The 72,089-nt window shown below is 38.7% G+C and overlaps 1 protein-coding gene across 3 annotated transcripts; it reads left to right on the top strand.

Annotated features, from left to right (window-relative positions):
- Nucleotides 1-32,206: 32,206 nt before the first annotated feature.
- LOC134539519 (beta-1,4-glucuronyltransferase 1-like) lies at nucleotides 32,207-63,762 on the top strand. Of its 3 annotated transcripts, XM_063381608.1 has the most exons (7): nucleotides 32,216-32,441; nucleotides 32,670-32,910; nucleotides 33,524-33,736; nucleotides 35,421-35,762; nucleotides 37,291-37,482; nucleotides 41,521-41,688; nucleotides 59,941-63,761. In XM_063381608.1, exons 2-7 carry the CDS (start codon nucleotides 32,749-32,751, stop codon nucleotides 60,133-60,135), a joined length of 1,272 nt encoding a protein of 423 aa, XP_063237678.1. In that variant the 5' UTR covers nucleotides 32,216-32,441; nucleotides 32,670-32,748; the 3' UTR covers nucleotides 60,136-63,761. The 3 variants fall into 3 exon arrangements, with proteins under 3 accessions (XP_063237677.1, XP_063237678.1, XP_063237679.1); XM_063381607.1 differs by having other exon boundaries at nucleotides 32,207-32,910; XM_063381609.1 differs by lacking the exon at nucleotides 37,291-37,482 and having other exon boundaries at nucleotides 32,216-32,910; nucleotides 59,941-63,762.
- The last annotated feature ends 8,327 nt before the right edge of the window (nucleotides 63,763-72,089 follow it).

Below are 72,089 nucleotides of genomic sequence, written 5' to 3'. Positions count from 1 at the left end.
TAAAAAATGTTTTGCTAAAATTTAATTTATGTTACGCAACTAACCAGAAACACCAAAGAAGAAATAAATACGTAAACTCGGATTATTCAAAGTCTGACTCGGGGAAAATGAATAGTTTTTCTTTTGTATGTGAGTTAAATTACCAACTTGTGGGTGTGTAGGGAAGGCCGCTACAAAATCTCTGAAAGCTTGGGAGCCAGTCACAAGATCTAGAAGGCAGCTATAAAAAGAATATGCTTATTTTTGAGCAGTGAACTTAGTACTAAACGGTGCCTATATAGAAATTTGGTGTAGTATTAGTCATTATAATTTACTTACTACGCTTTAAATACTGTTCCGGTTTCTTGGAAAAAGTCATTTCTATACAACAAAATGAGCTGATGTTTTCGAAACGACTGTAAAGTAACATCTTGGCAGAAGTCAGTCGTCAGCAAGAAAAAGTTAGGCGTCATGTCTACCTGGCAACCGAAAAAATGTAGAGCCCTGGTCCAGGGGCTCTTTTTGATGTGTAACAAATTAGCTCTCGTATGCGGCATTTGGCATAAGCAATTTATTGAATGTAACAGAAGTCGCATGGAACGGAAATGTGTGGCGAATGGCGCGGATTGAAATTCACAAAGATAAACGGAAACTTTGTTGTATTCACTGTTTAGTAGAATTCATTTTCGAAAGTCTGGTCCAAAACCGGGGTTTATAATTATTTAAATGTTTTTGCTTTTATCGGAGCCGTTTCATTGTATAGTTTAATCATTCGCTCAGCAAATCGGATGGTTCGATACTCGACATTGCTGTCTCCAGAATCGAATTCCAGTGTCGGGTGTGGACACTAACTACCCTTGATTCGCGTCCAGAAATGGAGTTTGAAAACGAACTCCCCCGATTATTTTAAAGAATTCTACGGTTAAATTTGGTGCCCGGGTTTCATATCATCAGTGTTTTTGGGACTTGAGACCACGTGTATTTGTTCGTTACTTAGGTCAGATGTTACTCTCCGGCGAGTTCTGAAACACTGGCTCGCTTCCCCCCCACCACCCATCACCATCAGGACACGGGCCGTTAGCGAAACCGCGCCGCCACGTAATCTCCCCGGTGAATCGGCGACCCTCGTGACATGGAGACGGGGAGACACGCTGTCACGGAGTGATTTATGTTGCGTCCGAGAGACAATGCGCGCTGCGGCGGTGTCCGTCCGCGCAGACACGCTTTGTCTGTCCTCTTCTGTCCGCGGCCCTCCTCTTGCGATGTCCTTTGAAAGGAGGCCGTCTGGGCGGGACGATAAGTGCGACGCTCGCATGTGTTTCTAGCGCGGTATAGCCTCTGAGCGCAAGGCTTTGGACTGGCACGCGGTGACCGTAACAATATATGGCGGAGAAATGAAGGTACAAATGAAAGGAAATTAAAATTCCTTAAGTGCTTTCTGCAATGCCGCTGTTATTGTTACATGCACATTCATTTTCGAAGTAAAATTTTACAAATTCAATAGTTTTTTTTTTTCTTCTGACCACTAATACTTTTACTTGGTTCGCAAAATGCTGAAATTATATACATCATCAAAGAAATATGGACTATATGATGTATACTTTTTAGAGAAAAAATTATAGTATAGTTAAATATGACTTATTGAACAGTTTTTTTGTACATATGCATTTCTTTTCAACATTTTACATATATATGAGTGATTTACAATTTTTACAAAAACTTTTTCCACACTAAATTTACATTTTAATATGTTACCTGTTACTACACTAAGCGAGTTCGACACCTATTCCTACGATAAAAAGTTATAATTCTTTGAAGAAAGAAATCAAACTATTTTATGTTAGTTGTCCGATTTTTAATTACTTATTTCTAAAACCAACTTGTATATGCACCTACTGAACTGATGCGGGAATAGGTGGCGATGTCGCTCGGTGCAGTAAACGGAGGTAACTGAAGGAGTCCCCTGTATTTAGTACATGAAATTAAGGCGAGGGGTGTGGGTTCAGCCAAGAATAATAATAAGTTGGTGGGGAGTTGACTGTGAGAAAAAAAAACAAGTATTGAGGGGTTGTAAGGGGAATTTTAGTTCTTATACGCTTTGGGGGTCAGTCTGCCAGCTGCCATCGTGGAAGAGGGGCCCTTCGCCATTTTTATTTTGCCTTCACTGGGGTTCGAACCGCAGACTCCATGATAGAAGTACGCTTTTATTAATCTTTACTAATTTTCCAGCATTAAAATTATAAATTTTCGAGATGGCGTTCGTAAATAAAGGCAAGGTACAGCGCGAGGACGTCAAATTTTTTTCAAAATGACGGCATCGTTTTTTTATTAAGTTTAACTTTTCTCCTGAGTGTCTAGCATAAAAACTATTATTTCCAAGATGGCGAACGTAACGGAAATTGTGGAATCAAAAATGGCTGCCCTGGCGTTCTGGTGGCCGGACATTGACCCCATCCTCAATCCACACTCCGACTCCAATAGCAGGAGGAACCAATGTAGGTATACTACTTTCTGGTTATGGTTAATTCTACCACAACTGTATGGTGAAATAAAATTGTTGTAAGTTTGGCACTTTATAATGTTCAACAATTCGCATCCACCTACATTTTCTACACAAATGTTAACTTTCCGTGCAGTTTGAGGCCGTGTTAGAAACAATACAAGTTTGATTTTTGAATTAGTGCTCACGTACAAGGCTAAAAGGCACTTCAAAGTAAGCAGGCATATTGGAAATGATTAAATATGAAAATGTGGTCCAATTACATTTTATCGTAGCTCTATATGTTTGAACTTATAAATACTTCGTATGGGAGATATTGGGGATGCAGCTACCAACGAGCGAAAGTGTGTATAGAGTATATGCGTGTGTTGTGTATGTATGTGTGCGTTGTTGTTAACCTTGGGATGGATTCTATGATTTTTTATTTTGTTGCATTTTCGTATATCGGTTTCTTGCATCGTAGCTTAGTGTTGTTATTACATTAAAATTTAATTGCTTATTGAGAATATTATATTATTATTTATTGATACAACATTTTAAAGTGTAATAAGAAATATACATTGTGGAAAATTTGTGAGGGACAGTATTGAAGTTGGTATTTTACTTTTTTTTTTTTTTTTGTGAATTTGGATTATGCAGGTATACACGTGCATTCAATACCAATCAACTTAACCTACAAATTTGAATTGTCAGTTCTCATTTTATTCTACGTTTTAAAGTGTAATAAAAATATACATTGTGCAAAAATATGTAAGTTGCAGTATAGAAATAAGTATTATACACGATTTTTCATTACTTTTAATTAAGTATACGCGTGCATTCAATTGTCAGTTCTCATTTTCTTCTATGCAACTTATTACGTATTGAAAATAAAAATATGGTTGTTAAATATATCATTTATACAATATAAATTATGTAAGTATATATGAAAATTGAAGTTATGTAATTTAAATTTATATAATTTTGAACAGTTCAACGTCTGTCGGGTCCGATGTGCGACTCACTGCCTGACTGAAAGAATCACTCACTCACCTATAAAAATTTTAACCCATTTACAGACTAGCTAGAAACTTGATATTTTTAGGTAGTAGATATTGTCTCTAAACTGACGGGAAAACTCCTAAAAGGTAAAATTTTTAATTTTAAATTCCCCCAAAAAAATTAAACACTATCACAAATCTATCAAGGCAGACCATTGTACAATATTGTTATAAAAAATCGTCATGGCAACACAATTGTTTGAGATGATGGAAAATTGTCTAAACCATGTAGTCGAGAATGTCTTTAATATCTTAGTTGAAGACAAAAACGCTATATTATCACTAACCAGCAAATTTTCACGACACATTTGCGAGAGTTGTACAAAATTACATAATTACTTATAACTAGGATAAATATTATTGTCAAAAGCGTGTTAAGTAATTCTAAAAAAAATAACTTCCTGTAATTTGTATTAAACCAAACTATTCATAACCTCTTTGTTGAATGGAAGAAGTGATAAGTGAAAAATTAACCATTCATCATTTATGTGTTTATGATTAATAGGCGTTTCAAAATATTTGAAACTTTGGAGATAAACTTTTAAAGAGTAAAATAGGTTTAAAATCATAGGTATAATTAGATGTTAATTTTTGGGAATGAATGGAACGATTTTGCATTTTTTTTTAAACTCTGTGAGTAACATAGCCGTCAATAGTAAATATTGTGCCAGTTTCACCGTGCATCTAAGATCCATTTCAGTATCCGAAGTTATATATGCTGATTTAAATATCTCATGAAACACTACGAGAGCATACAATTTCGAAAACCAGCCAAACTGTCTGACAATAATATTCATTTTGCAATGATAAATATACCTACAAACTAGACACATAGTTTAGTTAAAAACATTTTATTTAAAATATACTGAAAAAACTCTGTAATTGGTTCACCAGGTATCTTTATTTAGACATGGATGATTTAAAATTCATTTATTTAAATGTTGACATTCTGCATTGAACAAACCCTTTATTAATTAGAAGAAACTTCCAATTTCAATTTGAAATAATTAAGGATTGGAGTTACATATTTTCTTAAATTTGACACACCTTATAATACGAAACCTGTATTTAACGTAGAATTATTTGAAATAATTCCGATCGTATATATACGTAATATACGTAAATTGTGTTTTCAACTACATCTCTGGATGCGAATCACATGTAGTTTCAGCGTCCGTCGAATATTGAATTCAAAACCATATAGTGGAACGGCGAAAAGGAATTGTAAAAGTACCTGATCTTCGACAAGTAATGTTATTGAACCACTTGCCCAGTGGGACGGTGCTGGCTGTCGCTCTGCCCTGGTGGCTCCGGGGCAGAGTGTCCGGCTCGCGGCCGGCAGGTCCGGGGTTCGCGCCCCGCCTGCTGCACTGCGGGGTTTTTCCCTGACGAACGTTGCGCAGCGTTTCGTTGGGGAAATCCCGCATGTCGCCGAGTCGGACCGGGTAGGAGCCGGAAAGGGTGGAATTAAAAAATCCACTGAAGGTGACTTCCGCATGGGGTCACTTTCTTCGTGTTCCCTTGCGGAAGCCACTGGCAAGTGGGTTTCTCCCCGGGGTGGACGGAGTTTTGCAAAAAATTAGCTTTATTTCTTACACTTGATGTAATATAACTTAAAGATAAATAAAACCAGATATGGCTCAATATTTCTTAACTGTTTTTTTTTCTTCTTATTTTTGTCGTGAGCAATATTTCATTAAGAAAAATTATCAATTGGGGGGTGATAAATGTGTGCCAAAATTCATCATTTATAAAAGTGCAATATTGCAATTTTTTTCTCGTTTGTCTTTAGAAGATTTTTGTTTTATAATTCAAACGGAAACTAATTTGATATCTTCAACTCCCTTGGTATAATGTAAACCTTTTATTCAAAACATCAGTAGTTAAATATGTAAGTTCAATTGTTTTTTTAAGTCAGTTTTTAACATTTAAAGAGCATGTATGCACTAAAGTAGTGTTATATAAAATAAAACATCTCTTTCCGTAATTATAACAGAACACAGATATATATAATTTTTATAAATTTGTATTATGTAATAATATGTATAAAGAAGTAAAAAACATTTTCGCTAATGATGTCATTCGAACTGGGAGACATGTTTATCAGTCACGCATATTTTTTACGTATTATTTACAAATACATTAGGACACTTATGGCCAAAGACTCAATTGTACGCATATGCATCTGCGTGACTCGGACTCTTTAAGTTACACCCTTATTTTAACGAATGAATCGATTTGGTCAAATAAAATGTACTGTCTATTATAAGTAAACACAGTTTAACTTACACTCCTCATATATACTGCAGCAAAATAACACCAGATTGACTTTAAAAGAACTTATGCGCAGAAGCACGTATTTATTTTTCCAAAAACTTTCATATTTCTCATTCGTCTCGTTTGGCTGTCTGAAGTCAAATCATTAAGACCTTGGAATTTACACCTCTGAAAGTTTTGTAAATAGCTAATAACCCAAGAATTATCTGTTAGAGTATTTTACCTATGCAAGAAATGTATGTGTGTGATTCCAAACATTTGCATTTGTATAAAATGTTTGATTCACAAAAAAATATTTTAAAATGATATTTATACGTAAGCCTACTTAATTTTAACCTTGAAAAAAAACCACGTTTTTATTTTTTGAAAGAGTGATATAAATGAATAATTCTTTTTCTACACGCACATACTTCATGTTAACATCTTGGAATTTTGACACCTGCTTGTCGACTATTTTAGGAAATTTTCTCCAAATAAAAAACCGTTTTCCAAAATCCTGTTCGAACTGCCTATTATATACCGAATAAAATATTCGATTTTCCAGTAGTCTATTCGGTTGGGATTTTTAATTTAAATTAAAAAATATAGATTAGGCCTTCGGGTAGTCATTTAGTACTATTTATTTATACTGGACCTTTTTATGGAATTTTCTTCAAATGAAAATATGTTTTCTTGGATGTATATTGCATTTACTAATCCCAACAAACTAATTATGGGATTTTCCCAAATAAAAAAAAATATGTTTTCCAGAATGGCAAGTCGTTCGTTAATCAGTTTATCATGTTTAAAATGATAAATTAAATTTTATTCTTTGATAGTTTTATAATATGAATAGAAAGATAAAAAAAATGTTTTACGAACTGTGAGATGGTTTGATTTATTGACATTTAGTTGTTTTTTACAGCTACCAATCGATACACGTACATTAGGACACTAATAGGCAGTGAATCAAGTGCGCATGTACACATTTTAACGATAAATTATAGATGGTGCCATCTTTTACTTTAAAAGTTAATAAAATCAATTAAAGAATGGTCGTGCACTTGATATTTTAATATTCCGTTTGTAGGTAGTCAGAAATAAAAAGAATGGAATGAACTAATCATTACACAGAACTGATTGTAATGAATTGATTCATTCGAGTTGAAACTGTTTACTTTCATTCCCTTGGCATACTGAAACAAACTAACTCCAGAATGACGACTCAAGACTTTGAAAGTTACACTTTCCTAAAAGTTTTTTTTTTTTTTTTTTTTTACATTTTTCACCGGCAGTGTGTCACGTTTCGCTGTCTGAAGTCAAATAATTTCCACATCTAAAATTTGGGTAAATATATGACAACCCACGGATTCTCAGTGTATTACAGATTAGTTCCAAACATATTTAGGTGTATGAAAGATTTTATTCACAACAAAAAAATTTCTTAATGATATTTTTAAATTGGTTTTACGTAAGCCTACTTTATTTTTAGTACAGATTAAATCTGATTTTATTTCCTGTTCATTATGCTCCAGTATTTATTTTACCAAGAAAACAAAACAACCTTTCATTTTTCGAAAGAGCAAATTTACAAGTATTTTCAATATTAATTAATAAACATGCTATAAATTTCAGAATGCCTAACGTATGTTTTTTTTGGGTATAATTATTAAATAAATATAGTCGGAGGGGTCAGGTCATACTTTAAAACAGATGGAAATTCTGGGATTTTAATTTTTGGATTATGTATATAAAGTAAAAGAAATTTCAAGTTGACGTCGTCAGCTCTCCGACTAATAGGGAAATGACGCGCGCTGTTTGTAGGTCTATGACTTACCTCCTATGATTTTCAATTTTGTAAATCTTAATGTGCCACGTTTTCGCTACCTTAGGTGTGGAATTTCATAATTATATGTAGAGGTTTTGAGCAACACTTTGATGTATTTTTTTTTAAATAATAGTTTCAATAAGTAAATAAGAAGGCGTTATAATTTATAAATTTTAATTTTGGACTTAAAGTATTGATCTCAGCAAGAAAAAAAAAATTTATTCGCATAGTGGCATGGCGCGGATTGGAACCCACGAGTGGTCTATATATTAATTTCTTATATTCGCGCTCTACTCGCTACGCCACCGAAGTTCAATGGTGGAGGAAGAATTATGTAAGTGAATAAATGGTACTCCCCCCTCCCCTTCCGTCATTATTTTTTTAAACCGTATTATATTTCATTTTCACGTCATGTAATATTAATGTGTTCATGCGTTGCTTTAAAAAAAAACTGTGATAAGTGGGGACTCATTATGCCATAGGTTTCAAAGTAAACAAATTCAGTTTTTACAGGATGTTAGTGGAGTATGTTTTAGCTCTAAATAAAATTAAATATTCCAAAATATAATGGATATTATTTTTGTTTTGCGCATGTTTGTAACTGTGTTTTGAGTATTGTTTTATTTTTAACTAGTTCAGTATTTGTTTTCGGCATGACGTTTAGAGTCTAATATGTACGTACCTAATCGATGAATGTTTGTCATGGACAAAGAATCCATGTCTTTAAATTGTTTTACGTGTGCAATAAATTTAGTTTACAGTAGTAGAGTGACCTAAATTATCGTCGTGGTACAATAATAATTGGCATGAGAATGGATAAATTACATACTGTTAATTGTCATGTCGCTTAGACATCAAGTCTATTCAGAGAGTAAATGCAAATCATATTTCACAAGTAGAATTACTTATACTAAAGCAAAAAATTAGTAATAATTTCTCATTGTTTGATCACAACCAAGAAACTTTACGTTCTGCTATCCTGCAATGGATGTACCGAAAGTAGATTCATAAATCATAACCAACGAACAAAAATACCGCAAAATATAAACTAAAAGTTACTTCCACCTTGTGTATATTTATATTATTTTCTTCCAAGCCTGTAACAAAACTTGTTTCAATTAATTTATATACGTCTTTAAACATCAAACCTTAAATTTTAATCATAATATAAGTATTAGTACGTTTTTAGGATTAAACTTCGTAATTTTACTTCCGGTTTTATACAACTTCTTGCTAATTGTTCCTTATATTTTATATTATAAAAAACAAATACACTTTAGTTAAAGTACAATTTCTTTACATATTTAAACATTTTATGTTAAAATAATACAACTGGATACGGATTGAGTAACAAATGCCACAGTTAAAAAAAGAAGTGAATACATTAAGTTGCCCGCAAGCGAGATTGCTAAGTAAGGGTGGCGACTGGGAAAGCCTTTGGCGGAGAGAGAGATGTTTGTTTGTTTCGGGTCTCCCTGACGTGCGGTTCGCACGTGCAGCATCGGAGGAATGTCAGTGCAGGCGAAGCAACGAACGAAGCAAGCCGGGCGTGTCAGCTGGAAGGTAAGCAACGAGCGTGTCTCGACAAGTTCAATTGTGTGCAACACTGCGAGCGTAATGCCGTGTGCTAATTCAAGTACGCAGTTCAGTTGTGCACACGCGACCTTGGCGACTACGGACGGTATCAATGTTTGGCCTCGTCAAACGGTATCAGCCAGCCAAACAGATGGTTTCATTTTTTTTTTTTTTGCAACTAAATTTTCACACAAATTTACTTTATATTTCTGCCTTGGTTTCGTTTTTTTTACGAACGGTATTTATATACATAAAAATGTTGAAACTTGCATATAAACATGTATGAATGATTTTTTATTTAGTTTAATAATATCGGTAGAATACAAAGTGAATATGAATTTACAATTCTTTCAATTACGGAAATGGTTTATCGAATATTACATTTAAAACGATTTTTTTTTATTGGTGACACTAATTCGTTTACTTGCATACTTCACTTCCATTTCGGACAAAATCAGTTTCGTCACTTCCGTGTACATATTCAGGTAAATTTTAACACGACCTACAAGTATAATTTACATCGAATATGCGAAGCATTGCAGTTACAAAAGGCTTAAATACCTCGGGCGACTTCACTGCCTAATCGGATAAAATTTCACTCGTCAGAAATCTAAAGTCGCCGAGAGTAATCACGGTTAAGTGTCAATTACTTTTAGCAATCAATCCACTAATTGCGAGCAATCTCCCTCGATAAATTCAACCTGACATGTTAACTCGTATATAGGTTCGATTTACCTCGTCACCCTGTTGCCAGTACCTACTATTTTTTTTTTATTGCTAGTGAAGTCTCGATAAGCAGTTGTAGTATGAAATAGAAATAAAAAAATATGGGTATTTTTTGTTTAATTTTAAAATGAATTTATAAAAACAAATGAGATCGAAAATTACCCATGACCGATGAAACGAGTTTCTCTCGCTGTGTAAAGCAAACACTCGGTAAGCTAGCTGATCGCCCTCACACGCAAGGTAGTATTTTTCGCGGCAATTAGATAGAGCCATTTAGCCTAAAGAATCATTGGAATCAAAATGCATCTCAAAGACGAGGCCACACTGGAAGCTTCGCTATGTCATGTCGGAGAACCGCGTGCCGTGGTAGTCGAGTGATGATTCCGAAAATGATAATATTCTGCTGGCTCTCGCGGTAATGGAACGTTAAAATATATATAGGTTCATAAATTTAATTTAAAAACAAAGAATTTCATCACTTGATGAAGCAGTTGCTAGTGAGGACAGAACCAAATTTATGGATTATTTCGCTGTGTGTCCTACCTTCTATATTCTTCCATCGATTTATTCCATAAACATGGATATTTTCGTGATCTTTCAATGAAATGTTCCGTCGACTTGGCTATCTAAAGCACTATACTGACAGAAAGTAAACTTCATAAAAATTAAAGGCAGTAAGTAATTCAAAACAATTACGCGCTAAAGAAAAAGTTTTTTTTGTTTATCTGCGCGTGCGCGAAGTCGGTGACGTTTCATAAAAGTAGCCGAACAACAAACACCCGGTGACGTTACCAACAAATCTCGAACACAGCTTTGTGTGGCCAGTGACACCCGAGATGCCGCAGCGAACATAGCGCCCTGTGTGGGCCGTAGCTTAAAGGATGTCAGCCATTTTTTGCCATTTTTTTTCTGAAGTACCGAATAGTTGCGAGCATGGTCGTAAACGCAGGACCTAGCCTTCCTTGTAATTAAAAATCCCTTCATTGAGGGAGCTTGTTTGCGCTAGCGAAATCATAACAGTGAAACCGGAATGATTGACGTAACTGCGCGGGCCTCCTCCCCATGGGAATCCAAAAGATTTTCGCCCCTGGTTGTAAGGATCGTCACAGATTATCCCTGGCAGCTATTCGCGAAAGCACGATTAACTCACTTCCTTACATACATATATATATATATATCGTAAGTACAAATGTGAAGATAGTTGGTAATTGAATCAGCGAACTACTGTGCACTGTTTATATTTTTCTATTTATTAACGGTTGGACCGACCTACTCAGTGGTGTGTGGTAGTTTCAAATTAGAAATATTCGAATTTGGTGCCCGGTCACCATGTTGTATGGGGCTGGAAGTTAGATTAAATATGGCGCTGGTAATTCGCAGAGTGTTTGCCATTTGTGGGAACATTTCTTGGTCCGACGACCCGGATACTTAAGGTTTCACGCATATCCATGCACGGAACGTAACGCCCAAAAGAAGCAGCATTATTAACAAACTGTTATCAGGTCGTTAGTGAAAAGAGGTTATGCTGACGTTTAGTTACATCAACAAAACTTATCAACGTAACCAAAATTCACCGCTCTCTTATGCTGTTTTTCGAAATTTTGTAACCTTTTCAAGAATCCATATAAATTTAAATCTTACTGATCTAATATTATGCAATTTTCAATTTTATTTACGATCACTTAATATGCGAAAACCTATCCCCAATGAAAATATCAATTTAGTACAATTATTTTTTGCTAAAATTTAATTTATGTTACGCATCTAACCAGCAACACCTTAGAATAAGAAAAATTCGTAAACTCGGATTATTCAAACGTCTGACTCGAGGAAAATGAATAGTTTTGTTTTTTGTATGTGAGTTAATTTACCAACTTTGGGTGTGTAGGGAAGGCCGCTATAAAATCTATGAAAGCTTGGGAGCCAGTCACAAGATTTAGAAGGCAGCTATAAAAAAGAATATGCTTATTTTTGAGCAGTGAACTTAGTACTAAACGGTGCCTATATAGAAATTTGGTGTAGTATCAGTCATTAAAATTTACTTATTACGCTTTAAATACTGTTCCGGTTTCTTGGAAAAACTCATTTCTTTACGACAAAATGAACTGATATTTTCGAAACGACTGTAAAGTAACATCTTGGCAGAAGTCAGTCGTCAGCAAGAAAACGTTAGGCGTCATGACTACCTGGCAACCCAAATGTAGAGCCCTGGTGCAGGGACATTTTTTTATGTGTAACATCTTAGCTCTCGTATGCGGCATTTGCCATGAGCAATTTATTTGAATGTAACAGAAGTCGCATGGAACGGAAATGTGTAACCACGGTGCTGCCATCTGTGTCGGATGACGCGTATCGAAGTTCACGAAGACAAACTGAAACTTTGTTGTATTCACTGTTTAGTAGAATTCCTTGTCGAAAGTCTGGTCCAAAACCGGGGTTTAGATTTATTTAAATGTTTTTTCGCTTTTATCGGAGCCGTTTTATTGTATATTTTAACCTTTCGCTCAGAAAATCGAACAGTTCGACATAGCTGTCTCCAGAATCCAATTCCAGTGTCGGGTGTGGACAGTTCCTGTCATTCGCGTCCAGGAATGGAGTTTGAAAACGAACTCCCCGATTATTTTAAAGAATTCTACGGTTAAATTTGGTGTCCGGGTTTCATATCATCAGTGTGTTTGGGACATGAGATCACGTGTATTTGTTCGTTACCGAGGTCGGATGTTATAGCCCAGGAAACAAAGGTTTCAACCTGTGAAAAATTTGTCCAAAGCTGAATTTTTGCACAGCGGTAGAGTCGACTATGCTTAATAACATACCGAAAGTTTGCCGCTGTAGACCTTGTGCGTATCACTGAAAATTTTCAGTTAAATCCTAGATGACAGCGACTTGCAGTAGTTCATTAAAATGTTTCCCATTTTTGCACTTTTTACCGTAGACTCTCAATAGCTATATGAAAATAATATTAAAGCACTACTACTCACATTGATAATGAATAAAGTTCTAAAAGTTAATATTAAAGGTAAGAAAAAAAATGTTAAATTAATGAAATAAGTTTTTTTACATCAGTCAAGGCAATAAAAAGACAATTCACTTACAAATAAAGGGTCTTACACAAATATTTCTTTTACAAAAGTTGTTGTATAGTTCTTAAGATTTACAGGTACATATCTCTCAAAAGTGTAGCTTAATTTATAGGATCACTAGAGACTCCCGAGCTTATCAATGTCGTCTACGCACTGCGACAGAGCCACAGCCGCAAGCGCTGTGGCCACTCTCACTCCCACGAAATCGAAGATTTTTAATCTTTGTAAAATTTTCTCCTAACTGAAATTTAAAACAGTGGTAACATTCAAATTTTTATAGCAACATTTGAAATGTTTACCTCCGCAAACCTTGCGCGGAACACCGAAAACGAGAAGATAAGTCCTAAATAATACTTTATTGACCACTCAACAATATGGCACTATAACGTAATTACTATAGTATACTTTCAGAATAGCAAACCAAAACTTACTCAAAACATTATTATCAATGATTAAATTTAAAAATCTTTCACTACGTTTGACTAAATATGATATTTATTCAATAATATTAGAAGAGAGGTGTTCTGAAAAAAGGGCACAAACGAAAATACGTATTACAAAAACACGTAGAGCCCGATTTGAAAACATTAAATAAAAGTAGTTGCAAAGTTCTTAAACTTTAAATTAGTTTATTTGTTGAGAGCTTGGTACAATGTGTCTGACCGCTAAAGCGATCCGAGCCGCGTAGTGTGTACTACTGCGATGTTGTCGAAGTAGGCTCGGGTCGGGACGAATTTCGCTGTAAAGAAACAAAGGTTTTTAATACATGGAAAATTATCCCAAAGAAGAAACTTTGTACAGTTGTAGAATGAACGTTTCTTGGTAACATATCAAAAGTTTACCGATGTAAACCTTGTGCGTCACGCCAAAAACGAGCAGTTAAGGCAAAATGTCAATTTTTTGCAACGATCCACAATAATGGATATTGCAAATGCAGTTTATGAAGTAGACTGACAGTATGGAACCCAAAATAATCTAAAAACATTGCCCTATCTGAGTATAGTGATAAAAAGTACGAAGTTTAAACATATTTCTATAAAATAGACAATTTAAATCATTAAAGTTAACGAATTCAATTTTTAGGAAATATAAATACATTTTACATAAACTTAAAGAGCCCAACATGGAAATCGCTTACAGTAAAGGTTGTTGCATATTTATTCATCTTTAAATTGGTATATTTTTTAAGGGTCTCATACAATTAGTCTGACCGCTGAAGCGATCCGAGCCGCGTAGTGTATACTACTGCGATGTTGTGGAAGTAGGCTCGGGTCGGGACGAATTTCGCTGTAAAGAAACAAAGGTTTTTAATACATGGAAAATTATCCCAAAGAAGAAACTTTGTACAGTTGTATAATGAACGTTTCTTGGTAACATATGAAAAGTTTACCGATGTAAACCTTGTGCGTCACGCCAAAAACGAGCAGTTAAGCCCAAAATGTCAATTTTTTGCAACGATCCACAATAATGGATATTGCAAATGCAGTTTATGAAGTAGACTGACAGTATGGAACCCAAAATAATCTAGAAACATTGCCCTATCTGAGTATAGTGATAAAAAGTACGAAGTTTAAACATCTTTCTATAAAATAGACAATTTAAATCATTAAAGTTAACGAATTCACTTTCATTCAATTTTTAGGAAATATAAATACATTTTACATGAACTTTAAGAGCCCAACATGGAAATCGCTTAGAGTAAACGTTGTTGCATATTTATTCATCTTTAAATTGGTATATTTTTTAAGGGTCTCATACAATTAGTCTGACCGCTGAAGCGATCCGAGCCGCGTAGTGTATACTACTGCGATGTTGTCGAAGTAGGCTCGGGTCGGGACGAATTTCGCTGTAAAGAAACAAAGGTTTTTAATACATGGAAAATTATCCCAAAGAAGAAACTTTGTACAGTTGTAGAATGAACGTTTCTTGGTAACATATCAAAAGTTTACCGATGCAAACCTTGTGCGTCACGCCAAAAACGAGCAGTTAAGCCCAAAATGTCAATTTTTTGCAACGATCCACAATAATGGATATTGCAAATGCAGTTTATGGAGTAGACTGACAGTATGGAACCCAAAATAATCTAGAAACATTGCCCTATCTGATGATAGTAATAAAAAGTACACAGTTTTAACATCTTTATATAAAATAGACAATTTAAATCATTAAAGTTGAGAAATTCATTTTCATTTAATTTTACGGAAAAGTTAATACATCTTACATAAATATAAAGAGCCCTACGTGAAAATCTCTTTCAATAAACGTTGTTGCATATTTATTCTTCTTTAAATGGGTATATTTGTTAAGGGTCTCATACAATTTGTTTGACCCCTGAAGCTATCCGAGCCGTGTAGTGTGTACTACTGTGAGGTTGCCGAAGTCGGCTTGGGGTCGGGACGAATTTCGTTGTTAAGAAACATGGAAAATTATCCCAAAGCAGAAACTTTGTACAGTTGTAGAATAAACGTTTCTTAGTAACATGGCAAAAGTTTACCGATGTAACCCTTGTGCGTCACACAAATAACGAGCAGTTAAGTCCTAAATGATAATTTCCCAAACGATCCACAAAATTGTGTTTCGTAAATAATTTAATAACTCTATAAATACTTTTTTTTAAGTAGGCTCCCAGTATACAGCAAACTTGGTTTGTTCTCAAACGCCATACTACTACGGTAATAGGAATATGAAATCACTACAGACAAGATTTTGTTCTGGTGAAACCAGAGCTAACCGAGAAATGACCGAACGTCCCGGAAAGTTGTGATATTTGACGATATTCCGCGAGTAGCACACCCGTACGTGACTAAAGAGAATGGATAGTTTCCTTAGCCGTTAGGATTTCTGGTACGAACACCCTCTCACAGGTAGCGTCATAAAATACGGTCAAACTCTTGCAAAACCATCCACCACCGCTCTTTGCCACTAGCAATCCAACGACGTCAGCTAGGCGCTGCACTCAAATACATTAACTTATTTTAAAAAAAACAATATGTAATGCTACCTATACGTTTTACAACACAACTCGTGTTTTATTTATTTTCTGAAAAAAACCCTATTACTATAGGAATTGGTTTTTTATGTGAAAAAAACTCAGAGTACATTTACGATGTATCGTTTTATTCTATTTTTATGTAGTAAACTGATTTTAAAGAAGTAAATATATAATTTTTAATTTTGTCGAATACTGGCTACATTCAAATCTTGCATTGTTCTGATCGAAAATAAAACGATGTATCAGAAATAAAAAAAAAAATTTGTTGCTAAAAAATAAATTTTAATAATAAAATTTTTGAAACAGAATAAATCCATGCAGATATAAAACCAGAGGTCCTCTAGAGTTTTTCATTTACAAGTTCCAAGCAGAAATCGTTTATTGTTAATTTTACTGTATCAAAAAACATTCATATAAGAAAAAAAAATGCATATCTCATTACATGTAACATACACCCTCTCATATGAATTAGCTATGTTTTAAGTGATCCCTAAATAAGACCCAGTTGAATGAGTGTCGCAGTATGCAGTGTGTCGGAATGCCGCGCTGGAACGGCGGTGGCCGTGAGAGATCAGTACGGCCGCAGTACACTGCAACGCTCGGGCCGCTTTAATGAGCCAACTAATTACGTTAGACTCTTTATAAATATACTGTCTTAAAGCTAAAGGTATAACCAAAAACATTTATTTGGACATTTTTCGCATTGGACTCTTCAAATTGGTGTAAATAGTATTTTTATCTGAGTGGCAAAGATAAAAAATAATATGTCATGAATTAATCGCTTAATATCACATCTTTAATATTAACAATTTATGCTTTTTACAACATTAATGGCTGTATTAGAGTCTCAAGATTATTTTGGTAGTTTTATGGACAGTCTAAATGAAAAACTGTACAAATGGGTAGCATTTTAATGGACTGATGTAAGTCGCTGTCATCTAGGACTTAAATGCAAATTTTCGGCGATACGCACAAGGTCTACAGCGGTAAACTTTCGGTATGTTATTAAGCATAGTCAAATCTACAACTGTGCAAAAATTCAGCTTTGGACAAATTTTTCACAGGTTTGTGCCTTTTTAAGTCTTGGTTTCCTGGACTATTACTCCGGCGAGTTCTGAAACACTGGCTGGCTTCCCCCCCACCACCCATCACCATCAGGACACGGGCCGTTAGCGAAACCGCGCCGCCACGTAATCTCCCCGGTGAATCGGCGACCCTCGTGACATGGAGACGGGGAGACACGCTGTCACGGAGTGATTTATGTTGCGTCCGAGAGACAATGCGCGCTGCGGCGGTGTCCGTCCGCGCAGACACGCTTTGTCTGTCCTCTTCTGTCCGCGGCCCTCCTCTTGCGATGTCCTTTGAAAGGGGGCCGTCTGGGCGGGATCAGTGGTGTAGTCAGGATTTGTGTATGGGAGGTGTTAACAAGCTTGCCCCCCCCCCCCCCCCCCCCGTATTAAAGCGGGGTGTCCAGGGGTCCTCCCCCGGGAAAATTTGGATTTTAAGGTGTAAAATAGTGCTGTTTTAGCAGTTTTCGGTACTTGAATTTAAATATTGTAATGGTAAAATTTTTATTAATTTTAATATGATATTTGTTGGAGTGGCGAATAAGAAATTAATTAAATATTTGGTGCTAAGGGGGGGAGGGGGGGTTTGAACTCCAACCCCCCCCCCCCCCCTCCACGGGCTACGGCCCTGGGCGGAATGATAAGCGCGACGCTCGCCGGTGTTTCTAGCGCGGTATAGCCTCTAAGCGCAAGGCTCTGAACTGGCACGCAGTAATCATCTGAGCAGTGACCGTAACAATGTATGGCGGAGGAATGAAGGTGATGAAAGGAAATTAAAATTCCTTAAGTGCTTTCTGTAATGCCCGAAGTTATTGTTACGTGCACATTCATTTTCGAAGTAAAATTCTACAAATTCAATAGTTTCTTTTTTTTTTCTTCTGACCACTAATACTTATACTTGGTTCGCAAAATGCTGAAATTATATTCATCATCAAAGAAACATGGACTATATGATGTATAATTTTTAGAGAAAAATTATAGTTTAGTTAAATATGAAATAAATATGACTTATTAAGCAGTTTTTTTGTACATATACATTTCTTTTCAACATTTTACATATATATCAGTGAGTTACATTTTTTACAAAATTACATTTTAAAATGTTACCTGTTACTAGGTACACTAAGCGAGTTCTTCACCTATTTCTACGATAAAAAATTATCATCCTCATTCTTTGAAGAAAGAAATCAAACAATTTTATGTTAGGTGTCCATTTTTAAATTATTTATTTCTAAAACCAACTTGTTTATGCACCTAATGAACTGATGCGGGAATATGTGGCGATCTCGCTCGGTGCAGTAAACGGAGGTAACTGAAGGAGTCCCGTGTATTTATTACCTACATGAAATTAAGGCGAGGGGTGTGGGTTCAGCCAAGAATAATAATAAGTTGGTGGGGAGTTGACTGCGAGAAAAACAAGTGTTGAGGGGTTGGAGGGGGAATTTTAGTAATACGCTTTGGGGGTCAGTCTGCCAGCTGACATCGTGGAAGAGGGTCCCGTCGCCATTTTTATTTTGCCTTCACTGGGGTTCGAACCGCAGACTCCATTATACAAGTACGCTTTTATTAATCTTTACAAATTTTCGAGATGGCGTTCATAAATAAAGGCAAGGTACAGCGATTTTTCAAAATGACAGCATCGTTTTTTTTGTTAAGATTAAATTTTTTTCCTGAGGGTCTAGCATAAAAACTATTATTTTCAAGATGGCGAACTTAACGGAAATTTCGGAATAAAAAATGGCTGCCCTGACGTTCTGGTGGCCGGTCGTTGACCCCATCCTCAATCCACACTCCGACTCCAATAGCAGGAGGAACCAATGTAGGTATACTAGTTTCTGGTAATGGTTAATTCTACCACAACTGTATGGTGAAATTAATTTTTTGTAAGTCTGACACTTTATAATGCTCAACAATTCGTATCCACCTACATTTTCCACACAAATGTTAACTTTCCGTGAAGTTTGAGGCCGTATTAGAAACAATACAAGTTTGATTTTTGAATTAGTGCTTATTTACTAAGCTAAAAGGCACTTCAAAGTAGGCAGGCCTATTGAAAATTATTTAATATTAAAATGTGGTCCAATTACATTTTATCGTAGCTCTAGATGTTTGAACTTATACATACCACGTATGGGAGATTTTGGTGATGCAGCTACCAACGAGCGAATGTGAGTCTATCCTATATATATAAATGTATATATATGTTGTTAATCTTTGGATGGATTCTATGATTTTTTTATTTGTTGCAATTTCGCATATCGGTTACTTGCGTCGTAGCTTAGTATTGTTATTACATTAAAATTAAAATAGAATTGCTTATTGAGAATAATATATTATTATTTATTGAAACAACATTTTAAAGTATAATTAAAAATATTTATTGTGTAAAAGTGAGTATTTTACATTATTTTTTGTGACTTCTATGCAACTTATGACATACTGAACCTCACCTTGAAAATAAAAATATGGTTGTAAAATATATTATAACATTTATAAAATATAAATTATGTAAGTATTTATAAAAACTGAAGTTATGTAATTTAAATGTATATTAAAAAACAACGTCTGTCGGGTCCCATGTGTGACTCACTGTCTGACTGAAAGAATCACTCACTCACCTATAAAAATTCTAACCCATTTCCAGACTAGCTAGAAACTTGATATTTTGAGGTAGTAGATATCGTCCCTAAACTGACGGGAAAACTTCTAAAAAGTAAAATTTTACCCCCCCCCCCCCCCCCCCCCAAAAAAAAATTAAACACTATCACAAATCATGGAAACACAATTGTTTGAGATGATGGAAAATTGTCTAAACCATGTTGTCGCGACACATTTGCGAGAGTTGTACAAAATTACCTATAACTAGGATAAATATTATTGTCATAAGCGTGTTAAGTAATTCTAACAAAATAACTTCTTGTAATTTGTATTTAACCAAACTATTCATAACCTCTTTGCTGAATGGAAGAAGCGATATGTGAAAAATTAATCATTCATTAATTTATGTGTTTATGATTAATACGCGTTTCAAAATCTTTGAAAATTTGGAGATAAACTTTTAAAGAGTAAAATAGGATTTAAAATCATAGGTATGATTAGATTTTAATTTTTGGGAATGAATGGAACTAAACTCTGTAAGTATCATAGCCTTCAGTAGCAAATATTGTGCCAGTTTCACCGTGCATCTGAGATCCATTTCAGTATCCGAACTTATTTAAATGCTGCTTTAATATCTCATGAAACACTACGAGAGCAGGGGGGGAGGAGGCAAGGATATTTTGCCCCCCCCCCCCCCTCTGGAACCTTGAAATGGGGGCAAACAGGGGCAAAGAAAGTGCTGTGTAATTAATTTTTAGATAATAAAACTGCTTAAATAGCACCATTTTCCCCCTTGAAATACAAATTTTCCCGGGGGAGGACCCCCGGACCCCCCGCTTCAATAGGGGGGATCGATGATTCTTTATAAAAAGGTATATTGCCCCCCCCCCCCTTTTGAAAATTTAGTTGTAGCGCCCCTGTACGAGAGCATGCAATTTCGAAAAACAGCCAAACTGTCTGACAATAATATTCATTATAAATATACAAACTATACACTTTGTTTAGTTAAAAACATTGTATTTAAAATATACTGAAAAGACTCTGTAGATGGTTCACCAGGTATCTTTATTTAGACATAGATGATTTAAAATTTATTTATTTTAATGTTGACGTTCTGCATTCAACGCAACTTTCAATTTCAATTTGAAAAAAAAATTAAGGATTGGAGTTACATGTTTTCTCAAATTTGATACATTTTATAATACGAAGCCCGTATTTACCGTAGAATTATTTTAAATAATGCCGATCGTGATGAATACACGTAAATTGTGTTTTCAACTGAATTTCTGGACGCGAATCACACGTACGTAGTTTCCGCGTCCGTCGAATATTGCATTTAAAGAAATTGTAAAAGTACCTGAATTCAAAAACAAGTAATGTTATTGAAACACTTGCCCAGTGGGACGGTGCTGGCTGTCGCTCTGCCCTGGTGGCTCCGGGGTAGAGTGTTCGGCTCGCGGCCGGCAGGTCCGGGGTTCGCGCCCCGCCTGCTGCACTGCGGGGTTTTTCCCTGACGAACGTTGCGCAGCGTTTCGTTGGGGAAATCCCGCATGTCGCCGAGTCGGACCGGGTAGGAGCCGGAAAGGGTGGAATTAAAAAATCCACTGAAGGTGGCTTCCGCAAGGGGTCACTTTCTTCGTGCTCCCTTGCGGAAGCCACTGGCAAGTGGGTTTCTCCCCGGGGTGGACGGAGTTTTGCAGAAAATTATAACATCTGAATTAATTTTAACTTTGAATTGTGAAATTAATTTTTTATGCACAATATCATTAAATTAAGGTACAAAGAGTACCAAATTATTTTATTTTAACTTAACTTCCAAGTATGCAAAAGGTCAGGGATAATATTTTTTTATCCAGTAATTACTTTTGTTGTTGTTCATCTCAAGTGTTCTACCGACGTTCAAGACCGTAATATTCTCTTTAGATATTACGAAAAATTGTACCAAGACCTTTTAGGGGGTGATAAATGTAATGTGTGCCATAATTCATTAAGCTCGGATTAAAACTAAATATTTGTATTAAATAATTTTTAAAAGTGCAATATTACAAACAAATTATTCAAAAAAATGTTTATATACTTAGTATAAAATACCTTAACTAAATAAATAAACTGCATATTTCAAGTCAATATAACAATTAAATAATGATATAATAATATTAATTATTAAATTTCATTTTTTAATTACATTGGAATAATGTCAACTATTGATACAAAACAAACGTAGTAAAATATGCAAGTTTAATTGTTTTATTTTAACACTTAGTCAAATTGCGTTATTGTAAGATAACATGGAAATATCATTTTATAAATTTTAATTATGTATAGAGAAATAAAAAAATTATTCGCCAATTATGTGATTCGAACTATGAAACATGATGTATCAGTCATACACACGGTGCAGGTACATTAAGACTCAAGTGCCTATGCATATACGTCTGCGTGCCTTCGACTCGGAGTCACGCCCTTATTTTAACAATCATCGAAGAAGTGTATATTACCCATACCGCAATTCCAACATAATAAGGTTTTATGTAGTAGCCTACTAACATTTTAATATTTATGTTCATGTTCTGTATTTGCCAGATTCCATTTTCGGTAGAACGAACTGAAACAATCATTTTAACGAATAAATCGATTTGGTCAATTGAAATGTACTGCCCATTATAAGTAAACACAGTTTTACTTACACTCATCATAGATGCAAAATATCACCAGATTGACGACTCAGGGCTTTAAAAGAACTCATGCGCAGAAGCATGTATTTATTTTCTCAAAAAACTTGCATTTTTCTCTTCCAATATGTCTCGTTTGGCAGCCCGAGGTTAAAATGTTAAGATCTTGGAATTCTGACACCTGAGTGTTTGTATTATTTGTAATTAAATATTTTCTCCAAATTAAAATTCAATTTTCCAGTATCCTGTTCGAACTGCTAATTTAAACACAATTTTTTTTTATGGAATTATACCAAATAAAATGTTCGTTTTTTCAGTAGTCTGTTTGTTGGTATTTCTAATTTAAACTAAAACTTTGTAATACCATTTTCCTCCAAAGAAAATATTTTGATTTCCAGTAGTTTGTTGGAACTGCTAATTAAAACAAACATTTTTATGGGATTTTTCCCCAAATAAAAAAAAATGTTTTCCAGCATGGCAAGGCGATCGTTAATCTGTTTATTATGTTTAAAATGAAAAGTAAAATTTTAGTATCATAATATGAATAGAAATATAAAAAAATTAATCATACCAACTATGAGATTGTTTGATTTATTGACATTTAGTTTTTTTAATAGCTACCAATCGATACATGTACATTAGGAAACTTATAGGCAGTGAATCAAGTGCGCATGTACACATTTTAACGATAAGGAAAGAAGTGTTTATTATAAATGGTGCCATCTTTTACTTTCAAAGTTAATAAAATCAATTCAAGAATGGTCGTGCACTTGATATTTTTAATATTCCGTTTGTAGGCAGTAAGAAATAAAAAGAACGGAATGAACGAATCATTACACAGAACTGATTGTAATGAATCGATTCAGTCTAGTTGAAACAGTTTAACTTTCATTCCCTTTGTATACTGAAACTTATTAACTCCAGAGTAACGTCTCAAGACTTTGACAGTTACTCTTTCCTAAAAACCCTTTTTTTTTTCCTTCAGTGTGTCACGTTTGACTGTTTGAAGTGAAATAATTTCCACATCTAAAAGTTTTGTAAACAGATGATAACCCACGGATTTTCAGTTAGAGTATTGCTGACATTTTACAATTGCAAGAAATATATGTGTACAGTTTCCTACATTTTTTAGGTGTATACAAATTTTATTCACAACAAAAATATTTAAAAGAGATATTTTTTTAAGTGGTTTTACGTAAGCCTGCTGTAATTTTAGTATATATTAAATCTAAAACACAGTTTCATTTTTGAAAGAATTGATTAACAAGTATTTTCAATATTAATTAATAAACATGCTATAAAAATTTTAGAATCCTTAAAGTATGTTTTTTGGGTATATTAATTCAGTATACTTGGAGGGATCAAGTCAAACTTTAAAACGCCCCAAAAAATGCCACTTTTATTTTTAATATATAATATGATATTAAAAAATAAAAATTTCAAGTTGCCTAACATACATTCCCTCAGTCAGTTCTCCGACTAATAGAAAAATAAAACACACACCGTCTGTAGGTCCTTGACTTACCGCTTATGATTTTCAATTTTGTATAACTGAATTTGCCACGTTTCCGTTACCTTAGGTGTGGATTTTCATAATTATATGTAACTATGTGTTAATCCAGGAAATGAGCAACAAAACATCCACATTTGTATATTGTGTAGGATAATAAAATTTTCAATAAGTAAAACTTACAAGAAGGACGATAAAATTTTTCAATTAATTTTGGACTTAGTATATATTCCTCAGGATTCAAAAAAAAATCTATTTTCATAGTGGCATCGCGCGGATTTGAACCCATGAGTTTCCTATACTTTGATTTTGTAACTTGGCGCTCTGCTCGCTACGCCACCGAAGCTCAATGCAGTATGAAGTATTATATGATTTAATAAGCTGGTGTTACACCCCCCCCCCCCCCCAAATTTTTTTTTCAACCTAATGTAGTTCATTTTTACGTTATGTAATGTTAAGTGATAAGTGGGGATTCATTATACCATTCGTTTCAAATGAGACAAATGCAGTTTTCACTGGATGTTGGTGGTGTATGTTTTAGCTCTTAAAAAATCAATGATTCCAAAATATAAAGGATGTTTGTAACTGTGTTTTGAAGATTTTTTTCATTTAGTTTGTTTTTTAACTATTCACCATTTGTTTTCGGTATGATGCCTAATCAATGTGTGTTATATGAAATATGTTTGTCATGGACAAAGAATCCGTGTCTTTAAATTGTTTTATGTTTGGCGTATGGTATGTAGAATGTCAGAGTGACATTTTTCAAACAAGTTCTAACGCTCCCTTTCTCATTTTTGTTTCGTGAGACCGATTTCAAATATGTCTTACTCTGTATCACAGACGCTTTAAACTACATGATTCGTAATTCCGCAACTTTACTTGGTTTTCCCTTGATACGAAATACTCACCGGACTTCTAAGATATATATATATATATATATATATACACACACACACGCCTCTCAATTCCTATTCATTACTCAAATTTTCATAAATTTTATTTATAACCAGACTTCTCATTACATTTTAAGCGACATTTAATAAGTTTCAAATAGGTGTACGTGTAATGCAATTTTATTTATGTTGTGCAATGTTGTTTACCTGGCGTTGAAATATTTTTTTCCGCCCCAACTTGATAAATATGTAGGTACCCATGTGTGCGACGGCAGGTTTTGTAGTCACAGTACGGGCCGTAATCATGGGTTGATAATTGAGTGAATTTGCGGAAGTTTCTTAACTCCCGCTCTAATATATTCGGACATGGGAGTTATCAATCGTTTGGTTCTTTTGGAATGTTAAATTTTGATGTACCGTACCCAACATATTTTCGTATGCTTGATTAACTCCGGTAGTATGAAATTTTTTTTCAACAGTATTTCCCCCCTATACACCATTGAGGGGTTGAATTGTGTGATTATGTTATAGAATCTAGTTTTTATGTTGGTCAGAGGCTCGTCAAGTAGTTTTCTATTGATGCCATAAAACACGTTACTTGCAAATAATTTCCAAAAATATATATATTTTTACTTTCATCTAATGTACATACATAATTTTTACCTCTAACAGGTGGTGTGTATACAACTAATTTTACATTGAGCAAAGACTAATAACTTTAGCTGAAATTAGTAGAATAATAAAACACTGAAGTTTAATCGGTCTAATTCCTTAATAAATAATTTACATACATAAATTAAAATTATAGATAAAGTGTGTTGTTTTTCAATTTGTTTAAGGCCAATTCATGTAAATTAACTCCTGAACTCGACCTCAAAGACGTGTGTTTTAGGCTGTCTACTGAAGAAACCAAGCTGGTAAAAAGTAAGTGAGTTGGTGTGTACAATCTTTGCCGTGTTAATATTTGAAGTCAAACTGAGAACGACCCCTGAACCCCCCCCCCCCCCCCCAACACTTTTTTTTTTTTACCGTTTTCCTATCAGCAGAGCAGGACCATGTTTTGTTATATTAAAGTTTAAAGCTAATAGCTCGCAGATATGTTTGTTTAGCAACATTCACTACATGATGGCATTTTGGGACTCTTCCTAGAAACTTCTTTTCAAGATATTGGACAAATGTACTAGCTAATGCCCGGCGTGCGTTGCAATGACTCCATCGATTTTTTTTATGCAATTCTAATTATGTTTCCCTATCTATATATGTCACTCTATAACAATGAAACTGTTACAAATCTATCTATTTGCCCGTTACGAGTGTGACATGCAACGTTGTGTCAAAATTTTATAGTATTCGGTGAAGAACTTTCGGACATTGAAGATTTGGAACGAACTTGTACATTTCTATTTATACCTATAGATTAGCAATTTTTTTTTACAGCTACGTCTTGTTTTGCTAACCAGTAGACTTCAACTTCAGAACAGACAATCCCCTCTGTGGAACAAACAAGATGTTCCGTCATTTCCGAGGGAAGCCTTTTTTTTTTTACAGCCGAGAGAGACAAAACCCGAAGTTCATGTTTTTTTTTTCCTTCCGTATCTTTAATGTAGCTATCCAATCCAAATCAACAGTCCACAATGTTTTAAAGTATTTATAATGTAGCTAACCTAACCTAATTGACCATTACTATCTTTTTATCAAAACCGCCATATTTACTTACAATGAACAAAAAAAAAAAACCTGAAGATGCACGATCGGGCGTTTGGCTCTCTCGTCTGTGAAAAGAAGGCTTCCGCATTTCCGACCACAAATTCGGTTCCCGCGCAACAAGCTCTGCGCCGTCTACCGTATCGCCCCTGAGAGTAAGGTTCCCGGTCATCGGCCATCTTGCTTCATTACCGGCACAATGCCCGCCGTGCCCGGGGGGGATATTGTTCCTCGCGTTGCGGGCGCCTCTGCGACTAATCAGTAATAATGGCGACGTCCTCTCATCCACCCTCATTACCCTTAAGTGCCCTTTTTTTTTCTTGTTTTAATCTCTCCAGCTCGCGCACCCGAAAATCTTAAATGAGTTTACGCCTCGTGCTAAATTTCCCTCCACGAAGTTAACATTGAAGGTAATTGCCCGGGCTCTCTCGCGGCAATGCCTTGAATAAGGCTGTTTATTAAAAGCACTTAATTGCAGGTCGCCGTGACGTAATTGATTCTAGTGGTCCGGTACATAGGAAAGCGTTCACGGTAATGTTTTTAAACTAATCACCCCTCCCCCTTTTTTTCCCCCTCCACATTATGGGTCATGTGTAACTAAACATGTTGAGCAACATGCTTGAGGCATTTCGGCACAGTAGTCAGGCATATGATTTGTTTCGGATATCCCGATACAGCCCATCGTCAATTTCCCGAACTCACTCCTCGCCCCATGGTCCATAAGAACAAAAAATGGGTTGCTTGTACTTATGTACGCGCGTTAGAAGTTAAACTTACTAGACGTGATTTAAAAAAAAAAATAAAAAATTCATTTTGCAAGGGAATTATTAAAAGAATTAAAATAATAAAAGGACCGGAATGATATTATGAAAAACTTAGTATATTCAATATTAATATAAATGCGTGTATAAAATTAATTATTTAATTTAGTAAAATAATAAAGATTAATTTTAATTCATAATGAATGTCAATAAATAAGCCGAATATTTATTTAATGCTAATATCATAATTAATAATGTGATTAAACTATACGCATGGGAGCATAACCTCACTTTAAATAGTTTATAAACAAGAAGCCTTTCCGTACAATGACTCCACTGACTAGGCTCGTATTCATGCTCCCTTCAGTGTCCGGTTCTATTGGTAGACGTTTGATAAATTTCCAGAGGTCATATCTAAAACATCACTGCGGACTATTTCTAAGCACTTTATAGAATGTTAAAAATCCACTGAAGCATTACTTGATGAAAACAAAGCTTTCCAACACATTTCATTTATATGGTGATAGTAAATATTAACACTTTTATAAATTAAGTACTAAACTACTCAGCTCTGATTACTTTCCACCTAAAACCAAAAAGCACTACTAAACATTTCCCCCCCCCCCCCTGGGTTTTTCAATAATATGATTTTGAAATCTTCAGAATGATTTTTTTTCACCTGTTCCCGCACCATCTTGCCTTGTCATGTGTATTCTAAATCTTAATTTTGCATTTTAATACTGTACAATAAATATGTTTTCGAACAAAATTATACCTCCCGCTGAAAATATGTAATAAGCACATTAACACTATAATAATTTTTAATGGAACAGAAATGTTCCTGTAAAATTTATAGATTTATTTTTTTAATTTTCATGAAAACAACTGTATCACTACATACTAGTGTTCGCAGTATTACCGGGTTCGGATTCTTACCTAGGCTTTGTGTTGTCCATGTACCTCCAGTAGTTAAAGTTATTTGTAAACTATTCTCTGAATAACTTTCCAGTATTAACTGAGTACATTAATAGGCATAATAAAGTTGAATATTAAATTATCTTTACATTGTTTCAAATAATATGTACATGAATTAAAATATAAAATTATGCGCCAATTTTCGTAAGAAGTACTCAGTACCGTAAAACGGGGTGAATAGAAACAGTCTGTTAAGAAGTTATTTATGAATTAAACCATTAATTTTTAATCCTTATATTTTAAAAGTAATTTGCCAACATTGTTAAGAATGATTTCGTTTTTCTGAATCTCTAAATGGACCGTTTCTATTCACCCCGTTTTACGGTATTTTCTCGAAATTTACATTAGCAAAAATAACCATAGCCATGTGTTGTAGAAATTCATAATATATTTCTTGGCAGCTGGTTCCAAAACGAAAGTATAGAAATTGTTATCTACGTGTGCATCGTCAGCCACCTTTTTTGAATGTAGGCCTACTAGCTGGGATTGGAATGCATGTTTCCTTCTCGTACTCAAGAAAGTGGCCCGTGTGTTCCCCTAGTTGCTCAGCCGTTAGTGTTTGGTGGTTTTCATTGCAGGTATAGTCAAACTCATTTGACATGACAAATTAAAACCGTGTCTACCCAAGTAGTTTGGAGCACACCTTAAGCTATGCGATGTATTTATCACCATAGTTTTATATTCCTCCTGCTTCGAGTACCTATTTTATTCATAGTGTGTCTAAATGTATTTTCTGTCCAGTTGAATTATCTCATCCTTGTCACAAAATATTTTAAAAGCTTTTTGTGGTACCTACTTACACTTTATTGCTCTTCTTTCCTTTAGCCACATTATTATTATCGCGATTATTTTTACAAATCAACTTAAGCTTTATCTATCCCTTTACTCGTAAATTACATGCGATCACATGCAGATTCCCAACTACCTTCTACCACATGCATTGATTCACCACCAATAAGAAACTATGGTCATATGTCCCCTTCGTCACTGTGACGACAACCTCGGTGTTCCTCTGGTCTCTCTCAGGTATTTATGCCACGTCATCGCCCACACAATGCTGTGTGTGTATGATGAACACATCCAGTGCAATCCAAGGCAGCCAATGTGTAACACGATCGAAAAGTCGGCTATCGCCCGCTTGATAGTATATTGAGTTTTTTTTTTACAATATAAACTTCTATACACTTGTCATAAAAGTGAACAATAAATTATGTTATATACTTAATGTAAAGGCAATATGTTTTCATTCCCATTAGCATAGCCTGGATTAAACACACATTTTCCCTTAGCGATGTCACTCCTACTATGAGTTTGCCTTAATCTTGCACCATGGCTAGACGCAACCACTTCGGAGCCTCTCCATATTTTTACTGTAATCTATCATCTCTACACTAGTGTATTATAAACTTTCGGCTTTGTGGGTTCATGTACATACCGCTTAAATAATCGTTTTGTGGCCTTATAGCCACTTAATCATTAAACATATAGGAGACATCACCTTAAAATAATTTCAAGACTCACAAAGTTTTATCACGTCACCCTGTGTAGTGTCGCGAATGGCATGCGCATTTGTGCGACGAGTTACTTTGGTAATACCGTTGAATATAAATAAACTAATAGAACTCGCCAAGACTTAACAAAATGTCATTGCACACAAGATGGCAATTTCATTATCTTGGCAAGCTGGTGGTATTATTGTGCAGCGAGCAGGGAAAGTAATCATCTATTCATAATTCCATCATTTTCTTTTTGTTTTATAAATTACTTTTTTGGGTTTCCATGAATGGCCCTGAGGAAAACATACAACCTAACAAGCTACCCACTTCCTTCTTTGGATACCTATCTGAGTCATTAACATCACACCGCAGTAAGAGTCTCATTCACCCATTCATTTTCGTTCCAAGTTACTTGGCACTCTTACAATATATTGGACCCCTAAAACCAGGTTTGAACTGAAGAACCTACAATAAACTTAACTGAGCTCACAAGGACCACATCTTGCCAGTTATGACAAGTTCACTTCTGTTTTTTTTTTCCTACCATCTCTATTCTGTCTTACCTGTCTGCTCATACATGTTCAGATCTGCCAAAAAAATCACACTATGCTCTTCATTCAGCTTATCCAACTCCATACCTCTTCCTGACCTTTCTAATTACTAGATATTTATATCCTCACCCAAAAAAAACTCATTTTTTCTTTTATTGTAACTATATCTGCTGTAAATTTCAAAAATCGCAAAGTAGGTCTATCTTGTAATTATTTGTACTTAATTGTTCTGTAATCCTCATAGTTTATGAGCTCATTTCATAAAGGACTATAATCATGTTTGCTACTTGTATTAGATATTTGTTGATGTACAGTACATAATAATAATAATTGTAAACATTGCAACAATAAGATATTATTTTATCTCTCATATGAATTAAAAACAATGTTTTTCAGAGGCATTATTTTAAGTCTCTTTCGAATCGTGTTAAATAAATATGTCACTGATGCAGTCTGGATCGTTTGAAATGTTGCATAGTACAAGTCACCATCAGACATTATAGTGTTTTGATATACTATTAAAGCCTATGTTTACAACAGTTCCGAACCTTTGTGTGGGCTGTTTCCTTGTCCTAATGTGAATGATGACACATTGTCGCACGGAAAACTGCGCTACATCCGAATCTACTGATTTCTAAAGTAGTCACCACATCATAGTAAATATAGTGTGCCAAAAATAAATATTTTTTGTATATTGTTTTGACGTCGTACCGACTGGAGGCTATTAAGCCCGGCCTCGACCCGCAAGTTTTTGCTCCTGCTGGTGGAACACACCCCTCTCAAACTCAACCCGGGTCAAACGTGGAGTAGATACGCAAGTACTCCCAGTGTATATATATTTTGTCACAGAACTGCACCTGATGCAAACAACCGATAATAATTCACGGAGTAGCTCATCAAGCCATCCCCTTAAATTAACACGTGATAAAAAATGTGCGTTGTAGAGTACGAGTGTTAGCCCCTTCCGGGCACAGTGTTTATATGAACGCCCTTAATTCTCATCGTGGCCTAGAGCCTTAATTTAAGTAAGAAACAAAGTGCTGAAGCAATATCCAGAACAAACCCACAAACATAAACATAACCAGTAGTCTTTAAGTTAACTCATCTTTTTAAATAATATTTTTTCAAATTCTTAAACTAAAGCTTTAATCAATATTTCATAATACATTTAATATCAACATTAATATTCAAACAAGGGTCATGTACAGTTAACAAGTCTCCCCACTCTAATGGATAGACAATCATAATTAATCAAGAGAAGTGTCATGCAATATCGTCTACCCAAATATGTCCGTTAATAAATACATGTACCACACATTTTCAGTTCTAGTGCTTTTATTACATCTGTAGTTAGGCACCAGCCACCTTATGCCGAACAGGGAGTGTCACCATTGTCTACTAGAAGTTAATGCCACCGTGTCTAGGGAAGCACGCTGGGGCCGATCGACTCACCCCATTGGTTAGACATACGAGCTAACCTGGCGCCCTCCCGGAAAAACATACCATAAAACACCACCAGCCGCGGGACTCGAACCTGAGACCCTAGCCGACGGCAGTTTTTATAAATTTTAAGTTATTATTCATATACTTTTTTATATTAATTTAACTTGTGAAAATTGTGGGAGCAAAACATTTTTATTTATTCTGAAAGGTAAAAATAAATTCTAATAAATCTGCGCAAATTAATCCATGTTTAGGTCTTTGAAGAGGACTGATCAAGATATTTTCTAGGTCTTTGCTTCTTACCACCTGAAACAGCAGAATCAGATGTGATTATCTTCTTCTTCTATGTTACCAAAGATTATATAGGAGTTGAAATTTGTCTAATGTCTTGAGACTATCACCCACACGACTTGGCTCGAACTGATTTTACTCTTCACGAACTAACATTCTGCCAATTACATACGCCATCACAATATTTTACAGTTGGTACGTAATTGGGACCACAAATGTATTTCTGCTTTTATAGTGTGCGTTCTCTATCTCAGTATTCGCTCTATGGTTGTTGCTGCTTGTTGTCTGAAAATAATAGTCAAATGACATATGTGTATCAATGTCAGATTAGAAGGATTTGTTTTAATGTTATTGACACATAGAAGATATTTAATGATTGTACACTCCATTAAATAATTTCACAAAGAAGCGTTTGAAGAAAGTTACGGTAAACGGTTTTCTGTGCGAACTCGCAATACTGTTTCTTTTATTTTATAACCGTTATCATTTACTTGAAATGGGGTAAGTGCTAACTTTTGCAAGGAAGTTGAAATTAAATGTAATGGTTTAGTTTTTTTGTTCAGATTGCTTTCCTTCTAATACTGTCATCGAAGTGTTTAGTGGCTCTACTGAAAGTTGATATGGTATGATAGTTTTTATCCTGGAGGGATGCCCACGGCTCAAAGTGGGACTTGATAACCCAATTTAACCTTAGTAAAATGAAGGGTTGTGTTTTTCTCTCTCGAGAAGAAGAAGAAGAAACAATGCGGTAATGAATTTAACTTTGTGCCTGGAGATTGCAGTGACGCTTTGGTGAGATGTGCGAGCCATGCAGAACTTCTTGTGGGGCAAGGTGGTGTTTTTCCTTGTCGCCGTTGTAGCAATACTGCAGGTGGTGCACCTGATCCTGCTGAGCCAGCTTGAAGCAAAACACCGTCTTCGAAGCAAGCATGACCGACAAGAAGACGAGTTTGCGCCGCTCAGAAATGAGGTGAGTTAAACCCAATTGTTTCTCTCTGGTTCTATACGCACGGAGGCTCTTTTTTATTAGAATAATATTAACATTTCTTCAATTCCTAGAGTGGTAGGTTACGATTATATTTATATATTCTAATATTTTGTTGGTTATAAAATTTTCATAATTTGGAATCTTTCTATACCCAAGATAAAATAATTCTCATGAAGTTTTCTTTCATTTACAGATACCTAGAAAAGACAACTAAGTTAAGATTTATTGAAACTTATTAGTAATAATATTTGGTATTAGGGTGGTTAGTCAGTTTTCTGTAAAGTGTGATTTGTTGCTATGCTTAGATTTTCCGTAGGCTAAAGGTAGAATCACAATGCCCCGACGACCCCGACACGACGAAAAATTTTCAACAGCCAATAAGAACCTGTTTCGTCGGGATGAACCAGGTTCTTATTGGCTGTTGAAAATTTTTCGTCGGGTCGGGGTCGTCGGGGCATTGTGATTCCACCTTAACACATACTTTGATGGGGCCAACATGTTGACAGTTCTTGCTTAAATATCTAAAATCACTTTTAAATTCAGTGTGTTTTGTGTGCGACTGAGGGTAGGAGCTTTGCGGCGTCTGTCGTCGCAGGGGGAGACGCTGTTTGCGGTGCTGGTGCGGTCGCTCACGCAGAGCAGCCTGCTGGACGCCAGCGGGGAGTACCAGGTGGTGCCGAACCTCGCCCCGGCCTCACGGCAGCCGCAGAGGTCGCCGGCGGCGGGCGCCGTCGCCGACATCACCTTGGTGACGCAGTGCTCCGTCAACCACCTGCACCACCTGGTGGCCTTGGCTCAGCGCTGGCAGGTGAGGTGCGACCCTGGTGTCTAAAGGCCAGGAAATGTAACAAAATCAATTGACTTATGGTGAATGGAAGTCCACCAGCCTTTTCAATATTGCATTTGGTTTCGGACCCCCTCACTTCAATTTATAGTCTCAAAATAAATATATGGTAATATTCTTACAGAGAGGCTTTTATGTAAAATAAAAATCAGACAATACTTTTTCTAACACTAGAGATGTTCCTATATTAACCCTGAAAACAGCAATTCTATATTCCTACTGGTTTATGAGAAATGACCAGTTATACGTTTCATTTCAATACCTTTGCATTGAAGCTGCTGCCACTTTTTTTTTTTTTCTTGTGTGGGTCGGTGTGTGAATATGGTTTGGAAGAAATTGAGTTAATTTGGGAAAATGGTCAATTACGTTAGGTTGGCTACATAAAAAAAAATCCTTCAAAACAAATTGGATGGTTGGTTAGGTTAGTAAAGGTACATCTTAAATTGGTAATTCCTAACCAACCATTAAAAATGTTTACAGTATTTTTAATTTTCCTATACTAACCAAACCAACTGTCCCCTACATAATTGTTGACTATTCACACAATTTTAAATTTTTTGCTCCCATTTGAATTGTTTGTGACTCAAAATACTACTTTAAATACAAGTGTTAGAAAACAAAGATACCATAATGCAATTTCCCTTCTCTCTCGGAACTCCAGCGGTCGCTACTTAAATACCTATGATGCCCTTCTCGAACCGACAAGAGCGGCTGTGACGTGTCGCGTCATCCCGGGCCGACCCGACACCCGAAACATAGAGAATGGCTAAGCTTATTCATGACACTCCATGCGGGGGCCTCTGTAAGCCCAGGATTCCCAGGCCGCTAAGGTCGAGGTGGGAAGATGCACGGGGAGCAGATGGGAGAGGGGGTTAGCGATGACTTTTGTAATCTGGTCAATCACGCACGGCATGCCTTACGTCAGTGGCCGTGCATGTCTACCAGCCAGAACCTGTCTGGGTTCATAACGGTATAAAGAAAAATTACTATGATATGAACAAACATTGTTTGAAAATTTTAATAAAAGTTCCTGAAATTGGTTTAAGAGGTAATAGTAGTAGACACCTGGAAGTATGCATGTCTGATGTCCAAGCAAACATATGTTTACAGTCGTCATTATAGAGGATACAAACACACAGTTGAAAATTTTTTTAGAGAAAGTATAGTCCTTTTATGAAGCACTACATAGAAAAAATATATAATTGGGTAGATGTGGGGCTTTTCAGGGTTTTGTAGTGATTGTAACCTCTCAGACGTGTTTACTGTAGTGGTGCAAATCTACACCGAGGATAAAATGCTGCAGGCAGGTGGGTGTACTCTCAACTTGTGATCGAGAAGCCAGAATACCACAGATTCCAATAAAGCTAGGTTTGTTTTGCCCCTAATTAATTAATTAATGTTAGTTTGATTAATTGAAACCCATGATAATTTTAATAGCAGAGCTTAATTAATGTTTGCAGCGTTACAATTTCCTGAAATCATTGAGTGAATTTTATAAAATAAGAAAAAAATTCTAAGTGATTAGTTTAAGATATTTAGCGTCTGATGAAATAGGAATGAGTTGATGTTTTTTTTTTATTAAAGTATGTTTGTGGTAGAACCTCGTCGTATCGAGCTGATGATAATCTGTTGGGGTTTTTTGCCGCAGGGCCCAATCTCGGTATCGGTGTTCGTGGACGACCACGAGATGTTCGACGCGCTGCGCGGGGTTGCCACGCTGCGCTACTGCTACTCCGCCGTCCACCACAACGTGTCCTTCCACCTGGTGTCCCCGCTGTCGGCCGGCGGGCGGCCGCTCTTCTCGGTTCCCCCCGACTCGCTGTCCCGCTGCGACCTGTCCGCCCTGGCCTCCGCCCCGGGGCGGCACAACTACGCCGGCCGCCGGCGCTTCCCCGCCAACCTGCTGCGCAACGTGGCGCGCCGCGCCGCCGCCTCGGAGCTGGTGCTCGTCGCCGACGTCGACATGCTGCCCAGCTCCGGCCTGAGACAGGTAATCCCGCGCCCCCGGCCTTCCATCATGCCTTGTTGCAGCCTTCGACGACCGAGGCCTGCGGGTCGGTTACGAACTCACACGCTGTATTCCTCACGCTCCAACCTGAGACAGGTAGTCGCTCCCGTGCCCCCAGCCTTCCATCGTGCCTTGTTGCAGCCGTCGACGACCGAGGCCTGTGGGTCGGTTACGAACTCACACGCTGTATTCCTCACGCTCCAACCTGAGACAGGTAGTCGCTCCCGTGCCCCCAGCCTTCCATCGTGCCTTGTTGCAGCCGTCGACGACCGAGGCCTGTGGGTTGAGTCAATTCCGCAGTATTTTTAATTAATTTATTAATGGAATGCATGGAAGTGAGGTCGCTGAATTTTTTTTAAATCTTCAGCTTTGAAAATGTATAATTTTTATTTTTCCTGTATCATATGGAAAAAAAAAAATTATCTGATGGTTAAGTACTAATCACATATGAAAACTTCCTTATTAATTTATAATTTTGGTTTGAACTCACTCGGAGCATCATCATTGTTGTCATCTCGACTCAGCATGTGTTGGGAATATGAGAAGTTATGTTACTGCTGTATTCTTCAGGCGCTTATGAAGCACTTAACCATGTTTGGTTATCATGAATCAACTTGCAGAGTGTGATTAGTTTTTTGTTTCGTTACAATCCGCGGGACTTGTGGGCCACTGTAAAATTCAGTGACGTCGAAGGCGAGCGACGACTTAGTTTTTAACGTGTGTGTTAAATACTTTGTTTTTTGTTTCAGTGATTTATGAACATTTATTTTTATATTAATTCAATAATTATTGGATTAAAATTTGTGCCATCAGTTTTGAAATACCTGTGTTTTGTTAAAACCATACATATAAGTGCTGCAGTAGCAGTTCCTAACCTCAAGTATTTTTTTTTTTTAATGTTAAACTTCATTGTAAGTAGGTTTGGCTCCCAACACTCCCGGCTATGTTAAAAGAAAATTGTGCCACTAAAATTTCACATCGCTAACCTCTCATTCATTTTACACCACCAACTGATTCATACGTGCTATATAACGTAGCATCGGTGTGATAAATACTGTTCGAAATGTGCGTTCACACCGATCAATTTTATTCAATTGTTGATTAATCACACTTTGTTCCAAAAAACTGTGACGTTCAACATTACATAAAATACTGACAATAATTAAATAACTTACAATTAATTAAAAATTATGACCTGTACAAAAAATCAGTCAAATTTATTGTCTAGTTTTATTTTTTAATTATTATTCCTTCCTAGGAAAGTAGGTGTATTCTGTCAAAATGGATTCTCAGTCATTCTATTCTATTGTAGGTAGTAAAATGTGTTTCCATGATGGCCTTCATTGTACAATTTTAAAAAGTGCATGTCTCAGTACAAGTACATACATGTATTTATTGTAATATAAAAATGATGAAATTATATAGACTCTATTTAACCCTGAAAATATCCCTTACTGCTTGGATCAAAGGAACCGTATGATTGAAACCCTATTATTTGTGATACCAACAGGACTTCTATGATTTTGCGATGCGAAGCCACATCTTTGGGTCGACTCAGAACGAGGACAAGACAGTGTGGGTGGTGCCAGCCTTCGAATCGCAGGAAACGGTGCCAACTCCGCAGACCAAAGCAGAACTGCTGAAGCTTTTGGACCAAGGGGACGTCCGGCCGTTTTACATCGAGCTGTGCTGGAAGTGTCAGGTGAACACTTGTCTAGTGTGTGGCCCAGAACGACTGCCCATTGCGAACTCAACCGAAATACCTGAGCAGTGTGGTTTGCTGTAGATGGAATCAGCTGCTTAAAGAAATTTTAATTTTGTAGGCCTACTGCAAAATAAGATGGCTAGTTTAGCTCTAAGTAATTATTGATTTTAATGTATTTGTTGCTGGTACTACATACCTGTATACATATACATTGACACTCATTAGTAGTGATGTGCGAGTCTCGGCATCATCGAGAACGAGTCGAGACAGAAATTTTCTCGATCTCGTCTCGAGATAATTTTTTTGGCTCGGAATTTTCGAGAATTTTGTAAACAAGAAATAGGTTAGGTAATATAATATATTGAGGCAGCATTTTGTGCTAAAAAAGAATTCAACAAAATAACTGCTGAAGAAAAGAAGACTTCTAGTCGACAACTTTCAATGTTTGAGTGTGTTGCAAGAAAACAGAAGCTTTGTATCAGCGATGTGAGGAAAAATCAAATAGACAAAAAAATTGCTATCATGATGGCTTGTGATTTTCAACCTTACAGCATGGTGGATGACCATGGCTTCAGAGGTCTAATCAACGAATTAGAACCTAGCTACGAGATTCCTTCGCGAACAACATTTTCAAGGACGGTTATACCACAGTTGTATCAAGAGGAAAGAACCAAACTGGCTGATGAAATTAGTACAGATGCCATCAATGGTCTGGAGTCGCTTTCTTTCACTACCGATACATGGTCATCTAGGAGACATGAAAGCTACATTTCGCTTACAGGCCATTACCTAACAGAAGAGTTCAAATTAAAATGCCATATTCTTGGCAATTACCACTTTCCAGGCTCACATACTGCAGATGCAGTACATGCAAAGCTTGTAGGGGCAATGGAAGAATGGAATTTGCCAACTGATCAAGTCCCAGTTTATGTCATAACAGACAATGCAAAAAACCTTAAATGTGCCATAAGGAAAACCTTATTTCATCATGTTCAGTGTTTTGCACATACACTACAGTTGGCACTGCACGATGCAAAAAATGAACATGATATTACAGCACTTTTGGCAAAAGGACGAGCTATTGTTGGCCATTATCGACACAGTAATGTTGCTCGTGAGAGGCTGCATGCACTTCAAGTGAAGCTAAACAAACCTGTTTACGAGCTACTGCCAATGGTGCCAACTAGATGGAATAGTGAATACACCATGCTGTCACGTCTTGTTGAGCAGCAGGTGCCCATTTCTGCTGATTTAGGAGAGAGCATGGCAGTGGAGAACTTCACCTCTAGTGAGTGGAAACTAGCTGCTAGCATTGCACATATTTTGCAACCAATAGATGAGGCCACAACCGAGTTATGTTACTCAAAGTTCCCAACACTGTCATCAAAAATCCCATTGATATATGGAATTGAAACAATGCTTACAAACTATGTCCAAACAGACCAATGCAAATCTGGTACTGCATTTGCTAAATCACTGCAAAGAGGTTTAAAATCAAGATTTCCTTCATATTCTTGTGTGAAAGAAGATCTTCTTTCAATGGCGCTTGACCCTAGATTCAAGACTGTGATATTGCAAGACCATGAAAAGTTGTTGTGCACGAAATACATCACTTCACATCAGCAACCTGAAAATGATTATCATCCTGAACCAGAACTGGAGCAGGTGACTGAAGCTAAAGAGACTTGCTCACTGTGGTCAAGTTTTGAAGTGTTGAAGAAGACATCACAATCATCGGTTAGGACTAAATCATCAAGTCTGGAGGAAGAACTAAAAATATATTTACGTGAAGATGTAATTCCAAGGAACGGTGACCCACTTACCTGGTGGAAAAACAACAAGATACGCTTTCCAGCTCTGGCTAAAGTAGCAAGAAGGTATCTGGCAATACCAGCTACACAAGTTGAAAGCGAACGACTATTTAGTACTGCTGGAAACACTGTGAGCATTAGGCGTGAAAATTTATTGGCTGAAAATGTTGAAAAGCTGGTGTTTTTAAATAGCCGCTTTAGACCTTAAATTAGGCTAGCCACTAGAGTGTTCTTTCTTTGTAAACTAATGTTTCATTCATCGTCTTTTGTGGATACTTGATAAAATTATTGAATAATTATGTATGTTTGTCAGATTATTGAGTTTTACTTTTTTGGATCATATTATCCTGTTAACTAAAGTACAGATTTCTCGATCTCGACTCGATTCTCGAGAATTTTTAAATTGCTTTCTCGATCTCGTCTCGAATTCAAAAAAGTCTTTCTCGCACATGCCTACTCATTAGTAAATTGTAGTTGCAAACTGTCCTAATTCTTTTTTCACTGTTTTTATTTGATTTGGTGAGCTTGATTGTAATGTTAATGCAAAGTAATGGTTGGTAAATGTAACAAAATCAGTCTATATGATCTGTAGGCCGTTTTATACGTCCACTACCCTTTAGTCTTTGGTTTTCAGGCAATTAATTAAAGGGCCCGCCTATTCAGGGGTGAATTTGTGTTAATGAGGTGGGTTAGTAAATGTGACACTCTCTGATGTTCCAAGGATCTGAACTGATGTACAGATTTCAGCAGTAAATTGAATATGGTATACTATAACTATAATGCAAGTCCCTTGAGTGCTGTCCAGAATCTGTACTAGATATTTCATGCCTAAAATTTACTCTGAAAACATTGTGTTTATAGCCATCCTTCTAAAAATACAGTTTAAAAAAAGGTAACACAGAACTACTCATTTACCCTCAGCGTATTCTTAAATGCTTCTCGTAAACTGGTACCACTCATATCTTGAACAATTTTTAACTCACTGGTTTTTTTTTATAATTATTATTATTATTATTTAAAAAAGCTTTGCATACTTTATAAAAAGTTCTTATTCTTGTATAGGTTGTAAAAGTATTGCAATTACTTTACACCTTAGAATGTTAGTGCCCCATGTCTGGGGTCTCACGGTTTTAGTGTCTGATCAATATCATCAGGATTACTTTCTATGACCTATTTTATTGGTGTGATATGCACAAGAGTGTTCTTTTTGAGAGAGAATTCTGGGCAGTGGCGTGCCCAGCCTACAGTTTTAGGAGGGGCGGATGACAAATATTTTCGTGTGGAAAGGAATACCTCCCAGTGAAATGGGGAGTACAAAAATATTAATTTTTTTAAATCTTCCTTAGAGAGCTACTTCAAATTTTCTGACATATTAAAAACTTGTTAGATTAACAAGTATCTCTAAAACAAATGTGGGTATTATGTATTCTTAACTACACGCGTTAGCAGTTATATACTTACTTGGTGTGACAAAAAAAGAACTTTAATTTTGCATGCAAATAATTGATATAAATTTAATAATAGAAGTACTGGAGTGATATTATAAATATGGTTGGTAAAGTATAAATTCAATAAAATTAAAAATTTGTATATAAATACTAAATATTAATATAAACATAATTCTTTAATTTAGTAATATAATCAATATGAGTTTTAATTAATATTTAGTTTTGCTGGATGTTTAAAATTCTAATTTATTAAATACTAATGTACTAATTTATAATGCAAATAAATTAAACATACAGGAATGTAACTCACTTTTGAAAATACACTTGATAAAGTTCATAAACACAATTTCTACCACTAATATTTACAATAAATGTTTTGCAATACATGGACCACTAATCAATATAAATCGCTAAAGTATGTGATTTAAAAGCACATATATAATTTTAATTATTACTATGTAGCATTTTTTTAATCCCGTCAATTTTTTTCATGCTCTGCACACGCATTATAAAAATTCATTCCTATCATTTTTTTTCACTACCTCCCTAAAAAAGTGTTAACTTCGAAAATGTAAAAAAAAAATCACATTTTCAGAAACAAAAAAAAGTTGAACTGAATTCAAAAGTCAGGTGGTGAGGTATGACGTATGACCAGGAGTAGATTAATTTTGATCGCAGTTTACGGGTCCCCATAGACTGCCGCTGTGACAGCTACTTTGTCACATGTTGTACCTACACGTCTTGCAAGTGGTGCAGTGTGTTCCCTCGTCGCGCAGGTGCACACGGACTACGACGCGTGGCAGAGGGAACCCCCGTCGGTGGGCGTCGTCCCTTTGTTCGAAGTGCTGTGGAAGGACCCGTGGGAGCCGTTCTACATCACCAGGAACTCTGCTCCTTTCTACGACGAGCGCTTCAAGCAGTACGGCTTCAACCGCATCAGCCAGGTAACAGCGGGAGTAGGGATGGCGAAGCTTCATTGGCGAACAGGGCATTTTTTATGACTTGCTATCAAAGAATCTTGACTTACTAAGGGTATAAAAAAAAAACTAGATTCTGTTAACATAAAACCTCTATTTGCCAATCACAATTTGTACAGCAATCTAAATGTTTACAATTTTATGTTTATTTACTTAAAAGATAAAGTAAGATGTTAACTGTATAATAATACTTGGTTACTTTTAGTGGTCAAGTACGTAGATTCTTTATTTATTGGTGTCCCCAAATTATTTTGTCGCGTGCCGCTGGTTTGCCATCCATACCCTAAACGGCCTAAACCGAAACTCATTTCGTTACTAGCCCTTAAAAGTGGAAATATTGTGAATAAACAATAGTTTTTTTATTTGTGGTATTAATCGTTGCATTGTGGGTGATCTTACACAAGTGGCATGGAATCGGGAAAGTGAAATAGTAATTGGAGAGAGAACAAACTACTATTTTGATTCTATGACCATACTTGTTACCGTATTTACTCGCGTAAAGGCCCCGCCCGCATATAAGCCCTCCTCCTTGTTTTGTAAACATTTTTGAGAAAAAAATTAAAAACGTGTTTTTCTGGGTTTATCTGAGGGCAAGGCAGCTTGGCATGCATCAAACAACAAGCCATGTATTGTGAGCGGCGGGAGGTGATTTTGTAAGCGGCAGTGATACAGAGACTGGTATTATAGTTTGTCCGTTCTCAGTAGAACCTTTGAATATATATACTGTATAGAAGTTGCCAGCCCAGGTTAAAATTTCTAATACGGTTTTGAGGTAGTTGGTTAATTCACCGCCGCAATCGCCACCTTCTCTAGGGCATCGACTTGTGGTGGCCCCTAGCGGACAAGTGTCGAACTCTTCAAACACCCCTTCCCCCTCCTGTTGAACGACGTTGAGCTGAAGTGAATGATTGATGAGGGGTGCGGGGTATGACAGCAGGCGACAGCGCTGCGCTCTAACGTGTAAATAACAACTAAGACAATACAGGGCGTTATGACAGCCCACTGCAGCGGTGAAGTTCCCAAGATGCTCATCATACGCTCCTGAAAAACGTAGAGTAAATCCTATCCACTCGCGACTTCTATACAGTATATATATTCAAAGGTAGAACCGTCGTGAGGCATGCCAGACGTAAGCAGTTAGTCCTATCTCAAACGACATAAAGATAAAGAAAGCTGGACTCGGCGCTGCCGCTGTGTTGATGTGCAGTGTTGTCAGGAGAAGAAGAGGGGAAGTGAAGGAGGAAGGGAAGTGGGTCAAGGATTCTAACACTCCTTGGTCTGGTTCTCTCCCCTCCTGCTCAGCGCTGCCTCTGCCTCTCTCCCCTCCTGAATCATCGCTGCCTCTGCCTCTCCCCCCCCTCCCCCCGCCATAGCGCTGCCTCACCCCCCTGCGGAGTCGTTGCCTCTCTCTCCCTCCTGCCGCGTCGCTGCCTCCCCCGCCTCCCTCATTCGAACAAAGACGCACAACTTGAAAAGAAAAATCTATTTTTTCCTCCAAATTCGCGTATAGGCCCCCTCCCCTTTTTTGGAGTCAAAATTTGGGAAAAATTTACGCGAGTAAATACGGTACTATGAGAGCCAGGTGTGTTTCAATTGTTATGAATGAGATGCTACTTAAGTAGAAAACTATGGTGATTGTATACTAAATGTACTCAGTTTTGAAGACACTGAAATTAAATTTATGTGATTACAGTAGGTAAATAACTATCATCAATTAATTTTATTGTTAAGAGAAATTATGGACTGGGAAAAGAGTGTTTAAAGAAATTTATTAAAAATGTACTATACAGACTTTCTTTTCTTTAAATTATCAAGAACTCAATTGAGCATTTGAGTAATTTTAAAATAATCCTACTTGAAATATTATGGTGCAATCAGATCTAAATCTCAACATACAAAAAAAAAGTTTCCCTCCAACGCCAAATTGTTCTGTCCACTCCCCGTAGTTTGTAATAAAAAGTTACACTAATTTGAGCGTTGGGTTAGGGAGGGGGGTGGGAAGCGGGTGAAATGGTAGTTTTTCGCAAATATCTCAAATTATTCAGTTTAGCGCAACAAGTATTCTATACAAAAATAATATACAGGATAATTATAAAGTCCGTGAAACATTTCATAAAATCAGTACAGCGAGATGGAAAAGAATAACGTAACAAATTATATACCACGTGAAAGAACAACTCTCAAATTTTTTTTTAATGTAGCACCAAAAAGATATTTTAAAAAACAACCGACAGGGGCGCTAGTGCATGTAGTTGCTGAAAATGGCTGCGAACCAGGCAGAGAAAAGCCTTTTGTGTGCTTGAATACGCCCGTAGTGAATGTCCAAAGAGCTTTCCGTGGCAAGTTTAACAAAACACCACCAGTTTACAATAGCATAATGAAGTGGTACAAGAAATTCGAGAAAGATGGCCGTTTGTGCGACGCAAAACAGTCGGGTCGGCCAGGCGTGTCACAACAGACAGTGGATTGTGTACGGGACGTGATGGTGTGGAGTCCCTCAGCCAACAGTGTGGAAAATTCTTCGTAAGCTATTAAGAGTGAAGCCGTACAAATTGCAGCTTCTGCAAGCCATCAGCCACGATGACAAATTGCTCCGACTGTAGTTCTGCATTGCCATGCAGAACCGTCTTGAAGACGATGACTTTGAAAGCAAATTAATCTTCAGTGACGAAGCCACTTTTAATCTCTCAGGAAGAGTCAACCGACACAACACACGCATATGGGGGACAGATAATCCACATGCAACTCTCGAACACGTCCGAGATTCGCCAAAAGTTAACGTGTTCTGTGCCATGTCAAACAAGACAGTTTATGGCCCCTTCTTCTTTGCTGAGAGAATTGTCACTGGTATCACCTACCTCGACATGCTGCAATTGTGGCTTATGCCACAACTTGAAGCTGATAGCAGGGACTTCATCTTCCAACAAGATGGTGCTCCACCTCATTCATTACCACAATGTGGTACGAGATTATCTGAATGAGACGTTGCCACATCGCTGGATGGGCCGTGGGGCGGCCGCTGACCAAATGCTACTCCCGAGGCCACCACGATCACCGGACTTGACACCTTGCGATTTATTCTTGTGGGGATACATCAAGGATAGTGTTTATGTTCCACCTGTTATCACAGAACCTTGACGAATTGAGACACCGCATCGTAGCAGCTGCTCTTACCATCACTCCTGATATTCTTGGTCAGGTAGGGGCAGATTTGGACTATCGATAAGATGTGTGTCGTGTGACGCAAGGTGGACACACAGAGCATTTATAACTAGTGGGAAAAAAAATTTTGAGAGTTTTTCTTTCACGTGGTATATAATTTGTTACATAATTCTTAGCCATTTCACTGTACCGATTTTTTGAAATGTTGGTAATTACCCTGTACATTAAATTACAAACAAAAATAGTTATAGTGAACGGTTCTGGAGATATGGAGGGGGTAAAAGTGCCTATTTGTTGGAAAAACATGAAATTATCACTGTACTGAAATAAATCAACAATATCAGAATGAATTATATGTATTCAAGTAATGTGGATTTATATTACATCCCTACTTAGCAAAAAAAATCTTATTGGAAAAACAAAGTAGTCATGTTACTGGTAAATGCAATCTTAAATTAATGTAAAACAAGAATCAGGATTCAGTCCCCTCCAAACACTTCACCCTCCTCTTCATCCTCATCAATGATGAGCGTGTCTGTTAGCACATCCCAGGCCTGAGCAGTTGCCGCACATGGTCGAACAATTCAAACCACTCTTCCTGCACTCACAGTTACGCACACGATGAGGGAAAGTAGTTCTTGTGGAGCAGCGGGACTTGTAGTTGCATGAGGTCTCATGTGTTCCCCGATCTTCTTCCACCCCCACTCAAGCGGATTCTTCTCATTGAACCAGTGCTGCACCTGGTGGTAAACTCTGAATGAATGCTGCCTCGAAGCTGCTGAAGTGGGGGGAAGTGCAGCAAACTTGAACAACGAATGTACAGGCTGTTTTGCAATTGCCTGTAAGTAACACTGGTAGCGAAGAGAATCTAGCTCTTGTGTTCTTTGCTCCAAATATGGCAAAAAGAAAATGATTCCCAGCATCAGCCACTACTTTGGGGGTCGCTGAAGACAAGACGCTTCATGCGAAGAGCCTTGTTGGTCTGAACTTACCTAAATGCTGGAATTTTCCCCTTCTTGTAGATGGTTGAGACAGTGTCACATCCTGTGAAAGCATATACTGTACTGCGAAAAGAACATCTTCCATCTCCCCAATGCCTCGCTGTATGTTAGAAATGGAGTACACTTTTTCATGTTGATTGCCTTTCTTCGGTACCACCATTTCCTATTTGTTATCGGGGGTCGCGTGGACAGTCTGCAAGACTAATAAGTCTGCGTCGTCGCCGACTACGGAAGCTCCAAGTCCTTTCTCTGCTTCATCAATCGCTGTCAGCATCACCCGGTGCTTGCTGTACTGTGCAACCAGCTCTTTGCAAGTGCACTGTGAGGAGAGAAAATTAGTCCCATTTTGTTCTCAGCATTAGATAAAAATTCACTTTGACCAAGATTTACGTGAATTGAGTTTTCTACTTTCACTTCAACATGTGTGGTTGTCCTTGATCTGCGCAAGTGTTCTTCATCTTGAGGGCTGCTCGCGCGTTACCGGTGAATTTAAGATGTTAAATATGGGCGCCACCACGTGGAAGGGCACGTGGACCCGGCGGAGTCTCTCTCTCAGGGCGTTACGTAGCCCAAGTGGGGACGAGTTACCAGCCCTTTCTATCCTACCTTTCCAGACCTGGCCCGCTCTAGGCGTCGGGCACGCCACACTCCTAGGCTAAGTCACTCACCACGTGGTTAAATAAAATACTCAGTTTATATTTTATTCCCAGATTTAATTTCACTAACACGTTATCTCCACGTCCGTTACACGTTACACGGTAGAAAAAGCCTGAGGCACGAATCGACTTAGGTGAAGGCATGGTCCACACACGTGGCCATGCTACAAAATTTACTTATTACACGATTGCTGAAAACTCGACTGAGACAATTAATTAATTAAACAGCCCGCTGGCCGAGAGCTGCCCCGAGGATGACGAGCGAAAGAGATTCAGAAATACTTAACGAGACAGAATTACTTGGTCAGTGCAGAACAAAGGTGAAGTCCCCGGGGTGCTGGCGCGTCTGCTCTCGGTCAGTGATGAAGATGGACTGGGGTGAGCTCATCGCTCGCAGGTGGCAACATGGCGCCCTTCGCGCCAACACAATTACCGTTACTGTATTCTACGACTCCGTGCCCCGGCGAAAGTTGAGTAAATTACAGATAAACATTAAAAATATATAAAAATTACTGACAATGGAAAGTTTGTTACTATTTACTTATTTAATGATAATTCATGTAAAAGCATTCCTACCCTCGTCCAAGTCCGTGCCTGTTCGGGTCCGCCCGGGCAACGTCTATAGTTATTTAAGGTAACCTATTTAAATTAAAGAAAACACAAGTAAATTACACAGCATTGGGGCGAAGATGGATGAAAACAACAAAAAGGCTTACAATTAATATTAACATAGCAATTTTAGGGATCGCCGCACTGCTTCTAAGCGCCCTCTTGTGGTAGTTCGTGGCGCGCAATTCAAACACACGACTACGTACATGGCGGTACAAATGCCGGGGAAGGGGAGAGGAATGTTGAGGAAACGGAGACTGACTAGGCTCATGGGGCGTAGCCCCGGCTGACGTCAATTGCCCCCCCCCTCGAATAGCCGGTCATGTCGACGTTTCCGCTGGGTCGCCTGTGGGCGTGGTCGCCCCCTTATCAACAACAGCTGTGCTTCCTCGCGATCCCTCGGGGTCGTAGCGTGTATCGCGGAGCCGGAACTGGGTCTTGTGACGCCCGGTCTCCCCTCTCTTCCCGCGGTGTTTCGTCTTCCTGCGGTTCGGTTACTGTCACCCTGAACGTGGAGTCTGCCAACGAGTAATGCAGCGGCCATAATGGCTCGTCCGGCGAACCCGGCCTACTCTCTACTTCCTCCGGCCACCTTATCAGTGGTTGGGATGTCGACTGGCCCTCCGTCACTCCGGGCATGTCCCTGAGAAATCCCCTGAAAGGCGAGACGTCACTCCCCGAGTCTTCGAACAGCCGCCTCGGCCGGACATCTGTGACTGCGAGGGGCGTCGCCTGTCCCGCCCCCAGGTCCGGGAAGCCTCTGAACCCGTCCCCGTCTGTTGGGGTGGACGTGACCAGCTGTGCGGCCGCCCTCCCGTCTGTCTCGTCCGCCGCCTCCGTCTCTCTCTGCCGCGTCCCTGCTCCGTCACGTCTCGTTCCCGTCTCTTCCGCCCCGCCCGCCGCCTCCGTCTCTTCCTGCCCCGTCTCCGCCTCGTCCGCCGCCTCCGTCTCTTCCTGCCGCGTCCCTGCTCCGTCACGTCTCGTTTCCGTCTCTTCCGCCCCGTCCGCCGCCTCCGTCTCTTCCTGCCCCGTCTCCGCCTCGTCCGCCGCCTCCGTCTCTTCCTGTGCCAAGCGCACATCGTCCCGGTGATATTTCGCGGCCCGGCCTGAGGGTAACTTTATCACGACCGCCGTGGGCCCCGCCTTGACCACCGCCACCGGGCCAAACCACTTTGGCGCCAGGCCGGCGCAGAAGTTGCGTCGGCCGGAGGAGAGGGGGTGGAGCCTCGCGTAAACCAGCTGGCCTGGTTTCAGTTCAGGGGGCGGGCGGGTCGTCTCGGGTGTGCGTTGTGCTTGGTAAGCTGCCTGGTTACGTCGCGCCCTATCGTGCGTCTCGGCCAATCGCCTCAGGCGTCCTTCGGGGCTCTCTACGTCCGGGTCCGTTTGTTGTTGCCGCACGTGATATTCCCCGGGGAGGGTGAGGTTCCGCCCCTGGACCATGGTGGCTGGTGTTTCGCCGGTTGCCGCGTTCACCCGTCGCCGGATGCAGTACAGAACGTCCGGGATGTGCGTGTCCCATTGGGCGTGGTCATCCGCGAGCCTCAACCGCAGTTGAACCTTCACCTCTTGGTTGCGTCGTTCCGTGGGGTTCGCGCGGGGGTGGTACACGGGGGTGGTGTGTAGGATTACCCGCCATTTTCTCCCCAGCTGCGCCCACCGGCGCCCGACAAATTGGGTGGCATTGTCCGACAACAGGACCCGGGGGTACCCCCACCTAGGAAAAAACTCCGTTTCCAGGCTGCGTGCAATGGTGCCGGCGCGGATGTTCGCCAGGGGGTAGGCCTCCACCCAACGCGTGTAGCAGTCTGTCACCACCAACAAAAATCTTTTCCCTCGGGGCGTGCGGGGATATGGTCCCATTAGGTCTATGGCGACTGTATGGAATGGCTCGGTGGGCTGCCTGGGTACCTGCTGGGCTGTCCCGTCGGTGCGGCGCGCCTTGTGCCTCTGGCAATGTTTACATCTCCTCACGCAGTCCCGTACAAACTTGTTTACCCCTGGCCAGTAGAACTGTTCCCGCAGATCGCGTCGCGTCTGGTCTGCGCCGGGGTGTCCGGCTAGCCTGTTCACGTGATACATGTCAAACACCTCCCGGCGGGTGGCGGCTGGCGCGAACGTCCGCCATTGGCCAGCTGTCCCCTTAGGTCGCGCCTGCAGTGTCCCGTCCAATACACGGTAGCCTTCACATTCTCCGCTCCCGCAACGGCGCACGATCTCCTGTGTGTCTGTGTCCGTGAGTTGGGCCGCTCGCACGTAGGCGTCTAAGTCATCAAGCTCCGCGCCTGGCGGTAATGTCGGTGTGACGTTAAGGTTTAGGGCACACAATGCGGCTTGGGTTGTCGGGGTGCGCGGGGTCCTGGGTATGCGCCCGCTGGGTGGTGGCAAAAGCTCCTCCCACTCCGCATCGTCACAGGCTGTGACGGTGACGTCCGGATCTCGCGACAGCTCGTCCGCTAGTTCGTTCTGTTTTCCCGGTACATGCTCGACTTCGAAATCTAAGGCCTGTAGAAGCATGGCCCAACGCGTCAGCTTCGAACGTCGCCCCTGCATCGTGGCCAGCCATTTGAGACATTGGCTGTCAGTTCTCAGTACGAATTTCTGCCCCTCCAGGTGTGGGCGGTAGCGTCTGAGGGCCCAAACTACGCCTAGACACTCACGCTCGTTCACGCTATACCGCTGCTCGACGTCGCCGAACTTGGCGCTTGCATATTCAATCACCCGAGGCTCGCCGTCGTCGCCGAGTTGTAACAGGATGGCCCCGATGCCCTTCTCGCTCGCGTCTGTTTGTACGATCAGGGGTCTGCCTGGGTCCAGCCGCGCGAGTAAGTGGCACTGTTGAAATCTGCGTTTTAGCTCGTCAAAAGCGTTCTGGGCTTCCACGGTCCACCTGAACGGACGTTTGGGTGACAGCTGTTCTGTCATCGGCGCCGCTACTACCGAGAACTCTGGGACGAAGGCTCGCAGCCAGTTAGCTAGCCCCAAGAACTTTTGCAGTTGCTTGCGCGTGCGTGGGGGCTCCTTGTTGATAATTACACTCAGCTGTTTTTCCGTGGGTCGGTTTCCGTCCGCGTTAACCACTAAGCCCAGGAAATCTAGTTCTGTGGTCCCCAGGTGGCATTTTTCGCGATTGCATGTCAGACCATGGCTCGCCAGGCGTTCCAAGACTAATGCTAAATGATGCGCATGTTCTTCCCACGTCTGAGACCAAACAATTATGTCGTCCAGATACGCGGCCGCAAACTTGCCCGAGTAGTTGTCTAAGACCCGTGTCATCATCCCTTGGAAGGTAGCGGGGGCGTCCTGTAGGCCGAATGGCATCGCGCAAAACTGAAATCTCCGCCCGTCTGGGGCTGTGAACGCCGTCTTGGGTCGGTCCGCCGGACGTATCGGCACCTGCCAATACCCAGATTTTAGGTCGAGGGAAGAAAATATCTTGGCGTTACCCAGGCCTGAAAGTGTGTCGGCCATGTTCAGCAGGGGGGGTGGGGCATTAATTGTCACTCTATTGATAGGTTTGAAATTGACACAGAAGCGTAGTTTCCCGTCTTTTTTTTCTGCCAACACGACCTGGAAATTATACGGACTTTCGCTAGGCTCAATTATCCCGTCATGCAACATGTCCTGAACCTGGTCTAGGATGGTCTGTTTACCAACGTGGCCGTAGCTACCGGGTGGGATAAACATTGGCTCGTGAGGATGGGTCGGGATGGCATGCTCAGCTATGGTGGTACGTTTCAGCGGGTCCGCGGACGCAAACACATTACACTGATGATCGAGGACCTGCTGGATGGTAGCACGAAACTCGGGGGGAACTCCGTGCTGGAACTCGTCGAGACTGACCTGGTTTACTGCTGGTGGAGTAGGCTTACCCAGCCCGTGGATGGTCCGCCGCCCCTGGGTGCCGACGTGGACGCAGCCGGCCCGGATGTCGATGGCTGCGTGCTGCTCGTAGAGCCAGGGTAGCCCCAGAATGACGTCATCACGTAACTGCTCCACCACCAGCGCCGTCGTGACGGACCGTTGGTCCCGCACGTCCACCTCCAGCGTCGCGACGCCCTGGGTGTAGCAGGCGTCCCCCGTGGTAGCCAGCTGGAGTTGGCCCGGGTGGTACTCGAAGTTGTCACGGCCAATCACGCGTGCCGCCACACAGTTGTGGCTGGCGGCGGTGTCAACAAGCGCGTGGACTGCGCGCCCGTTGACAACCACCGGAATGCGCAACAGGTCGGCCTCCGCCGCTCCCACGTGACCCAGGAGAGGCCCCGCCGCCGTAGGTCTGTTGTTGTTAGGTGAGGCGGGGGAGGTGGGCTGTCTTAGCGCGCCGCCCCCTTGCCGTCCGTTTCCCGACGGCTGCTGCGCCGCGAAGTCAGGCCGGAACTTGTTCCTCACCGGGCAGTTCTCGTGCCAATGGAACGTGCCTGGTGGACACGTGTGGCACTGAGGTGGTGGGCTGCCGCCGGTAGTCCGTCTCCGCCATGTCAGCTGCGCGTGGCCGCTCGGTCCGGGTTCGTCGCGCCTAGCTTGGTCTCGGGTGGGCGCCGTGTAGGGCACCAGCGCCTTGGTGTCGGCGGGCGTCGTGTCTTCCTGCTTGGTGCTCAGGGTGGCGTGGATCCTGGTCGGTCTGACAGCTCGTAGGTCCTGCTCTAAGACGCGCGCCTGTTGGACGAACTCCTCTGCCGGACGCCGCGTCATCGGGCGTAAATACGGGCGAAATTCCGGGCGCATCAGCTCAACTACCCGCTCCAGCACTCCGGTAGGTTCTTCTCCGGGAAACAGCCGCTTGTACAGACGTATTTTTTTCATGATAAACGCCTCCGCCGCCTCCGTCGCGCCTTGCTCGAGACAATACAGCTCCGTCCGCACTCTCATCTCTGTCTTCACGTCCGCGAATCTGGCCTCGAACAATCTCGCGAACTCGGTCCACGGCATGTCATACTCCTGGACGATCTGCCACCACGTCTTGGCGTCGCCTTTGAGCGCGGTGCTCACCCTGTTCGCCCACTCACACTCCGGCACTCCGTAGCGATTCAGGCGTTCCCGACACGCGTGTACAAATCTCCGCGGATCGTCGCTGGTTCTGCCCGCAAATTCCGGTAGCTCCACGTGTCCTATGAGAGGTACCCTGCTCCGTGGTGTGTCGGCGGCGTCTCTCACCGGGCTGCGGCCTGACGGGCCCGCTATTCTCACGTGGTGGCACCACTGGCACGTGTACCACCCGTCTTGAAAGGAGATTATTTCGGACTTCGCGAGACACGCCGTGTGCTTGAACGCGCGACAGTTCCGGCACCAGCCTCCCTCCCGCGTCTTGCCCTCACACTCCGCATCCGTGCACTTCCCGTGTCCCGCCTCAAACTGATCCGCCCGTTCTGCCTGCTCGTGGTTCGGCTGCGCTTCATACTGTCCTACGCACACGCACGTGTCCGTCCACGAAGAAATCGCCGTCCCGCTCACCTGGCGCGGTCGCGCGCACATAACACAATATAAGCTATTCTTTTGAAACAACTCACTTGCCTTAATCGCGCCCGGATTTTTGTCAAGTCCGTGGTTGTCCGACATGGTCGTGTGGTGGTGAGGCCGGTCGATTGCCCCTCTTCCCTTCGCTACGCGACGCGACGCGGATGGCGGTACACACACACACTGACCTGGCCCGGCTGCTGTTGTCGCGAGGAATGCGGCCACCTGGCTGCTCGCAGCGAATTCCTGGAAGCGCGCGCCCGGCTGGTCACGTGGCCGGCGCGCCAGAGTCCCGCTATACGCTCCGCGCGAACAATAGTTCCAGCGCGAACTTTAGTTCCGCGCGCTCCGCGTAACAACCGCCTATCTCACACGCTCGTACAGGTCTGGTTTTCGCGGAAGATGTAACTCGCCCCACGCTCTTGGGCGCCATTTGAGGGCTGCTCGCGCGTTACCGGTGAATTTAAGATGTTAAATATGGGCGCCACCACGTGGAAGGGCACGTGGACCCGGCGGAGTCTCTCTCTCAGGGCGTTACGTAGCCCAAGTGGGGACGAGTTACCAGCCCTTTCTATCCTACCTTTCCAGACCTGGCCCGCTCTAGGCGTCGGGCACGCCACACTCCTAGGCTAAGTCACTCACCACGTGGTTAAATAAAATACTCAGTTTATATTTTATTCCCAGATTTAATTTCACTAACACGTTATCTCCACGTCCGTTACACGTTACACGGTAGAAAAAGCCTGAGGCACGAATCGACTTAGGTGAAGGCATGGTCCACACACGTGGCCATGCTACAAAATTTACTTATTACACGATTGCTGAAAACTCGACTGAGACAATTAATTAATTAAACAGCCCGCTGGCCGAGAGCTGCCCCGAGGATGACGAGCGAAAGAGATTCAGAAATACTTAACGAGACAGAATTACTTGGTCAGTGCAGAACAAAGGTGAAGTCCCCGGGGTGCTGGCGCGTCTGCTCTCGGTCAGTGATGAAGATGGACTGGGGTGAGCTCATCGCTCGCAGGTGGCAACATGGCGCCCTTCGCGCCAACACAATTACCGTTACTGTATTCTACGACTCCGTGCCCCGGCGAAAGTTGAGTAAATTACAGATAAACATTAAAAATATATAAAAATTACTGACAATGGAAAGTTTGTTACTATTTACTTATTTAATGATAATTCATGTAAAAGCATTCCTACCCTCGTCCAAGTCCGTGCCTGTTCGGGTCCGCCCGGGCAACGTCTATAGTTATTTAAGGTAACCTATTTAAATTAAAGAAAACACAAGTAAATTACACAGCATTGGGGCGAAGATGGATGAAAACAACAAAAAGGCTTACAATTAATATTAACATAGCAATTTTAGGGATCGCCGCACTGCTTCTAAGCGCCCTCTTGTGGTAGTTCGTGGCGCGCAATTCAAACACACGACTACGTACATGGCGGTACAAATGCCGGGGAAGGGGAGAGGAATGTTGAGGAAACGGAGACTGACTAGGCTCATGGGGCGTAGCCCCGGCTGACGTCAATCTGTTGTGTTTCCTTTCACATAGCCATCAAAAACAATAGTACCTTGTCCGTAATGAGTACACCTATCCCTCACTTAGCACAACTAATTTTTTCCTAAAAATGCTTGTGTTATTCGAAATCGCGTATTCTGAAGCATTAGTTTCCATAAATAGCAAGGCTAATTTATTTAATGTGTTCCAAAATTGTGTATGAAAATACACTTTTTGTAATATAAATGCGTTGAATAACCCTCAACTATAAATACGCCACACCATTTATTTTTATATGCCTCCCATCGCACTTTGTATGAAAATACGACACCGCGTAACGGGAGATACGTTGTTCTGTACTGTATTGCCAGTCGGCTGGCTGACTTGCCCGCCTGGGTGCAGGGCCGTGGACTTTAAATAATTACTTAAATCAATATAAACATTCCAAACTGTTACAAAAATCCATTTTCATCTAGTTTCAATAATCGTTAAACATATTATATCAGCTGTTATGTGTCGTGCTGCGCCGCCCCCAGCGGTTGCCTAGTTCGCCTGTATGGACGTGCCGGCCCTGCCTGGGTGTGACCTTCAACTCATGTCGCCTACCTTTCCAAACCATCCTTTACTGATAGTGAAACCAATATTACTGTCCTGATCATTAAATTTTAATTTTTCCGAAATTAAAGTACTTATTTGCGTATCACCACCTGGTTTACACCAATCCTGTCAGGCCAATGATAATTTTTTTCATTGCAACATTCATTTAACAACCTTTTCCATGTGAATCATCTGTTCATTTCTGTTCTGGTATCTAATGCCAGATATAGTCCCGCTAGTACAACCAACAGCATCAGACTTATATAAACTTTTGGTAAGAGTCCTTATTTCGTATGATTGTGCGCACAGTTGACTAAAGTGCGACCAACATAAGCGTGGCCTCATGACAATCTGCGCGCCATAAGTTTTGTCTCAAATACTTGAACACGATGAGTGGTCAAGCACGTACAGTTACCGGCAGCTGAATGCGCACACATTGCTTTTGTTTGAGTGAATTTCCTGCCACTGGCTAGACTGAGTTCACGGCCCGGTTTGTGGCCAGGCGACAACGGTACGGCACGGCGGCATACGTGCGGACGTAAAAACATTTGGTCCTTTACACTCCATAGCTGCAATTTAACTTGCCGTAGCTGATGTTTCTACAACAGCCGATAGCGTAGACAGACCAGCGCGCGCATCTCTTCCCCCCTTGTTTGGCTAACTATCCCATGGCACATCTGTTTACAGAAGTTTAAAGAGACTTCATGGCGTCGTGTACGATTTTTTTTTTGCCTGCCGAGATTTCGTGCTATTCAAGGCTGGGGCAGTAAAATTCACATCGCGCTAAATGAATCCGCACAATCTGAAGACGTGCTAAGTGAGGGATAGGTGTAATAATATAACTGGTGTATTGCTGACAAATCTGCCTGTAGGCAGCTGGGCGTCGCCAGACCACGCGACGAAGGAGGTGGCCTCCGTCAATCTGAGGTTATCGAAGATTCATTTGCTTCTGGCACCAAAACTGACACCATTGAAGATTTTCTTCTTTTCCTCATTAGACCAGATTCGCGAAGAGGGATGGAGGATAAGCATATAATTCAAATTGGAATATTTCTGCCACTCATCACTCGTTACTGTGTACCCCATCCAATGTTAAAAAGTGTTAGGGTTCACACATACAGTGTCGTTAATTGTTACTGACTTAGTGATAGAGGCTAGAGACTTCACAGCTAACTTTCTTTTCAAGTGTATCTCGCTGATTGTTTCTCTTTCAAGGCTAGTACTCCAATTTCAAATGCTTTATCACAGTTCACGTTTTGATGTGCTACAATCCCTGTTGATAAAGTTGTGCATCTCAAGCCTAAAAATAAAGTTAGCTAGTCGTTAGAATTTCTTTTCTGCCTTGCCTCTCGTAGCTCTACGTGCTGCTCTGAAGGAAGACTGCGCACTCCCGCAAATTCTTCCATTGCTTTGATTATCCGATAACAGGTTAGCATGAAGTTAATCCAAGTTGCAATAGTTGTCGCTGTGATTCCTCTGCCTCCAGTCAAGCCACCAATGCTACTCAAGGATCGCATCAAAACTTATTCAATGGTCATGTCACTCCTCACTCCAGACCAAAACTTCTCAGTGTTTCGGTTAACGAACAAATTGTGTTCTCCAGAGATCATTAAGGTGTAAAGTTCCAGTGAGTTCTGTAGGTAACTGTGCCGGGATTTAGCAAAGTTGAGGTGACCAGATGCATGGAAAATAGGGAGCATTTGGTGGACACAGTAAAGGTGGATGAGAAAGTTCCCGCTCCTCTCTGCTCTAATAAACATTCAAACTAGCTCAACCATTTCTATGAACTGAATCCACCATTTTTCGCCCTGATTCTTTCGATTGTTGAAGTTGTTTTTCCAAACTTTGCACAAAGTTCTTCACTGCAGCTGACTGCGTAATATCTTCAGCAGTTGCATTACCACGCTTAAAAGATGAATAGATAATATTCAGCTCGTCTTTACCAAAACTAATGCAAGCTTCATTTGTCTTCATTTTTCTTCGACTAGGAAGAGAGCACGAACGACCCTAGAGTAAGCCTTTCCGTTCATCATTTGTCGAACACGGTTTTTGGCATGGACTGTACTGTACAACTCTTCCAAGCCACTTCCTCCCATGATGAATACAATCGCCGACAAAACGACATTAACAGGTGGAAACCTCCAAGTCGAATGAAGAGTGACTTTAAATGGCTGTCATCAGGTGCTGCAGCTACCATTTCACGAGCTTTAGCATACTAAGGCTGATCGAATGTCACCATCGTAGTGCTTTGTCCATTGCGGGCACCTTTTTCGGCAGCTTGAAGAAGAGCCGTGTATATTGTTGATGGGTTTGACGGAGTCAAATGGGTGAATGGATGGGAGAGGGACCACCGCAGATGTTTGGTACTCTTTCGTTGCATACAGTATTTCCATGCAACCACTCCAACCAGGTTTACATTCTTGTGGGCCTTCCATCCTGTTACCACTCAACCAAAACAAATTCAGTGCTCAGTCATTTCCAGTTGATAGTTGTTTTATATGCAGGGAAGCCATATTTGTAGCAACTATTTTGAAATATCCAGATGTACTTGGGGCGCTGTATGTTTGCATAGCAAAGAGGCCTCGGTTTTCAACAGCATCAGCAATTAAATTAATTCGAGGAAAATTTTCCTTTGATCTGAAGAGCTGATTTAGGGGTCACAGGAGCAATTCCACCCATGACATGAAACCTGTTATAGCCAATCAGAGTGTGCACATTGTAGTCTGCATTATCGAAAACGAATTGCACATATCCTTTCTCAATTCTTGTGCTCCCTAGGGAAGTGACCGATTTTTCAAATTTCAAAATGTCCTTGTAAGGTACACAATAATTTGCTTCATCCTTTTAATTTTCTCAGGTGTTTGTCTTTTAGATGTAGGCTGTATTATTTCAAATATCAGGACCTTGAGCACTTCAGGTACAAGTTCAGCTCCTCCAGTAGCAATTTCACCAATTGTTGGAAATTGCGAACAGTCGTAACTTTTGGACTTTTTCTCACTGCGAATAATAGTAGCCGCAGTTTTGATTACTTTCGGTTCCTCTTGAGCTTCGTTTTCCAAGTTTCGATTTTTATACCAGTTGTCTGAAAAAATATTAGAAGTTGATCAGGAAAAACAAATAACACTTTTTTTTCCTGGTAATACTGCAAAATGCAAACTGTTACCGTAGCGCTGGATCAGTTTTCTTTTCAAATGTATGTCAGTGTATTCAGTTGAAGGAATATAAAATTGCAGTTCTTGAAAAAGCATACTGACATTCATCATTTTCCTCCAAGTAATCACACAAATTGTTGAAAGCATGTTCTCTATTGACCCACCTTTGGTTTTTGCTGTGATGATCCTGATTTCTGGAATCTCTGGTAGCAGTACCAGTGGTATCTCCCACCAGAACTGACGAGGTCTATGGTCTGAGAGAGCCTCACACTTACTTCATCTCCCCACTTGTCGTGTTTTTCTTCTGTTCCAATGCTTTTAATAACTTCTAGTTTCTGTACTAAACTCCACACACTTTCGGTCACAAAGAAGACATAATGTTTTAAAATCAAAGGTGTAGTGGCCTTGTACCGGCAACCGTGCGTGTACTGAACCGATCCGAACTTTTGAGTTACTTCAGTTTATGTAGTGATAATTTCACGTTTTTCCAACAAATCTGAAAAATTTTAAAACACTGGCACTTTTCCCCCCTCCATATCTGTGGAACCATTTGCTTTAACGTGATTATGTACAGAATAATGTTTGTTCGTAATTTAATGTAGATTATTTTTGTATGGAAAAATGTTTGTGCTAAACTGCATAGTTTTCGAGATATTTGCGAAACACTAATATTTCACCTGCTTCCCACTCCCTCCCTCCCTAAACCAGATGTTCAAATTAGTGTAACTTTTTATTACACACTACAGGGATTGGATAGAACAGTTTAGTGTTGGAGAGGGAAACTTTATTTTTTGGATGTTAGGGTTTGCCCATTTTTGGGCTAATTGCACCGTACTAAAAATGAGAGAGTACATAAAATGATGAAGTATGTTAATATTACTTAAATATCAGTAGATGTTTGTGTGTGTAAGTGTATACCAATAAATATTTGTGTGAATGTAGTGCTACAGAGGACTGCCTGTAGAATTATCACAACAGACGACAAAAATTTTCAGGAGGATTTCTACGTACTACAATGGGTATCAATTGTTAATGTTTATTCAGTCTCCCATGCGCTCCTCAATAGCAGTCCTTTATATTTTAATTTTAAGTTGATTTGCTAGTTATGACATCAGCTTCATTCTTATGTGATATTATTAGTCAAATATTTTGGTATCATGGCCTAGGTTATCGCTCTTGTTGGAATAGTGTCATTCTGTTGATGTATTTACCAATCAGTTTCACTTTTGTGTAGTTGGGTGAGTGACTTGTGTCTACTGTTGCTGCACAGTTTACACTAGCAGAATACTAATTATTCTGATACAGTGTTTTGCATTTTACTGTTGTTAAAGTCAGGGTGTCACTAAAGGACAGATAAATTAAAAGAGGCCGTTTCAAATGCAGTAGTTTTTGGACTAACAATTTTTAATCATTAAATATTGAAAGTTTGGCTTTTAAAGTTAGGATAACACGTAGTTTAATTAAACTTCAAAAATTAAAAACTTCAATTATGATATTAACAAATTGATGATTTTTTGTGATTACTATGGAATTAATTTTTCAGAATTCTGTCAAGATGCAATACTTTATAAATTTTGTAAAATCTGTTAACGTGTGCTCTCAGCCTTAACAATAATAACTAATAAGCAATAAAAACATGTTTTGGCCATATATTTTTGAATCTTAACTGGTATTGATATTTTGTTCTTTTTTTTTTTACCACATATTGAAATGTGTTTGGAGTTAGGTTGAGAGTAGGCTTGTGCAATTACGTATTTTAATAAAATTTCAAATCAAATACTAAATTATTTACGAATGTCGTATATTTTACAAAAAAAAAATTGAAACCTTTCTTTCACACTTTACAATAGAGTGGTGTAAAATGCAAGGGGGAAAAAAACCCGGGAATTAATTTTCCTTTGAAGAGGGATACTTTTTTGTCAATCAATTTAATTTATTGTTATGTATATAATGAGTATTTCTGACCTTGATCACAACATTATTTGTTACATTTTAAAAGGATGCATGTGCTGCGTTTAAGAAAACAAATCCAAATTTCTCAAATAAATCATGTTATTTTCGTATGTGTTACACTCTTGCCTGCCAGGTGTGCGAGCTGCACGTGGCCGGCTACAAGTTCTCGGTGCTGAACAACGCCTTCCTGGTGCACCGCGGCCTCAAGACGGCCCGGTCCTTCCACGACGGCAAGGACGCCGACCAGGAGAGGAACCGCGTCCTGTTCCGCCAGTTCAAGGTGGAGCTGCGAGACCGCTACCCCGAGTCTTCCAGGAGGTGCTACTGACACGGCTCTCTGCCCTCGACAGGGCTGTTCCGATTCCCGATGCTGGCCGATAGTCAGGTACCAAGGTATCTGATTTATAGGACAAATAATACTCAGAACTAATTTTAAAAAAAATTCAAATAATTGCTATGGTTATTTTAAGACATTTGCGAATATCAGTTGTTTTTTTTTTTTTAGTTTGAACAGTAGCAGTGACAATTGCAATAAAAGTGTAAAGCCTAGCTAGCTTTGGAGCATTGGGATGGATGGCCAGAACCTGGCAAGGACTGGGGTTTAGGTAAGCATGTGCCAATCCACTAGGGGGGGGGGGGTGAACGAGTAGACATAGAACCACTAGGTGGGGAGGGAGAAGGAGGAGGAGAGCGGAGTGCTGAAGGCCGATGCGGCGCGTACAGTTCAAATCGTTACAAAAGAAAAAAAATATTTAAATCATGTAACGCATACTAAGAGAAAGATAGAGGTAAATATGAAGTGTAGTGTGTGCGTTCTGGAAAATTAAGACAGTTAATACTTACGTGAAAGATGGGTTAAATTAAGCCTGCTACAAAATATAAGTAACAATTTTTGTTAAAATGTTAAACTTTTTGAGAGAGAGAAAAATCTGTTTTTATGCACCTAACCTGACCAACCTTTCAATTCGCCTTATTTCCCACAACTAGCTGATCCCACCGCATAATGCAATCAGTGTGATGAAAACATAATTCTTTTAATTATGTAATATGTTGTGATTAAATTAGCTCGTATTTCAGAGTTTTCGTTGTTAGTGGCAGCCAGGTAAACTGTGTATTAGTTAAGAAATATTACAAACAACATTTTATTTGTAATTCTGAAGCTATTATTTAGTCTGTGAGTTGTGACATCTGTATTTCCACATTGCAAGTACGTATGACCAAACAAATACAAATAATAGTTTGCTTTCAAATTTCAAATACCTCAAATAGTGTTTTGAATTGTCACATAATTTATTGCATTGTTGTTTTATGAGACAGTATGTAAATAACTTTGAATTCTTTTTGCATAAAAAAACAGAAATGACTGAACCTCAATGGAGATCATTAGTAAACGACAAACTTACGAGGAATGCTATGTCTGATATTCATTATTAATCAATTTACTTTGTGTTTGTATTCAAATTGAATGTAAATAATAAGATATTTTTATTCATATTCAAAGTATTGAATGTTCACACAGGCTGAGTTATTTGTAATTGGTAAAGTTAAATTATTTTAACTACTTTTTTTTTTTATAAATGCCATAAAAACTATTTTAGCCACTGGTTAACTATTAGTTAATATAAATGCTGATGTTTTCCATAAACTGCTTTAAATTTATAAATTCTTGGAATATTTGTGTTTCGTTTATTTGAATATTGGTGGTGGTATCGGGAATCAATATCGGAACAGTCCTACAAAAAAAATGTACATAATATCAGTGGAAACTTGTTGATTTGTATGTTGGAACCTACAGACATAGTTTAAAAACAATTTTTTTCGTTTTAAATGGTCAGTCACCAACTTTTTATATTTAATATGCAATTGTAAACTAAAGATACACATCCTCACTGCTGCCTCTTGGGCATCAAGCATATCATATGTTCATAATCAAACCAAATTTGTTAATGTAAATCTTTTTTTAATTGTTTCATGTTAAATTGATGTTGTGGTTGGGTGGGGGGGGGGGGGGGGGGGGCAGTAGTTCTATTAAGTGTAGTAAATTAATTTGAGGCAGAAGTTATGTATATTAATTAGTAGTTTGTTAGAGGTGACTATTGAAACCAATTTGTGATTACTATCTGTCAGTATCACGAGGGACAAGATTATATGGTGAATTGCGATTAAACCGAAATTAATTCCGCAAAGCATGTCAATAAAATACAACACCAGGAAGCAAGTTAACACACCATTTAGGTAGGTAACTGGAAACAATAAGCAGTTAACAAATAAGCAGTATATTTTTGAATAAATGAACTTTATTTTAAAATAGCACCATGTCAGTACAAAAAAAAATTTAAATAACTAGATTCACTAAACTAACCATTCAATCTTGTCCTTAACTATTACTTGTGTACCTCAATGCAAGATGTTCAAGGGACACTTGTAGTAATGGGTATTTAATCTGGCAATCTATGGTCTGTAATACAATGATAATTTTATTTCGTTGTGTGATAGCATTTATTCCTGTTGGTTGTAGTTTCACTGTATCAGAGTGAATGTTTGTATAAATTGGTTACATTAGTTTTTCCACTAATTTTTATATTCATAGTTCTGGATATGAATAATTATCTCACACCTATTGGGAGGTCTGCTTATGGTTTTCTTTTCTTGAGTATTATGATGCAGGAAGTTGTAAGATCATTCCCCTTTCAGTTGTAACTTACCCTGCATTTTTCTAGGAAGGGGAAAGAGGAGTGAAAATAGTTATTGAGTTTTACTCTATACCCTACCAACCTTGGAAAAGTAACCATTAAAATATTACAGTTAATTTATATTATTGGTTTTGATGCCCATTCTGTTACTAATCATCGTAGATTTGTGCCTCTAACCTTACTTATTCATTGCAATTTTTTTTTATGATCAAAGTTTCCCCCAACTAGTTGATAATTTGTCTATCAATTTATAATTTGTAGATTCTTTCTCTGTTGTATACCGACAATCTAAATATTGATAATTTACTATGGTTAACATGTAGTTGCTTTATGTTCCCAATTTTAGCTGTTGATATGTTATGATTGTTTAATATGTATTAGAAAGAAACAGGTTATGTGCTAATACTATTTTGTAAGTGAAAATTCTTACCTTAATCAAATTGATACCAAAGATTGTTTTTTGTACTATTAGTTAGTTAATAGGTGGTATAATAAAATCTTTATTAAATGAATTGTGTTTATTCTTGAAGAATATCCTGTTCCTGGTAACCTATTATGGGTTTAAAGAGAAAATTGCTAGGGACTTATAATAATATGGTAGTATACTGTCCTAAGACTTACATTAATTTTCTACTTAATATATTGTGCTCTATTAACTAGGATGTTTTTTATTCCTCTCCCACCCCATTAGAATAATATTCATGTATTACAATTACCTCATTATTTTCAAGATTATGGTTACTTTCGGATGTAAAATTTATTTTGAACATTACTTCTAATTTCATAGGTATATTCATGATATATATGTATTCCATACAGGTGTGTGTTGTCACTCCATATTTCAAATTATAGGTAATTTTGTTTACATTTTTTGTACTTAAGTTGTTTTTACTAAATTATAGAACTTTTGGGTTTTGTATAATATATCTTCCACTAGTATGTGTTAGTGTTACATATCCATAACACTTTATTGTGGCTCTGTTATATTTTTTTCAATGTATACTAGTGTTATTATTGGTTTGTTTTGGAGGAATGGTTACGCCTATAGGTGTCTTCAGCTATTCCCTTATTTACTGAAGACTGTTGAATGTATTTTGATAGTTTTGCATATTACTTTGAATTGAGGGCAGTTTAATCTATGTTTATTTTCCTTTGTTGAATGGTTTGAAATTTATTAGGTGTGGCTGGTTATTCAATTATTCCCTCATAGTTGTATGAAATCACTTGTTTAAAGAAAATGTTAACTATATAAATACCTTTTTTTTTTTTTTTCAGGTGTTTGCTATATTATTATTGTAGTATGAATACCTGTATAGTTTTATTTGTAGTTTACTATTAGTAATTACATTAAATTGAATTTTCATCTCTTCATAACATTGTTATTTTGTGATTCGTGTGTTTCAATTATAATCTGTATATATTTATTGGATTTTCTTCCCCTTGGTGTTAATAGTTTCCAATTGTTATATATTGTTTAGGTAATTTAATAGTCTATTTCCCTCTGTACAGATTTGAATTCTTGATTAGTTTAACTATTTCCACCTTTATTTTGTACAAGTTCTATTATTTATTGATGTAATATTAACCATTATATATAGTTACTGTTGTTTGGGAAAGTAATTATTGGTGTCTGGTTTCTGTTTTAAAATTTAAGAGATCTGCGGTACCTGCATTTATTGAAAACTTAAAAGTCGTTTCACTTTATTCAAAATACTTCTGCATTACTTCGTTGTGAAAACTGTTGATTTTCTACAATGTTAATAAATATCTAAATAAGTAATTGGTAAATGTTGGGTTACCTGGTTATGACAGATTCTTTGAACACCCTTGTTCAAGATTAGCCTTATTTGTTCCTCTTCTTATAGTACAGGTAGATAAGGTTATGTAGGGCTGTTTATCAATTCACTTGACTTAACTTTACGTTATTTTTATCTGCACCGACCTTAGATTAATTATTATATTGTGGGTAGTGGGAATATCACAAAATGGATTTGTTTACTTTGATAGATAACTTCATTGGTGTTGAAAAGAAATATGGTGTGCCGTATATTAGGGATTTAGGAACTTTTTGGTAATATATTCTTGTTTTAATTTTTTACGTCTATTCTCTCTGCTTTTGATTTTTTGTTGGTTTTCTGGTTAATATTTCTCTTCCCTGTATATATATTGGAGGTCGGTAGATTAATTTCTCCGTGTCACTATTGTCTACATTAGCTTCTTGGTGTGTGTTGAGTCCTGTTAAATCGGTATATGGTTTATTAGCAGAGGAACATACAAAGGGAATTTCGTAGATCATGTGTTTTGTTATTCCTTTTCCCTGAACCTTTCTTCTCCAAAGTGAGGACTGGAGTAATGACCGCTTGTGAATGATGATAAAATTAATAGCCATTTAAGATTTCACAGTTGTAGATATGATTCTGGATTTGAATGGTGTCTATTGTCATTAACACCACTTGTGGGTATTGTAGGTGTTTTCTCATTCTTGTTTCTAGTCTTCGGATGCCTGCATTGGTTACTCCATATATCGCTAAGATTGATAAACTTGTCCACCACAAGTTGATTTATTAGAACTTCTTTTCACTAAGAACATATATCGCCTTAGTCGTAGTCACCCTAGTAATATCTGATATTTTTTATGACAGACATTTTCGGTTTGGAGCTTAATCTCCATTCCATTCTCTAGAGATCACACTTTTATTATTGAAAAGGAGAGGTCAGTCGGTGTTTTCGAGGTACTATTGGTTGCCGCGCTATCCACCGTACACTAAGTCTGCCTGCTGAGAGAAGAAGACCGACAACTGAGTCTGTGAGTTAGTGTGTATCGGGAGGGTGTGCAAGATAAAACTTGTATCGCATATTTCAAAGTTTTATGGGGATTTAATCCTTTGGAGAATTGGTCTGCCCTACGATTGTAGGGAAAGGGAGACCTAAGGGAGTAAGTGGGAATCAGACGAGAGATACTGGGTGAAATTTTCAGGGTATTCCAAGGTGGGGGTGAAACATACCTACCCCTTTTAGGAATCTCCAGTCAGGCCGCTCCTTTCTTATTTAAGAAGTACAGTAAGAATTGGATGAAGAGAGGTGAACCATTTCAGGAAAAAGTAATCCTCACCACGCGATAATTAGTTGTGCCCGAACAGGTAACTCCCTTCTCACTTAGGAAGGTAACTGGGGTTTAACGCTTAAGGCCATTTGAGATGAGCCACGGAACACACACATATTATGTATTGATGAAGTCTCACTCTAAAAGGACTTTCGTGCGTGCCTCTTGACTTACTGGTACTATTTGTATATGGAATTATTGTTATCGAATCTCATAGTATGTAATATTCCCAAGTTAGAGGGATGAAGTGTCTATCTAATATTAAGATTAAACAGTCAGTACTTTAGTTAAAAGTAGAGAGACTTAGTTTTTTTTTTATATTATGAAGATTTCCATGAATCGTGTTTTGGATTTTCCGATATTAGATACCCCCTCCTGGGTGCTACAACCAACAAACTGTTTTGATAGGTCTTTACGTCATTCCCCCCCCCCCCCCTTTAATTTCCCTCTATTAGTCTTTTGTATTATTTAAGTATGATGCTTTTGAATTTGGACTTCTGTTTCAGGTAGTAGGATCAATCATTTTTAGGCTTACTGTTTCGATTAACGTTAACCTACAGCCCCGGGTGATACCCGCTTCATTCTATCATTTTCTTACAAGTTTAAAGTATTGTGTAACCAGGTTAAGATAGTGAGAAGTTCAAGGAGAGGAAATTTATATGTACAACCTGTACGGTTAAAAATGTTAATTTCATTCATGTTTTTAAATATTGTGATTTTTGTTAAGTAAGTTCAATGAGTACAATATAATGAATGTACTTGGGTGGAATTTAAGTAAGATTACTTATCTACGGAGAATAGATGTTATAAATAAAAAATTATGATTAATAAAATAAGGAAGTATATAGACGTAACTGTGGTTTTTATTTGGTTAATCTGTGATTGCAATCTTCTTCCTCCCTGGTGTTCGTAGGGAGTTTCTAAATTTGTAGTTATTGATTGAGGGTCCCAGTATTCTGAGTTTCCAAATTGTTTTACCTTCTTATTTAATTAATGTTTAAGATACTTGGGGTATTACAGAGATATTTGGTGAAATTAGTAGTGTAGGATTCCGAATTTTGAGAGGGTATGGTACTTTTCCCAATATTTTCAAGACAAAATCTTATGTTTGTGAAAACAGTTCGTTGGGTATACAATAAAGAGATTGCTTTACAGTTTATTAAAGTTGTTATTTTTCAATGTTAACCTATATATGGGAGGGGAGGGAAATAATGTATATTATGATCTTCTGAGCTTACATAAATTATTAAGTCAGATAGAGAAAATAACACTGAACGAGACATTAATTTAATAGTTTGCAGTATTATTGGTTAATCCCGCAGATATTACACATTTCGTAATTTTATATTTGTATTAATGTTTCTTTTTACTGGAACTAAATTGTATTAAAACATCTGAAAAATTTTCATGTAATGATTAATATAGAAGTAGTGACATATTTATTGGGGATAATTGTGTTTGGTCAGTGTATCACTTAAATAGTATTGTCCGCAGGATATGGTAGGACCATTAGTTTTTTCCTGCGACATGTAAATGGTGAAAATAAGATTAAATTGAATACTTTACTTTTCTGATGTTTATTTGAGGTTCACAATATTAGGGGAATTTTACATGGCCGCGTACTGATATAAAATTATTGTATTATATATGTGGTCATTTAGTTCACATTATATGTTGGTGTTGTTAGTAACTGTTTCTGAATAAAGGGTGTGGTGTTTGGAAATACTGGTATCAGCGATAAACTTGGTGTTAAATGAAACATGTGTTATGAAGTTTTGCACGGCAGCTTATTGGGTCTCATAATGTACTTGACTCAACTTCCAACTGTAAGGTTGTAATGTGGGACACTGCCGGTTACGGCTAATTCTTCTCAATATGGCTGAGTTTATAAAAGGAAAGTTAGTATATAATGTAACTGTATTTATTTGTACACCACCGTGTTTTTCGTTTGCCGTGTGTCCATAAATGTTATTTTACATAACTAATGGTCAATTAGGTTTGCTTAACTACATTAAATGTATTGTGAGAGAATGTAACCGATTACCTAGTCCAGCGTTGGATAGTAACATATTAAAAAGTTATTTATTAAATAACCATAATTTGGTTTTACGGTACAGTAGGGTTTCTGTTGATTATGAGATAGAATAAATATACAAATTTTGCTAATATATATAAATGTAGGGACAGGAAGGGTAGTCTTGATGAGGAATGCCTGATGGAGTGAGTTGGGTAAGTTACTGTAAGTAACAGGTAGCGGCCCATCCCTGTTAGAGGTTACTAGAACCTATTGTTACGATCGCGCTTGGTTGCAGTGCTTGGCGTCGCGTCGCCGTGCTCGTTCGGTCTGTCTGTGCCCCCTTCCACCCGCATCCTCTCCCTGGTATCTCGTGTCATACTCTCTCGCAACATCCTGCCTCAGATAGAATTACTTAAAAGAGGCCGCACTGTGGGATAAAAGGATTTAGACATGTTTATCGGCGCGTTTTGTGGGAACCCAATGTGTGTTGCGTTTATCGGTGTTCTTTGGGTAGTAGCCGCCGTGTCCTTCGAGGACTTACAACGGGTTTCTGGGTATTTCGACGGCGAAGGTTGCGCGATATCTCGGAGACATGCCCGATTGTTCTTGATGGCAACCCAAGGGCTATATAAGGAGGTTGGGCCGATCTTCGAGATGAGTTCAGTTGGGAATTCTCCCGTGGCGGAGTTTCCGGGCGATGGTGTTGCGGGCGTGACGGAGTACCGGGTGAAGTTGCGAGCTAGTCGTTATGTGGGATCTCGGTGGCGGCGGAGTCCCGCGGCGGAGACCCACGAGGGGTGATGCGGCGAGAGTTGCGCCGGAAGTGCGCTCCAGCGGGGTGTGTGAAATAAGTGACTGGGGAATTGACATTTCTTTAAGTGTAATTAATTATTTCCTAATTTAGAAGATTATTTGTAAGTGTCAAGTAGTGGTAATAAATAAAACTGTGTGTGTGAAATAAAATCTATTAATTGGGCTATCCTTACGAACCCGCAGGTAGATCGTAACACTATTATTAGATTAGATTTATTGGGGGGAAACCTCTTTTCTCCTTCGGTTTGCATCCTTCGTATACTAGTTACTTCCCCGCGTTTCCTCCAGAGGGTACTTTTTACTTTCCATAAGTTCTTCGCCATAAGCACATCTATGTAGTTACGTCCTAGTTCTATTACTGAACAGTGTGCATAAGAGAAAATTTGATGAATGTGAGCCGCTAAAAATAATTGCATGTGAGTTACGTGTGAATGCTGTTACCGTGGGTGACTGTGGGTGCAACGGATAGAAATTGGAGTTACGGTATGTTTAAAATAATCTTTCAGGCTATAACCTCCAGATCTCGTACGAAAAAAAAATTAAGTTTTGTTTTCATGGTTTTTAGAACAGAGGTAAAGAGGTGTCCCTCTTTCTGGGCCTATGTTACATTAAAGAGAGCAGTATTTTCGTATTAATTTAAAAGTGGGTAAGTAAAGGATTGCTGGATAAATGGAAAAAGAGATACGGTGTGTGGTAAATGTATATTATGGGAGAAAAGCTTTCTGCTGATGTTGATAACTATGTTCATGAATTTCAAAATATGATCAAAGAATGGGGCTACGCACATGATTAATTATATAACTGTGACGAGACTGGGTTAAATTTTAAAATGGTACCTAATGAGGGTTTAGTTTCCAATGATAAGATTTCCACTCCTGGGTATTAACTGAGTAAGGTATGAATTACTGTTCTGCCATGTTCCAATGTCTCTGGGACAAGAGAAGCTTCATCCCTTCGTTATAGGAAAGTCGATAAGACAAACAACAGGGGTGTCAACCAGATCTAGTAAATGAAATTCCCTGATTTTTCTAGGTTTTCTTTAACACGATTACGATATTCCATTAAGCTGAAAAAGCTGCATAATAGTATATTGACGGGTTTCAAAGTAAAGATTTCAATTCACTTAAATTAGAAAATCAAATTACCTTCTTATGTGGTCAAAGTGACTCAATTGATGGTAAATGTAACATGCTGTTACAAATATTTCATACATTGACTTTTGTAAAATCTTTAGAAAATGGAAGTTTCCATCAATTTCGCAGTGATTCAACTTTTGCGTTTATTGCATTTGTTTCAGGATGGGCCACCTCCGACTGCAATGCCTTGATTTCCTCTGCAACTTTTCTTTTTTCTGCCTTCTTGTCTGTAACTTCCTTTTCTTTTTGTTTTGTTTGCAGGGCTTCCTTACACCTAACACTAGCATTTCGTATGTACTGTAACACGGACTTGGTGATATCAACATTCTCTACACCTCCAGATTGTTGAATAAAGTCACACATCTGTTTTTGTGTGATAAGTATTTTTTCCTGCAAGTTTTCAGTTAGCTGATTAGAGTTCACTGAAAATCCTCTTTCCAATGATGCATTTCCGTGGGAAAGTACCATAACCATCCTCACAAACTTTAGAAGCAGCTACTGTATGTGTTTTAAGAATGAGCATCTACAGGTGGTTGAGTAAAAGACGAGAATAGTGCTACAGAATCTTGCGAGGAATATACCAACTGATATGATCACTCAATGTTATCAGCTTCTTGTCTTGAAGACAACTTTCTAAACTGTACTTCACACGCTGTTTTCTCATATCTAAATTTAAAGCCACAGACGGACATAAGTAGGTACTTCCCTTGGTAAGGCTGTACTTCAGGGTATTTTTGTCGTGAAGTTTTTTTACCTTAACCTTTAGACTGGTACTTTCTCTTTCTTGATGGCATGTGATATTGTTAGCAGTCAATAGATTTTCCTGCTTGTCTATGTCCAATCGAGATACTTTGCGTTTATCCCTAAAGCTCTTCAGTACTTTTGGTTTCAAAATCTTTCCTGGAAAAACTAATGAGATGTTTACCAGTGAATCATAGAGGAAAGGTGCCATGGGTGCTTCACTTTGGTACATTGTGAGAACTAATTCCAGCTCTGATGTTAAAGAGTGGAAGAATGTCAATTTTACGTCTAGAAGATTACCTTCAAGAGTACTTTTCACTACATTGAAACAGACAGATGAAATAAATATTTTAATAACAAATTTCTTTGGGTGGGGTAACGTTTTCATGGCACGTTTAGAACCTGCAGTATTTTCTAATCATCTGATTGCACAAAATTTCTTGGGAAAAAGTTCTGTTCCAGTTATTCTAATGTAATCTGCCCTCCATTCAGGTATATGCTTAAACAAGAAGGAATTGTGTCTTAAAAAACTAAAAACGTCCCATTGTGTAACAGAAGTTCCAGTTTTGAAAGTACCATGGAACGTATGGAGACTACAGCTACCAATTTTTAGTAATGATGGCAAATCTTCACAAGAAGTGTCTGTGATGTGTATTTTCAAAGTTACGAAAAATGTCTAGTTTAAGTTGAGGGTATCCATAGATACTTAAAATTTACTGTACCTGTCAGTATAATCTGAGAATGCTGCAGCATGTTACGTCAGTAGGTTAACAGACCGTCTTGAACCAGTTTGTACCATGTGATTTGATGCCATTTCCGGATCCCATGGTAAATAAAAGAAAATGGACGTGGGAACTGTTCGTTATTTGCCATTCAAAAATAAAAATGGGAGGGGATACACATGTTGTCACGTCAGTGAAAGCTGATCAATAAACAAAAAATGTATTGCCAACTAAAACCTACCAAACAAAATTTCCCTGATATTTCCACGTTTTCCAGGGTCAGTAGATACCCTGGTTGAAATTACCAGTTTACCCTGACACCAGCCCATAATCTATTACTCGACTTGGCCGATGCAGTATTGTTCCGCTGTCTGTTGGCGGCCATGTTGGTTCAGGATGTGGCTAACAGGCGGCGCTAGTGTAACGTGACGATTTAATTCGTTACAAAAATCTTGTGATAATGCATATACGCCTCAAAAGAAATGGTAGTTGGAAAATTAAACTTTTTTAGAAAATAAATTTCAGATTAAAATTAGCCAAACACTACTCCCCATACTCCAATCATTGACCGGAAGAAATGTGTCCTGGCATTTCGGATATAAATACGGTAGTGCCTAATATTCATCGCATAATAAAGTAAATATCGTGACATGATTGTAATTGTGTCACGACTGAAATAATTCTAAACAAGTTTATAAATATTTGTGTATTATTAACGTGATTAATTAGTATCTAGTATAAAGATAGCTCTGACTTTTTGGCCTAACATAGTTATTAACAATGTTATTTTTAATGTTTAATACTTTTGTGTTGTAGCCAGTTTATTTTGTAATAATATAGTTAGAGATAAAGGGATTGCACTCTATAGCATAGCGGTTGCATTACACACGTACATGTCCCCTGAATATTCAGCATTTGTTTTACTGAGTTCACAGGAATAGAATAATTTTAATGTATAGGCAACTAACGGAAGTTTGATAAAAGATAGGATGGGATTCTATTTTTAACGGAATGCACTTAGATGGTGAGAGGGCTGGACAAAGTAGACAAACTGAAG

This window comes from Bacillus rossius, chromosome 15 (genome assembly GCF_032445375.1).
Source record: "Bacillus rossius redtenbacheri isolate Brsri chromosome 15, Brsri_v3, whole genome shotgun sequence".
Lineage (NCBI taxonomy): Eukaryota > Metazoa > Arthropoda > Insecta > Phasmatodea > Bacillidae > Bacillus > Bacillus rossius.
The sequence above is the reverse complement of the archived record's forward strand: the minus strand, read 5'-3'. Positions and strand labels throughout refer to the sequence as shown.

Bases quoted from the DNA above. Each gene is read 5' to 3' on its own strand.
- LOC134539519 (XM_063381607.1), top strand. From the start codon at position 32,749: ATGCAGAACTTCTTGTGGGGCAAGGTGGTGTTTTTCCTTGTCGCCGTT. The intron at 35,763-37,290 runs GTAATCCCGCGC...TGATACCAACAG, and splicing joins CCAGCTCCGGCCTGAGACAG to GACTTCTATGATTTTGCGAT. The intron at 37,483-41,520 runs GTGAACACTTGT...CTCGTCGCGCAG, and splicing joins AGCTGTGCTGGAAGTGTCAG to GTGCACACGGACTACGACGC.